Source organism: Hordeum vulgare, chromosome 3H (genome assembly GCF_904849725.1).
Source record: "Hordeum vulgare subsp. vulgare chromosome 3H, MorexV3_pseudomolecules_assembly, whole genome shotgun sequence".
Taxonomy (NCBI): Eukaryota; Viridiplantae; Streptophyta; class Magnoliopsida; order Poales; family Poaceae; genus Hordeum; species Hordeum vulgare.
The window spans coordinates 324,886,159-324,958,247 of NC_058520.1; the positions used below are offsets into that span (position 1 = coordinate 324,886,159).

Sequence of the window (72,089 nt, forward strand, 5' to 3'; positions counted from 1 at the left end):
AGTCTTCAGCCAAGGCGAGAACTAGCTCTTGCATGGGCCAATCCGTTTAGGGGTCTCGTCGTCATCAACTGGTACCGAGAGAAGCAAATCCTCAAACCCCGCTTTCACAGTGGCCACACAAACTTTGAAGACGCCATGGGGCATCTGTTGGTTGTGGAGCATGCGGTCCCTCGGGTTCATGATCATTGCGTTTCCCACCTCCACCTTCTGGCTGTTGATATCATACAGTAGGGCGCACGGGGTTTCATAGGCCTGCAAAGACATTACTACGACGTCACACATCCAAAAGCCAACTAAAATGGGAGACTATAGATATGCTGGTGAAGAGTGCATAACGCGTAATTACTGTGATGGTGACGAGCTCAGCCCAAGACGAGGCCCCGCTGAGCACCCCAAAGACGAAGGACGTGCTGCTATGAACCGAAGCGAGGCCACGTACAGGAGCATTTGTAGTTGTGTGAGGAGGTACTGGTGGTGTGATGTTCACCGAATTGCTCCCGACAAAGCTGAGAAGCGGAAAGTCCTCTGGCCCTTTTTCTAGATTCTTCTTTGACCAATCCCAAACTGTGAGAACTAAGGTGCCCAAGGAAGCTGCCACACCTGCATCGACCCTTTCTTCGAGTACCTTGACAGACTCTTCTTTGGTCTCATCTTGCCTCTTATTAACCGCAGGCGCGACCTTCTTGTTGATGGTGAGTTGAGTAAGCATCCGTCTGTGCCTTTTTCCGCCGACTTCTCGTGGTAGCACTTCTTCCACGAGGCGCCATCTCCAACTCCGTGCACACTCCATACGATGGAGGTTTGTCCACTGAGATTTTTCAGTATGTTCAGGGCCCGGTTGAATGGGTTGTCCCACTTGGGCCCCGCTAGCGACTAAGACGACTTCTTGCTTTCGACTGCCTTTTGGTGCTGCTCTTTCTGCAAAAGGAACGTGGATGGTTTACAAATGTGACAAAACTTGTTGTCGAAATGATTGGAAGCTAATATAAGGCGCTAATACAACAACTACCAGTAGTACCATGAACTCACTCGTGTTCAGGTCCGTGTAAAAGATCTTATTGACGGCGTCCCACTTGTACCAGGCCACGATCCAGTCATGCTCCTCCGGGTCGGTGAACTCCTCCACGGGGTCTGGGATTCTGTGACTTTCATGTTCGGCGTCCTCCTTGGCCCATACGTGCCTCTTCCCCTCGTAACCATGGCTTTTGAGGCGGTGGGGAGGCGTGTTCTTGTCCTGGAGCGACTTCATTTTCTCCGGCTTTTTCTTGACTTCTTTTGTAGCGCAAGTCTCCTTGAATTTTTAAAGTCCTCTTTCGTTAGTGTCGGATTGTCGGCATGAAACTTGGACCATGGTTCGTTCTTCGCAATCGCTTATTTCACCCTTACGTTTGAGGAGGACAAGGCATTGGTGAACGTCACCATTGCCTTGATGTTTATCTTTATCATGGGTTCTTCAGCCCAAGGATCTTTGCTTTCAGTCAGCTCGGGGAACAGGTTCTTATTGTGCAACTTCGTTACGAACATGTGCTCCATATGTGGTATCTTCCTTAACTTTTCGTCGTTGATGTTGGTGGATTCCCCGAGGATGCATCCTACTTGATTGACGTAGAACGCGCACGCTTCCTCCGGCGCCGTTGGCTCTAATTTCATGGGGTGCATCGTCGTGACCACAGTTTTTCTCATGCCGAGCTCGTTTGGTTTTCTCGACTTCTTCAGCGTCAGTCATTCACCGGCTACGTCAGCATCGTTGTCGGTCTTGGGGGTGTTGTCGGTGCCAGTGCCACTGTTGGTGCCGGTGCTAGTGTCGGTGTCGGGGTTGGTCTTATTGCCACCCTGCATCAGCAAAAGGTGTTCTTCCAGGTAATTGAAAAAAAGATTTGCTTACTCAAAATGGTCTTCTATGAGGCGACCAGAACGCCCGACGTCGTCGTGGCTAGACATATTTCCTACGAGTATTTAAGTATAATAGTTTAATTTCTAGGGCAAATAACATTAATAATAAAAGGGGCCTATATTTGGTTAGAATGTTGAGTCATTCCCTTTTCCGGCAATTCCCGTGCACTCGATATGTCCTAGTTTCTAGGACAAGTCATGCCAAAATTCACGGAAATTTTCGGCATGAACTTTGCTAAAAAGTGGACATATGGAGCATCTAAAATTTGCTGGAATGGAAACGAATCAACATTCCAGCAAAACATAGGCCACTCAGACATTCTGGCAACACTTAGCACAAACTTAGCAAGCAAAAGTGGGAATTAACACGAATTTAGCAAGCACGAATTAATTTTATTGCATTTGATAATCAATATATGATGAATTAACACAAACTTAGCAAGAAAAAGTGAGAAACTCACTACCGTTTTATGCATTAACACCAACAAAAGGATGATATTTGTTCCAGTTAGGGTTGATTTTTTTATGTGGTAGCAATGATGAAAGGACGGATTGTTTCTTAACAACATCATAAAATATTTAATCTTTTACATGCTAGGTTCTTATACGTTTTTAACAATATCTTAATATATGATCACACAAATGAAATAGCCTCAAACCCGTTATTCTGGCATGATAATATGAAAATGCAGAACAACACCAACAATTCATGTCCCTGCATATGCCACTGCCAAATTATACTATACATGTTTCAGTTTTATGTCATCAGTCCATACAGTAGGCACCAATGTAACTACAAATCAGTTATTCTAGCATAACCTGAATATGTAGAACAGAACCAACAATTTCCATTTCTGCATACGTCATTGTCAATTTTTTCTAACCATATTTCAATTTGATGGCATCACTCCATACAGCAAGCAACATTGTAACAAAAGGAAATTCTAGGCCAAAATCAGACCAAATGGCAAAATCTTGATGTAAATAAGATCTATATGATTCTCTGAATGAAGTTAAATTAAAGAAACTGTTGTGCACAATGAAGCAACATGTGATACAGTACAAAATTCATAGACTTCAATGAGTTAGGATGTACTCGTTTATTCACAAATTGTACTCACTAATTTCATGCAAACAGGACCTCAATTCACAAATTGTACTCGTTATTCATGGTTGGACATGTATACATGAGTCTACCATCCAACCGTATGCCCAAAACTTTTGCTAGTATTTTGAATGAAAATTGGACAAAGTAAATGTATTTCATGCATAACAAATGAATTCAGGCAAATTGGACCTAATTCATGTGGCACATTACATTAAAACCATACGAGTTCAACTAAATTTTAAGAAACCTTCAACAAACTACATGAGTTACTAGATGGTACCCTATCGAGGGGTCTATCGGAAGCAACAAATGCATTGGCGTTGCATGTATCCGTAACCATGTGAGGCACCCAAAATTGACCTCACACACTTGGTTGGTTTGTCATCATCGAAACTTAGAAAGGATGTGACGCACACTAACCCTCATCCGTCTGCTAATTAACATGACAAGAGGGTTGCAACAGTCGAGCTGTCAGGCTGAGCAGGGAACTAATACTAGACGATCAAAGGATCATCCACAAGCAGACGAGCCTAGAGGGCGTGGAGGCAGAATGGGTACCTTTGGACTCTGTGAGGAGGAGGTTGCGGCGTACGGGCGAGCATGAGGTTGGTGTCAGACCTGCGGTGCTGCTCCGACTAAAGCGGGGAGTGATCGGAGGAGGGGGCGGCGGCGCTTGGAGGGGGGCGACGCCTGGAGGGGACGTCGTGAGGTCGAGGGCCCGCGGGGACGGGCGGCGGCGACACAGGAGTGGGGGAGAGGGAGAAGAGGGGGAGTTAGGTAAATTTTGAGCTGGGTTAACTAAACATAGAAGTAGCGCTGGTTTAGTACCACGGTTAGTGCTAACTTAGGACTAGCGCTGGTACTAATTCAGCGCTACTGCTAACTGCTATAGGACATATAGTAGTAGCACTCGTTTAGTACGAGCGCTACTGCTAACTTAGAAGTAGTGGTGGTACTAATCCAGCGCTATTGCTAACGTTCTTTTCTTTATTATTTTTCTTTATTATTTTCTTTTTATTATTTTTATTTTATTTTTATTATTTTCCTTTCCTTTTTTTTACTTTTCTTTTTCTTTTTTATTGCTTTCCCCTTCTGTTTTTGTTTTTTATCCCGACGGCCTCGTACGCAGTCGACTAGAACACCTCCCTCCCGTACTGTGTGAATATTACCGGAACCATGTGTTGTTTCGTACACACAATGCATACATATATATAAATGATTGTGTCTCAGCTGCATCACATATGTTTCACATTGAGCTTGTTCCCTTTCTTGTTCGTTGTCTTGATTGTTATTTTCCGACACCGTGGAGTACGATATTTCTTAGGTAATGTAGCCTTGATCCTTCTTTTCACGTATGCTTCATCTTCATCGTCATTTTCCCTCACCGGGTTGCCGTATTTGTCGTAGTCTTCCTCGTTGGTGTCTCCATCCATTCCGACGATGTTCCTTTTGCGTGTCTGTGGGGACCCCGACAAGCAAGTTGAGTTCGCCGTGCCAAGTGACCCCAAGGATCAATGTTCACTGAACACAGATACTGAATAATAGAGTCTTACATCCAAGTACCGAAATTATTACATCAAACGACCAGAAGGTCGGGTTCAAGAGCGAGGCCTAAAGCCAATTAAATGGATACATCGAGTAGAGGAAACTCGTAAGGGCTAAGCGGTGCCCATGCCATCAAGCCTACACCGACACACATTCTGACTTGGAAGCGTCCTAGATCGTAGGTTCGTCTCCCATGGCGTACTCGTCGCCAAACTCCGGTCCTTCCATGTCTGGTCAATAGTATAACAAGTGGCAAGCCAATGAGTACTTTGAATGTACTCGCAAATAGCCCATGATATGAACATTTATAGTGAAAAATAACAGTAACATGCATCTTTAGTGGAATGCAATTTGGTGGAATGATCAGGTAGATGCGACAAGTTAAAGAACTACTCTTGAAGAACAGGTTACAGATATCGACATATCTGACCCAGGGTTGAACACACCGGGTTCACCCTATATGCCAAGTCATCGGACTTCTCATAATCTCAATGTATTAATGAGGGCTAAACCATCCGGGTTTACCCTATATGCTAAGTCACCGAACTTGGTCATATATTATCATGATTATAACAACACCTTTTTAACACCACACACACACACTTGGTTTATGCGGAAATGCTGGACGTAATTTAAGCAGCACCACCCAACTGTCCTTGACCGTGGACACGGCTATTCGAATAGTTTACACTCTGTAGAGGTAGTACGTTGGACCCACGAGAAACACGAAACTTCCGTGTCATCCATGACTCGCGGTATATCACATATACCCGAGGTAAGTACCCGATCATCATCTTTCCCCTGACGATACTAGAGAAAGAGGTCCACTCGATTGGTACCCAGCCCACATGTTGTACGTCTTACGAGCACCGACTCTGGACACTGTCAACCATGCGGGGACCAACGGTGTGCCTGGAACTAATAATAATGGCATAGTCGTCCTACCTGGCACGACCCCATCACGAGAGTGACACCGATCACTCCCGCCACTAGTAATGTGGCTCTTTGCTAGTACCGACCAGAGTAATCAACAAAGCCCCGTCCCATAAACGGGTATCGTGGTCGTACTGGTAAGGTTGGGACGGTCAACACATCATAAATCTAATCCCATTTCCGAGACCATACTCACACAAAACACCGGTGCATCACTTCACCAAAAGTGATCACCAACTCATCATCACCCTCAGGAATTAGTGGCACCCGACGGGGTTTTCATAAACTCTTTATTTAACTCATCATTATGCTCATGATAATATGATCTATCTTTACTTGTCAACATGGTAATAACATGACCCTCAAGGGGTAGGGTCAAGCTCAGTGCAATGATCTTACTCTACTAGTCAGCATGACAGTAGCATGATCCTCATAAGTGGTAGGGTTAAGCTCATCATGCTTGTGCTCCGAGGAGTCATATGAATAACATTACTATCATGCAAGTGCTTCGAAGAAGCCTTCGGTACCATCACCACAATGATGAACCGGCACCGTGATCACATGCAACGGGAAAATACTTGCTATACTAGCATGCAACAATGTTTGTCCTCAAGTCAAGGTCAAATGCTGCTTGCCTTGGTCAGCTAGGTATCCGGGGTCTTCGAGGTCTTCCGCTCCGGATCCTCCGTCACTCGGTAACTCTACCGTCGAAAAAGGAATAAATAAATAATAGCTCACACCAAAACAGATCACAAAGGTGCTTTTAAAAATGTTGTAAAGTTTGAATAAATTCAGTTTATTATTTTGGAAAATGTTTCCTATGGTTTTTATTAGCTAAGCATATTTATTTAAAAGCAAACAGAAGCAAACAAATGCTTTTAATATCATTTTATTATGCCAAAATAGTGTCTGTTTTTGATAAATGTCAAACACTACAGAATCAATTACTACACATTTTTAGAAAATTACTGGTGGAAGAATCATATTTTTCTACTGGCTAAATATTTTTATAAAAATCATTTAAGTTGCAGGTTAAAAATAAAAAGAAAATGGCCAGGGGGGAAGATCCAGCCGGCCCAGCAAGCAGGCCTGGCCACCAGGCGCGCGCGGGCCAGGTTCGAACCTGACCTACGGGCCCGTGGGATCCACCTGTCGGGTCCTTCTCCTACCTCCAGCCAGAGAGGTGGAGACGGACGCCGGCGAGGCTACCGTTATCCTCAGGCCAATCTAGGAGCGGGGATGGGTCCCTCGTTCCTCCGCCTACCTGCTCGTGGTCGGGACATCACCGGAGGTGGTCTGGGTCGCCGGCGACGAGGTGATCGTGGCGGAAGGGTTTCGGGTTGGCGTCGAGCTAGTGGCTAGGGGCACAGATTCGCTCGGGAAAGTTGGGGGAAGTGGTCCTGGCATCAAGGGGAGTGTAATGGGAGGTCGGGCAGCGCAGGAGACGGCGTGTAGCTGGAGATCGACCGGAGCTCCGAGGCAGAGGGGCCTCGGTCGATCTCGAGCACCGGGGCTCTGCGAGCTCGGTTGGGTGGCTAGGGGGAGTCTACTAGTTGTGCTGAAGCTGTCTGGAGGGTGCTGGGGTGCCAGGGGGACCTATTTATAGGCCAGCGGCGGTGAGCCGACTCGGGCACGTCGATGACTCACCGTGGCGCGCGTGCGAGCACAGTGAGGTGCTGGTCGCGAAACCATGGGTTCGGGACGTGGTTTAGGACCTCCCGGTGCATCGGCCGCAGAGGGAAAGCGAGTGGGGTCGAGCCGCAGCGACCGTGCATGCTCGGCCGCGTCGGGCGCGCACGGGCACGCGTTGCCTGAGCTCTTGCACGAGGGGAGAGGGTCCCTGGGGGTAGCTTTGCACTGAATGGTTTTCGGGGGAGCGTTTGGACATTACTCGGGAGGTTGGGACTGGCTGGGGCATCGTACCCTTGCTGGAGGCTCTCTGCAGCGCGCCCAGAGCGCAGTTTTGGCATGCCACGGCATGCTGGCACGCTTTGGGGCACTTGGGACGTGTCCTCCATGTCCTGAGTGTTGCTGGGAGTGTGCCTAGCCGTTGTGGGTTAGTGGGAGCTCGAGCTGGTCAAGGGAGGCAAGGAACACTAGTGTTGCCAGTACTGGCCTGCGGCTCAAATTGAAGTTCTTGTCACTAGTGCTTGGAGTTGGGGAGGGGCTCTAACACACCAAGATTGGGGCCTTGCCATTGGGTAAAACAGTGGCTAGGAGGGTTTTTACCTTCCTGTCAGTAGGTGTTCGACAGTGACTTGGGGTGCTTCCACTCCACCACTGGAACTGAAACTTAACAGGTTTGGTCTTGGGGTAAAAACATGGGGTTTCACCAAATTTGAGCTCCATTGAACCAGTTTGGCTTTGTAAACTTGAAAATTCCTCAAAATGACCAGTACTGTCCTTTACAAAGGAAGTGTGGCCAATCAGAGTCTCACAAATCCCATCTTTGGTGTGGAGTCCTCATTTGGGGTGTCAAACACCTCTACAAAGTTTCAGCTCCATTGGAGAAACTTTGCAATGTAGAGTTGTTCCAACTCTTCTCTGGACAGGGAGGGTTTTGGGCTCATTAGGTGCACTTCCCCACCTTGTATCAAGGTGAGATTTTATGTGAGCACCTAATATGGCTTGGGAGGGCTCCTGTAATTTTATGGGAATATACTGAGATCATTTCCTTTGGAAACATCTCAAAAAGCTAAAACAGACAGAAATGGTTTTCAGAGTTTTACTCAAATAATATTAATATAAAATAGGGTTGAAAATCTTATATATGGAAAATATATGTCCTTTTGAGCTTCCATGAATTTACTCAGAATTTTCTAAGACAGGAAAACAATTTTCCTTGTGGGAATATCATTCCTGGTCTTAGAAAGAGACATAAATATAAAATAGGAAAATAATATTTTAAATCACCAATTAATGTTTTTAATGAATGAAAATAATATCTGGATCATATCACCAACTTCGGTTGGAAGTGCCACTTGGCTTCATGAGCTAGTAGTGTATCCCAACATGATGAAGGTGATCTTGATATAAAGGAAAAAGGGTTTTTGAAGAGAGCAAAATAATAAGTTTTTCATGAGTTTGAGTCATCAAACAAGCAAGCATTCACTCAAACAAGGGCTTACATTGCACTCACAACATTATTTGAAAAAGTTTTAACAAGCTCTGATTTTTGGAACATAAAATACTTGTGGTGAAAAACAGGGTGTGACACTGTCCTCATGACAACACGGCTGGCATTGGTCGGGTCGGTTATGAAGAAGCATTGCGTCACGTGCTTAGCGTGTATCCATGCCTCAGTTTTGGCGATGACATTAATGTTCACGGTAGCGCTCTTCGCGTCGAGTATAGACATGGTAGTGAAATAATTGTTTTCTCTTACTATGTCCTTAGCCCACTTGACACGGAACATCGTCGCATCATGCATTCCGGCATAGTTAGTGTCCTAGATCTCTTCAACCCTTCCATAGAATCTTTCAGTTGTGCCGTTGGAATCGGTCGTGCATTCAATCATCACCCCTGAGTTCTGGTAATCACTCTCCATGTCTTGGGCCTCCATGTAGAACGTGTACCCATTGATATCGTATGCCTTATAGGACGCGAGTTTGGGCGCGGGGCCATGTGCTAAGGCGTGTATGAGAAACCCGTTCAAACTGCCCTCTTCCGGGGGATTAGCATGAACTTGCTCTTTGAACCAATGCAAGAAACTGGTGTTATGCTCTACAGTAACTTCGTCGTCCGTCTTGTGCATCCCCTAATCATGGTACTTCTTTGCGATGATTTCTTTGTGAGTGTCACATAATCATCTACCACATCTAGGTGTTGTAGCACCACTAAGTTAGCCTTGTCAAAGTCGTACCGTAGATCCGAGTAGTCCACGTCCAATTCACTTCGACCGTTGTTGTGACCTTCTCTTTCTAGCCTCCCATTGTGCTTCTTGACGGGCAAACCAACAACACGGTCTCCGCCTCGTATATAATTCCCGCAAAAGGAGATGCACTATTGGGTTAGATACCCTTGGAGGACGCTCGCCTCGGGACGAGACATGTTACGAATGAATCCTTTAGCGACCCCATTCATCTTCTCGAACGATATCATGCTGTGAAGGAATGTTGGCCCGAGGTCGATCATGTCGTCCATGATGTGGACACACAGATGCACTCTGACGTCAAAGAACGTGGGCGGGAAATACATCTCAAGCTGACATAGTATGACAACGATCATTCACGTAGCCTTCAGAGCTTCTTCACACTGATGGACTTTCGAGAGATAACATCGAAGAAGTTGCGGAGACCAGTAAGCATCTCAAGGACGTGCTTGTCCATTATCGCTCTAATGGCAACCGAGAGTATCTGCATCATCATCACATGACAGTCATGAGACTTCATCCTGCTGAACCATTTATTCTTGGTGTAGAAATCTGCTTATCTTCCCAGAGTAACGGGAACCGACTTTGATTCTCGTAAGGCACTTTCTGAATTGATTGATCTCCTTCACACTTAAGGTGAAGCAAGAAGAGGGGTAACAATTCTCCTCCTTCTTGTTGACTTTTCTTCCCCTTGGCCCCGCCGCCGTCTCCCTCGAATTTTTACGGGGCATGTGGAGATCCCTCCTGATCTCCAAATGTTCCAAGTCTTTCCTTGCCTTCAGCCCATCCTTGGTCTTCTCCGACATGTTCATCAGTGTGCCAAGCAAGCTCTCGAGGACATTCTTCGTGATATGCATTTGATCAAGGCAATGAGGAGTGTCGTGATTGGGCTTGTACTCCGAGTCCCAGAAAACAGACCTCGTTTTCCATACCTTCAGCAGCGGCTTCGGCGCCTTTTCCATATTTCTCGGCGCGAGGCACTGTTCCCAGCTATTCAATAGCTCGTTGATTTCAGCGCCGCTCCTCTTACGTGGAGGTACTGGATGCTCGGCCAAACCATTGAATAGATCTCCACGTTTTCTCCACGGGTCTTCCTTTTCGAGCCATCTATGATGCCCCATGTACATGATTTTCCCAAACCCGCCATCTTTCATTGAAGTAAGTTGCTGAGACGTTATATCATCCATTCACCTCGTGCATCCGCAGTATCCGTGGCACACCCGGCCTGAGGTGCACCCGTAACCAAGATAGTCGTGCACCGTCGTCACCAGTGCGGCTCTCATATAGAAATAATCTCTTGTGCTCGCATCCCATGTCTTGACCGGTGATTTCCATAATGTGTCTAGCTCCTCTTTCAGAAGCCCTGCATACAAGTTAATATTATTTCCCAGTTGTTTTGGCCCTTGAATAAGCGTGCTCATGTGTATGTTCTTTGCTTCATTGTGTTCCATGGGGGACATTGTAAATTCATACAAAGACGGGCCATGTGGTGTGGTCGGTGCTCTGGTTTCCAAATGGATTCATGCCATCGGTACTCGCACCAAGCACGATGTTCCTTGTATCTTCTCCGAAAAATCGATATTCGATGTTGAATGCTCTCCACTAGCTAGCATCTGTGAGGTTTCTCAGGTTCGTATCATCTCCATCATCAGGATTCTTCCTCTTCACGTGCCACCGCATGAGCTTTGCTTCCTTATATCTATGAAACACCGCTGCTAACGGGGAGTGACTGGAAAGTACCATACAACTTTCTGAGGAGCTTTCTTTCCTACTGAAAGTGCATCTAGTGCCCCTTAGCGATTTTGGTGGATTGAGGACTTATATGTTAAGAGACTAATATGTTTGTGAGTGTACACATAACCTATAAGTCACTGAGGAGTTTGAGTTATTCGAAGAATATGGACCCCTAAAATGTATGTCTTTGAGTGAAGACTTTGGTCAATCCTTGAAGACTTTGATAGCGAAGAAATTTTTATTCCTCATGAAGACTTTCTATATGAGGAATTAGATGTGTCGTGAAGAAAATACTTTGAAGACTTTGAAGCTTGAAGATTTACTCTTTTTGTTTCATTTTCTTTTTTCTGAGTCATAGGAACACCGTATTGTTAAAGGGGGTCAAGGTAATACTAAGGAAAGATTTCCTCATGATGCTCAACTCAAAGCCTACAAAACCAAATCCTCAGAGTGAAGCTTTTGAATATCTCTCATGGATTAGTCAAAGTCTTTAGTGACACATATGAAGTTCTTCTAGCCGCTGAAGAAATTGCACTAACTGAGGAGTTCGGATATCACCAGTGTGAACTACCTATTAGTGAGGAGCATGAGAGACATGGTGACTTTCACAGTTGAAAGATCCGACTGTTACCACGCTACGCGTCATCAGCCCCCAATCTTATCCACACAACGGTCATGTCATTTAAGGAAGTAATGTAAAATCATGTCAGGATGCTCCCATGCTATAAATAGCCGCCACCCCCCCACAACCACTAGTGGGTTGGCTGCTCCAAGAGAACTAACACTTGTCATTTCGAGCAACCCATTCCTCGAGCACTTTGAGCGAAAATAATCAAGTGAGGAAAAACCCAAACACCCAAGACAAAACCAAAACCAATAGTGATTGAGCATCATTGAAGAGATTGTTCATGTGCGGAACCAATGCTTGTTACCTTTGTGGATTGTGCATCCTCTAGATGGTTAGGCATGAATGGTCTAGAGCATCGAACAATCAATTGTGGATCGCCGGGTGACCGAGTTTGTGAGGGTTTGGAAGTCTGCACTGAAGACTTACCACAAGTGTTGGGCGAGGACCGTGTGTCCTTAGCTCAAGGAGAATACAATAGGGATTGTGTGTCCCGGCATTGTGTCTCCTTTGGTTTGAATACCAAGATGCTCCAAACTAGATGTACAACTGTCATAGCAGTTGGAACTGGGTCATCAAACCACTGTCTTCATCGAGCTACAAGTTCTATTTCTTCAACTCTTTGATCTGCACTGTCTGAAGATTTTGTCTGAAGCTTTTCTCTGAAATCCTCACCCCAAATTCTTCGCTTGAGTTATTCATCACCTGCTTATCCTATTCACGTGACATGTGCAAACCGAACACTACAACACACTCTAAGGACAAAGTTATAGCCGCGTTTGCACCACTGTTTGAGTACTTATTCCGCTTCTCAGTTCATGGCTCAGGACTTTCCTCACTAGAATTTTCCTTAGTGATGAATTCAGAAAAATCGCCTATTCACCCCCCTCTAGTCGATATAACACACTTTCAGTTGGTATCAGAGCAAGGTACTCCCTTGTTCTGAGTGATTTTGGTTTAACCACGTGGAGTTTTAGTTATGTCAACCGCAGGTATGATCAAGTTTACTACGGGTTGTCCTACCTTTGAAGGAAAGGATTTCCCCTTCTATAAGAACAAGATGCGCACGCACCTTGACGCAATTGAAAACGATCTTCGGTACGTTGTGGAAAATGGTGTTCCCTCTGTCACTGCAACTATCACTGCCACTAATGTGAAGAGATTCAAGCAAATTGACTCTCAAGCGAAGAATATCATCTTTGGCCATCTGAGCAAAGGTCAGTATGGCAGAGTGAGTGCTTTGGGTTCTGCGAAGCTTATCTCGGAAAGGCTATCGAAATTAAACGAAGGAATGTCCACACAACGCGACTCTCTTGTTGATGTTCTTCACAATCTCTTCAATCGCTTCAACACACTTGATAATGAAAACTGTCAAGACACCTTTTTTCACCTCACTGATATCTCCAATGAGCATCAGGCTCTTGGGGCCAGAGACATCACTAACCATGAAGTTGTGAAGAAACTGCTATGATCTCTTCATCCTTCATTCAATACACTAGGTACTGATGATTCAAGAACAAAGAGACTACAAGCTACTTGATCCTACCCCATATACTTGAGAGACTAAATACTCATGAGTTCCAACAAGAAGAGAATAGAGATCTCTAGGGACCAAGCTATACTAGACCTCGTGCACTGAAGGCAAAGACGGTTTCCTCATCTAAAAAAGAAGACTCTGATTGTAGTCTTGGTGATTCTGAAGAACTTGGTCAGAAACTTGTTATGCTCGTCAGAAAATTCTAAAAGTTCTCAAGGCATGGCCAGTTTGGAAAGTCTTCAATAAGAGATATGAGGAAATCAGAATCCTCATCTGAAGACTACAAGAAGAGAACCTGCCATAAATTCAAAAAAACTGGTCACTACATTGCTAATTGTCCTTGTTATGTGAAGGAATCAAAGAATAAGAAGTTCAAGGATTATAGTTCTTATGACTCGAAGAAAAAGAAGAAGTCTTCAAAGTACTCATCCTCAAAGTCCTCATCGCACTAGAAGACCAAATTCAGATGGGCTCGGGCACTGATTGGCAAGGAAATGAATTCTGAAGAAGAATCTGAGGAATGTGATGAAGCGGAAGATTCTGAAGAGGATTCAGAGTCTAGGGTGGCAAGCTTAGCCCTTTCTACCACATTCCTCAACAAGTCCATCTTCGACGTCGCAGAAAATGACAATGTCAACAACACTGATGACTATTATGATGACTATTGCTTCATGGCAAGAGGTTCAAAGGTACCAAGTCTCAGTTCCTCTTCTGATTTGAGTGATTGTACAACTGATTATTATCAAAAACCCGGTTATTATAAACTTGCTAATGTTGCCACGAAGCAACGAACTGGTATTGAAAAGCTTCAGAAACTTCTACACAAAAGCGATGACCTGTTGAGTGATGAAATGAACCGGACTTTAATCATCATTGAAGATGTTGAAAGTCATCAGTCCAGGTTTGATAGTCTTCAAGAATGTTATGACACACCCTTGGACGATCATGAGAAGCTTTCCTATGAATTTCTTCAAAGAAAGCTAGATCTTGAAAACTAAGAATGTCTCATGATGATCTTCAAGTCGAAAACGTTCTTTGATTGCCCAACAGATGAGTATGCATCGAACGTGGAACTCCAAGTTCTTCACCCGAAACATCAAATGCTTCTATTGCTACAAATTCTTCAACTATTGTTGGGGTAACAAATTCCTTACATGAGGAATCCACGGGTATCACTAATGAAAATGCAGGGTTGAAGGAATTTTATGTGACAGGCATATACAAAAGCTTCAAAGGGCATCAAACCCTTCGTGATGTGCTCAAAAAGAAGATTATGAACAGGAACCCGAGGAAAGAGGGCATTGCCTTTCAGAGGAAACTGAATGTTGACGGATCATACTAGAAAATTGAGCAGTATCCCAAAACCTCATGGGTTGCTACAAAAGGAGCTCATGTTGATCCATCCACTCTAACAGGCTTTACATGTGAAATGTCATATTCCTCTGATGAGTCACTTGACTCAAACTATAAACTGTTCAAAAATCAGGCTGGTGAAGTATTTGCTCAATATGTTGGAACCAACTTTAGGAATGGACCACCCCTGAGGAAAATCTAGGTTCCCAAAAGCGTCTTGGAAAGTCTTTAGGTGAATTTCCTCATGACACCACAAGTGAAGAACAGGAACCCCAGATCAAATTCCTGAGGTGGATCAAAGTCTTCACAAGGATCAAAGTCCTCATATGGTCAAAACTATGCTCGTACTCTGAGTAATGCTTCTGATATGCAAGGAAAATTTAAGGGACATGAATATGTGCATTATTTTTCAAATCACTATGTTCATAAGTCCTCAAAGAATTTCTCTACCTATTCATTTGAGTACTCTAACCCCCCTCCTATGAAATGAAGTGTATTAGCCTCAATTCCTCAATTCTGAGGATGATAAATCCTTTACCACCCATTGAGATGTGGGTGGTCAAGAAATCGAACTAATCACTTCTGCAGGTCAGGTCTCCAGATGAAAGTCATCATGTGAAGAATTTGCTGGAGACCTGAGGACATTGCTTGAAGGGACTATAGCTAATCATGATGAAATGATTATCATTTCACAAGTCCTCATATTTTCCTAACTCTATATTATGTGATGAAATTTAAGTCTGGTGAAATTGATATCATATTCTTCACTTTGAAATATATGAGATGGTAATCAGTACTAATTCATCTACAAGATGACAAACCCAAAACCACATAGTGGGTACTTGACAGTGGGTGTACAAATCACATGACTGATGACAAAAGCCTACTGATGAACATCCCATTGACTCCATCACTACTGAAGCATATCACCTACGTTGACAAAGGTAAAAGGAAAGTATTGGGACTTAGTAAAGTGGATATCTCCAAGGATCGACACATGGACAAAGTCATGCTTGTCCAATCCCTTGGGTTTAACCTCGTGTCAGTCTCAATGCTTAGTGATCTTGATATGATTTTCATATTTGGAAAATATAGATGCGTAGTCATCATGGAATCTGACAAATCCAAAGTCTTCAAAGGCTTTAGGAGAGGATACTTGTATATTGTCGATTTCCCTACACGTCCTTAACTAGCCAAGTGTCTTCTTGAAAAAGCCTTAGAAGGATGGTTATGGCATCCACGACTAGGTCATGAAGGCATGAGGAATTTGCACACACTGGCGAAGAAGAAGCATGTCATTGGCATCGAAGTTGTCAAATTCCTTAAGGACCATCCCTGCGGGGCTCGTGAGTGTGGGAAGATGACCAGTTCCAAGAACCCATCAAAGATTATCATGACTACTAATTGTCCTTTTGAATTGCTTCACATGGATTTCTTTGCACCTAGTCATTATGGTACGCAAACCAATGCAACATCTCTATATGGCTTTGTCATCATTGATTACTATTCTCATTATACTTGGGGTACATATAATTGTTTACAAAAATGAAGTGCATGAAGTATTCAAATGATTTTCCTCAAGGGCCTTGACGAACTTCGGCGTCAAGATCAAACACATCACAAGTTATAATGGGACAAAATTCAAGAATACACGCCTTGATGACTATCTTGATGAACTTGGTATTACTCACGAATTATCTGCCCCTATACTCCTCAACAGAATGGGGTCGTTGAGCGCAAGAATAGGACTGTGGTTGAAATGGCATGGACTATGCTTGAAGAATATCAGCCTCCTCGTCGCTTCTAGCATGAGGCAATCAACACTACCTGCCACATCATCAACAGGGTATATCACAAATTCATCAACGAAACTTCATACAAACTCCCCACTGAGAAAAAGCCCAAAGTTATTTCAAATTCTTCGGCGCAAGATGTTGGATTAGAGATCCTCACCACAATTCTAAATTTGCACTGAAAGCATATGAGGGATTTATGCTCAGTTACAAAGAGGATTCGCAGACCTACATGGTTTTAAACAACTATCAAAAAAAATTGTTGAAAATGTAGATGTGTCGTTCAATGAAACTACTGGCTCGCAAAGAGAGCAACTACCTTCTGTGACAGATAAAATGACTCCTCAGGAAGCCATTAAGCTCCAAGCTACTGAAGATATCATTCCTACTGAGGAACAACCTCTTGTTGAAGAAGTCATCCCCAACAATGATGAAACTCAAGCGTGTAGACCTAAGGAAATTACTCCGGAACAAATTCCTCAACCCGATTAAAATCCTCAACCTACTCATCCAAGGATTGCAAATGAAGTGGAAATTGACAAAATCCTTGATAACATCAATGCGCCAGGTCCCCTCACTCCCTCAAAAGCTTCACATTTGATTAACTTTTGTGGGCATTTATCCTTTTTGTCTATCAAAGAACCCTCAAATGTTGATGAAGCCTTCAAGCCATGCAAGATGAACTTCTTCAATTCAAGCTCAACGATGTTTGGGAACTCATCAAACGGCCAGATCCTCGCAAGCACAATATCATCGGTACCAAGTGAATTTACCGAAACAAGCAAGAAGAGGATGGTCAAGTACTAAGAAACAAGGCACGACTTGTAGCCGAAGGCTACACACAGGTTGAAGGAATTGACTTTGATGAAACCTTTGCACCTGCTGCTAGACTTGAAGCTATTCACATATTGCTTGCTTATGCTAACCATCACAATATAACTCTGAAAGCAAAATTGCTCCCTAGGGTGGTTTTGATAATTGATCACAACATATGCATCATTGGACTAATAAGTTTATCCAAGTATATTTCGCAAAAATTCAAAAGATGCTTTGGCTAAAGGCTTGTGTGGAGATGCCCCTTCATGCAAGAAAGGAATAGGATTGACTCAATCTTGAAGCTAGAAGACTCTTCATATTACATTAATGAGAAATTAATATTGAGTCCATAGGAAAGCCAATACTATTAAAAGGGGTGAGGTATTAAACTGGACTGGTTGCTCAAGTTCTCAAAGTTGGCCACCAAAATTTAGGAACCAAAATAATTGGTCACTTTTCCCACATAACCATTCTATCCAAAACCACATACTCAAATACGGTGCCACCAACTCTCATGTTTTGGACCCACCGAGTTTGACTTCAGACAAAAATCCTAGCCACTTCCACCAAATCAGTGCAACCGAAAATCATATCGGTGCTACCAAGTTTGGTTGACCAACTTTTGGTTGCCTCGATACAAAAAATCGGAATTTCCGAGTTTGAGTATCGGTGTCACCGAGTTTCCTCATCTAACCGTTAGTCACTTTTTTGGTGCCAACGAGTTTCACATATCAGTCTCACCAAGATTCAAAAGTTGCTTCCTTTGGTGCACGTCGGTACCATCGAGTTTGTAACTTCGACGCCACCGAGTTTGCCACTTTTGGTGTAACGGTTGGATTTCGTGTACTGCCTATATATACCCCTTCACCCACCTCTCATTCATGGGAGAAGCACTCAGAACACACACTTTATAACCAAATCCATTTTCTGAGAGAGAACCACCTACTCATGTGTTGAGACCAAGATATTTCACTCCAGTCATTTGAAACTTGATCTCTAGCCTCCCCAAAGAGCTTTCGACCAAATCAATCTCTCCTACCCGTGCCTATTTTGTGAGAGAGTGATTTTGTGTTGAGGAGACTATCTTTATAAGCACAAGAGCTAGGAGTTCATAGTTCTACCACATCTATTACCTTTTGCAGGGTGGTGCCTACAAGATTGGTTAGGTGTCGCTTGGGAGCCGCCTGCTTCGTGTTGTGGAGTTGAACAAAGATGTTTGTAAGGGCAAGGAGATCGTCTACTTCGTGAAGAACTACCGTGAGTAAGGCTAATCATCCGTGGATGGAAGCCATGGTGGAATAGACAAGGATGCTTCTTTGTGGACCCTTCGTGGGTGGAACCCTTCATGGACTCTCGCAGTCGTTACCCTCAGTGGGTTGAAGTCTCCACTAACATGCACGTACGATAGCGCCACCTATCGTAACCATGTGAAAAATCGTCGGGTCAACCTTATGTGTTTGATCTCCCTACCTTACTCCTTTAATTTACAGTTATATGTTTTACATTCCGCTGCTACACTCTTAGAACTGCATGTGTAGGGTGTACTTGACTTGCCTTAACTGCCAAATCTGCACCTCAACTAAAATTGGGAAGAGGTGGAATTTTTATCTCGTCAGGTAGTCTAATCCCCCTCTAGACATACTTTCCATCCTACAAACTCTATGTCAAATGGACGTGAAAATTGCATTCCTCAATGGTAATCTTGAGGAAGAGGTATATGTTGCTCAAGACTCAAAACCCGGGAATTATAAGCCCCAGGTTTATAGCTTGAGGAAGAAGTATATAAGCCCCAGGTTTTGAAGACCCGAAGAATCCAGACAAAGTCTCCAGACTCAAAAAGGCACTCTATGGCCTCAAGGAACCTCCTCGGGTGTGGTATGACACATTGAAGGAATTCCTTGTGAAGAAAGGCTTCAAACCCGGTTCACTCGATCCCACTCTTTTCAGAAATTCTATGATAATGAACTATTTGTATGTTAAATATATGTGGACGTTATCATCTTTGATTGTACTAACAAACGTTATAGTGATGAATTTTCGTACATGATGGGTGAAGAATATCAAATGTCTACGATGGGGGAGCTGAAATTCTTCCTAGGGCTTCAAATTCATCCACAACGCAATGGCATATTTATTTCTCAAGACAAATACCTCAAGGATGTCTTCAAGAAATTCGGCATGAATGAATGAAAAGGCGTCAAAATTCCCATGCCAACCAACAGCCACCTCTGCACTGACCAAAATGGTGAAGATTTCAATTAGCAGGTATATCGCTATATGATTGGTTCTTTATTGTACCTATGTGCATCTAGGACATATATAATGCTTAGTGTTTGCATGTGTGCTCGTTTCCAAGAAAAACTGAAGGAATCACACCATAAGGTTTTGAAACACGTTCTTGGATATCTAGCTCACACACCAACACTTGGATTATGGTATCCCAAGGGCTCAAATATTCACCTTGTTGGATATTCTAATTCTGATTATGTTGGTGACCGTGTGGATCGCAAGTCAACTTCTGGCACTTGCTATTTCCTCGCATGATCCTTAGTATGTTGATCCTCTAAGAAGAAGAACTGCGTATCACTTTCCACTTCTGAAGCTGAGTACATTGCTGCTGGCTCTTGCTGTGCTCAACTGCTATGGATGAAGCAAACCCTCAAGGACTATGGCATCAACATGAAGAATGTGCCCTCTACTACGACAATGAGAGTGCTATCAAGATTGCATAAAACCCAGTACAACATTCGAAGACCAAGCACATCTAGATTAGTCATCATTTTCTTCATGATCATCTACTCAAGGGCAACATAATCATCGACCACGTGAAGGCTGAAGGCCAGCTAGCGGATATCTTCACTAAGCACTTGGATGAAAAGAGATTTTGCAAGTTGTGGTGTGAGCTAAATATCTTAGAATCTTCAAACGTTCTGTGATATAGGCACACATCCTAACACTTATGCAAAATTGATGACTTAGATGTGCAACACACGAAGAAACATTTTTCTTCAGTCAATGAAGAATAACACTTTAAGTGTGAAGAAACTAATGACGAATTTGATTCTCAGGGCCCTGCGACAATTGTACGCGGTGCCTGAAATCATCATTCTTATATGGTGGGTCACACCACCACCCAAGTTATAATTCTTCAAATCTGAGACTCTTTGCAAATTCTTCATTTCTTGAATGTCTTCAGTTTGTCAAAATCTTCAAGATTGCAAATTCCTCAAAATTTCATTTCTTCAAATTTTACTATGACAATCTTCATTGACTATATTCTATGTTAGGAGCTTTCAATGTCCTTAACAACATTCACTTATTGCTAAGTCTTCGAGTTGGTATTTATTCTAAGTGAATGTGATCGGACCCGTCTCCCCTCTATGCTAAGCTCAACCCAAACTACTATCAATTCTTCATATGTGTTCTATTTGAAACTTGTTCAGAGTCTTCACTGAGTCCTTGTCAGCTGAAGACTTTTCTAACAAAATTCTCATCATTTCAAAAATGCATATTTTTCGGGCGTTACCTCTCTAACCGCACCTACTACCCATGATAGATAAGCATGATCTCTACTAAATCCACCGCTTCGTACGTGGGTGATGTGTGTCACGCGAAGAGGAAGAGTCAGGGCTATTTCTGTCTGAACTTTTCACTTTGAACCGTTTTCATCTGAGCTATAAATATCCCCCTTACCCCTTGAGTACAAACTCTACTCTCGCTCTCATCTTCTCCACTCGAGCTCCAACCTAGCTCTGCTACTATAAATTTTCGTCGCCGGTGAGGAACATCTTCAGAGCCTCAACCTCGCCGTTTTCGTACTCCCGTCGACCGCGGATGATCTTCCTCCGGTGTTGTCGTAGCTATCTTCAGTCGCCAAGTTAGGGCGCTTGAGATCTGAACACACGAGCTTCAGTTCTACACCTCTTAGTTTGTCGTGTTCTTCACACACGGAAATTCAAATCTAATTTTACTGCCCCTGTTGATGTTCATATTTACGTTGGAACGGTGAAAACTGTTATTCCTGAGAAAATTCTTCAGATGAACACATCCATGCCTAGAACACTTGATGAATATCCCTAAGTCACTACATTCTACACGAGATTCCTCAATTGTGTAAAAAATTAATGTGCACAACGCTGGAACCCAAGACCAGAATGCTTAGCGAAATACTTCAACACGGTATTGGTCAAATTACTCAACTTGAATCATTTTTAAAATTCCTCAACTGTGAGAACGCATATGACCTTACCAAATTCTTTGCACCTATACTCCGTTCACACGTACAAAATTTCAGCTGATGAATCAGTAGGTTCTCATCAACTTAACTCATTTGCAGCGTTCCTTGAAGAAAATCTATCATTGTCATTAGATTCATGAGGAGTTCAAATTCCTCAGTGAATTCCTCAACCGAATAAAAGGTTTGAGAAACAAAACAAAGGTGGCAAGAAGTTAGAGGCCAATATTGCTTTCGAGATACCTGAAGAAGTATACGCTGACTATTGCACGCCTGATGAGGCAATTCATGGCAAAGAAACCAAAGAGAAGCTCAAGATTAGGCTTCAAAGAATTGAACACACATCGGCAAAGGAGTGGAAAGCATACCAATACGCCACTCCTAAGAGTGCGAGGAAGTTTGCCCTCAAGGCTCCTTGCACCACACCACCACTGGGAGATCAATAAAGTCTTCATCCCTCAAGGATGACCACTATTGAAGATTATCCTCAGGACAAAGCCAAGTATTTGGCAAAATTGAGGAATGTCTCAAAACAAGCAGCACAGACCGCACATGAAGAATCTGCAGATGAAGCTGATGTTGCATCCTCCTCTACTTTTGAGGCTTCTATCATTGAACCTGCTCCAAAAGAGGCTCATATGAAGAAAAATGAGGAGTCAAATTCCTCAAAACAGCAAAATTCTCATCCAGCACCAAGTGTTGGAGGAAAATCTTCACGTGCTGCAAAGTCCTCAATCACAGCAAAGTCTTCACCACCAAGACAATCCCAGTATAGTTAGCAACTAACAGGGACCCCAATTTTCTCAAAACCATCTCCCTCTGGGTCTTCCCACAATTCTTCAGGTGGGATTCAGAAGAAAAAGAAGACTATTGGGAGAGGAACAAGGCCAATCCCAAAGAAAGTTGTCCTCAATGTTCTTTCTGCATCAGAAGATGAGGAATATGATGATGAAACACTTGAAGCCATCATCAGAAACAAACAAGAGAGAGTTGCACAAGCAAAAGGTTCAACCATCCCCCTCTCACTTGATCCAAAAGTGGTACTGAGTTTCATTCACCTCTGGTTTGAAGATCCAAACACACCCATTGATGACTTGAAGCTTCCACCTGGACCCAATCACATGGTGTCCTATTTCATCAATGAAGAAAAGTGGTATGCTCAGCAAGCCAAACAAGCAAACAGAGAAAAGGCAGACGCGCACCAGACTGCACCCTCGGGTTGTGCTCGAGCGCCACCCTGGCCTCACTTGTTAGGCCAAGAACTTCCTCGGTGGGGCCCCCAGTCCTGACCCAAGGGGGGCGCCGAGCGTGCCTTCCTATGCGATGGGAGGCAAGACCCCGTCCCCGGGCACGGAGCCCGAAGTCCCAAGGCTTTCTGTGGGGAAGAGTTGCTTCTTTTTCTTGCATGGGACCTCACGAGGAGGCTCGTCTTCTTCATCGTCCGAGCGTTCCGCTGACGCGGTGCAGTAGGCGCGTTCGAGTGTACAGACGTCATCCTTCTCGTCGCAGGCGACGGTGATGACGTCGCTGCTCCCTGGCATCTTGAGGACGTTGTAGCCATGATAGGTCATTGCCATGAACTTGGAAAGAGCCGGTAACCAAGGATCGCGTTCTACGGCAGGTGGATGTGCGCGATGTCGAAGACGATGATCTAAGTGTGGTAGTTCTTGTGCTCGCCGAAGGTAACTGGCAGGCGCACTTGCCCGATAGGCAGGGTGGACCCTTCTGTGACTCCTAAGAAGGGCTTGGTTGGCATGAGTTGTTTGTACGACAGCTGGAGCGTCTCGAAGTTCTGGACCAAGAGGATGTTGATCCCCGCCAGACTGTCAATGAGGGTCTTCGTGACGAGGACGTTGCTGATGATCGGGGTGCACATTAGGGGGACCTTGCCAACCATGAACGAGAACCTGAGCTGATCACTTGAGTCGAAGGTGATGGTGGTCTCGGACCAGTTGAGCGGGCGCATCGTTTCAGGCTTTGGGAGAGCGGAATTCACCTCCCAGGCAAACTGCTTGAAGGCGCGGTTTGAGGCCGGGGTCTGGGCACCACCCAGGATGGAGGCCACCGCCCTGACCTCCTGGAAGCCCCCAGTCCCATCATCATGCATGTCATCATCCCTCCTTCTGGGTGGCGGAGGCAGCCCAGCCTCACGAGGGCGAGCCTCACGAGGCAGACCGTGTCGTTGCCCCTCCTGAGGGTCGTCGCGCCAACGGTCGTCCCGAGCCTGGTTGCGCCAGCGGTTATCCTAAGGCTGGTCGTTCCAACGGTCTTCATCAGGCTGTTCATGCCACCCCTGACGTGCCTCCACATGCGGGGCCTCTGTCTTCCCATCGAGGGCGCCTGCCAAAGTGCTCGGCACGGACTAGTCGGACCTCTTGGCACTCGGAGGTATCATGGCCACTGGTGCCATGGAAGATGCACGTTGGCCCCCCTCCTAACAGACTCTCTCCCCCTCGGCCGTACTGCACCTCAGGCTCAGTTGCGAGATCCGCAGGAGCCTTGCGCTTCGCCTCCTTGGACTTGGTTTTGTTCTCTTATGGTTCCATCGCGTGAGGCCCGAGGAGAGACAGGCAACCTTCTTCAGCCCTGGCGCACTTGTTTGCTAGGTTGAACATCTCTAGTGTAGTGCTCATTTCATCGCTCATGGCGAGCTCCTCCTTCATCTTGAGGTTGGTGACTCCGTGGGAGAAGGCCGAGATGATGGCCTCGTCCGACGCCTTGGGGATCTTGAGGCGCATGGCCATGAAGTGCTATACAAACCTGTGCAGGGTCTCCCTTCCTGCTGCTTGATGCGCTATAGGTCGTTCATGGTGGGAGCGCGGTCACGGGTGCCCTAGAAGTTGGCGATGAAGCATTCGCGTAGATCATCCCAGGAGGTGATGGACACCCTTGGGAGGTTGAGGAGCCAAGAGTGCACGCCGCCCTTGTGCGCCATAGGGAACCAGCACGCCATGACCATGTCGCCCCTCCTGCCGCCCTGATACTTAGCGTGTAGAGTTGCAGGAACTCGGCCGGGTCCAGGGTGCCATCTTAGCGCGGGAGCAGGTCGGGTTTGAACTTGCAGGTCCACGCAGTTGTAGAGATCAGGGGCGATGGCGAGGCACCCTACTGTCCCGAAGGGGTAACGCGTGCGGGGGCGACCTAGTCTTGTTGCTCCAATGGGTCTGCTTCGAGTGGGACACGCTCGCCGCGCGGGATTAGCAGCATTGGGAGTGCGTGCGCGTCGGCGCATGGCCGAGGAACCACCTGACAACTTGCTTCATCTCCTAGCCTCGCCCTAGGTTCGTGAGGCCGGTCACGAGCACGTGCTTACTACCTGAGCTCGGGGTGTGCGCCACGCTGCGGCGGTGCAGGTGGCGCGTCTTGCTTCTCGTTGTTCGCTAGGGACGGTTGGGGTCAAAACAAGCAGGAGAGCGCCGCGAGATCACCGACAGCGGCGACGAGCTCCTCAATGCGCTGGAGCCAGTCGTTGTGGCGGTCAGGGGCAGGCCAGTAGCGGAGCAGCTCGGCAGCCAGGGCAAGTGCGTGCCGGCCATGAGGCATCTCCGATCAGGCGCGCGAGGCCGACCAGGAAGCCTGTTCGACCGACGGAGTGGCGTTGAGGCCGTCGGGCTGCTCGGTAGCCGGCTGGGAGTAACATTGTTGTTCTTGAGCGTCGGGGCCCGTGGCGGCGTTCACCATGGGTGATGGTGACCGGCGCGCATCGGCAGGGCTCGTAGGCGTCGTTTGAGAGATGCGGGTGGTGCGACACTTGGTGCGAGCCCGGCGAGCGTCAGCCAGCGGAGCGGCAAAGCTTGGAGGAAACCTTGACACGCTCCCTACCCAGCGTGCCAAATGTCAGATTTCAGGATCCGCAAAACCCTAAAGATTCGAACTCAGGGGTGTGCACGAAGATCTCTCGTGGGCTCGCATGACCTAACTCTCTACTCGGTGAGGATGGCAGAGAACTCACTCGATGGTGAGGAAGACACAGAACACGGGAGTTTACCTAGGTTCGGGCCGCTGAGAAGCGTAATACCATACACCTGCTTTTGTGGATTGCCTCTCGTGGAGGTTTGTGGATGAACTAGTACAGTGTTCCAGGGCCTCCGGAGGCTGGGTGGCCTTTGTGTGGTGTCGGTGTGCCAATGAATGGATTTCGTGTCCGTCTACGAAGTAACCTACCCACTATATATATTGGCGGCCCCAGTCCCTTTCCCTTATCATTTCGGCGGGAAGGGATCCCACAATGGCCAATTTTGAAGGGGAAAAGGGGAACATGCTCCCCTGCCCAAAGGTGGTCTTCGCCTGCAAAGTGGCTGTCAACGCTGCAGGGACGGGTCGAGGGATGACGTTGTCCTGCTGGTGGGCGGCGATGGCTTTGTTGCACTAGTAGGGAAACCTTTGGGAGATGCCTTGGGAACCCCGGTACGTCCTTGCCCCCTTTGCACTAAAGGGGAAATTGCTCCATCCTGCTGGCTGCAGCTCACCTGTCCTTCCCCCGCATTATCCTTGACTCCCGAGGCTGGACCTTGCCTCAGGATATCTGCCGCTCCGGAGGGGTCTTGATGAGGCCCCCTGTGGGTCTGCATGTTGTTCCTCCTCGCGAGGGCCTTGCCTTGAGTGGTACCGCGCCCAATTGTGCTTGCTTGATGAAGTAGGCCAGCCCTGGGCCACAAGCAGGCACGTCTGGGTACCCCCATTCCCAGAACACCGACAATCAGCAAGTGTGCCTTCAAACTGCCACGATCAAGAGGTTCCAAAGTTACTCCTTCTTTGCATCTTGTACGCGGACATCTAATCAGAGTTCGATTATTTGCATACATGTCCATCATCGCGGATTGCAAGTACTGCTCCACCTTCCTTCCACTCACCTTCATGACTCCACGGTAGAACAAGCAAAAGGATTATAAACAAAATGCATGCATGCATCAAATTCATATAACAATTTGGCATGACCCTTCCTAAAAATAGGGCATGTCGAGTTTGCTCGAAATTCACCGAAACGGAAATAAATCGACATTTGAGCAAAACATAAGAAACTCACGGGGCATGTTACTCACACAAATCCCTTCTTATCGCAAACACACATATTCCCATTATTGACATGCAAAAACTTTACTCACCTATTTCCCGAGAGAGATTGTGCACGGTTAGATCATTAGGGCCTTCGCGGCGTATATGGATCGAAAGTGGATGGCTAAATCGCTAGCTAGATCTAGTTGTTGGGAGGAGAGATGACTCTAGCTAACTAATGGAGAGGGGGAGAGATGATGTAGCTAGATCTATATGTATGGAAGGAGGGTGATCCAAATAAATGTGAAAGATAAAGCTAGAAGAGGCCCTTTATGGAGGAGAATTAGAGTGGAGGGGGACATTAATGGGGAGAGAACAGAGCTAGAAGGAAGAGATAAGAAGGGCAATACTGGTGGAGCAGTAACATAGAGAGGGAAGAGGGGAAAGGAGGGGAGAGGGAAAAGCGGGGAGAGATGGGGTGTGTGCGGGTGAAAAGCATCCACGTGCCACGTGTAGTAGTAGCGCTTCTCTGGAGTAGCACTTTTTCCAAAGGTGCGTTGCTACTACAGCTACCGTCGATGGGCTCGTTGGGCTGCCCTTAGCAGTAGCACTTTTTGTATTTCCAGCGCTACTGCTAAGTAGCAGAAGCCCGTGCTAGATTCCAGTGGTACTAATAGTGTCCTACTGATAACGTTTTTCCTACTAGTGCAAGAAGTTGAAGGCAAGGATGGGGCACAGGAGAATGGGTGGTAAATTGTGCAAAGGAAGAAGATGGTGCGGTGAACATTGTACTTTGTCAGTTCTCTCCTGCAAGGGGCTAGATCATGGTACTCCGGGATACAGACACTACTCTTCTGGCTCCTTAAGGCCTCTTGGAAGCTGCACCACTACTTCCAAGTGCATAACATCACCGTCGTCACCCGCTTCCCGCTGCAGTGCATTCTCAGAAACCCGGAGGCAGCAGGCAGGATTGTCAAGTGGTCTATGGAGCTAGCGAGTTACGATGCTTTGAGAGTACACCAACCATTCAGAGGAGAGCCCTCGCAGAATTCATTGTTGAATGGACACCAATGCTAGATGAAAAATCCTGGAAACTGATCTTCAGGGGAAGGAGGAGCCTGAAGAGTGGGTATTTTACTTTGATGGGGCTTTCTTGGTGCAAGGCGCTGATGCCGGTGTGCTGCTTGTCGCACCCACCAAAGAGCACCTCAAGTACGTGATCCAAATGCACTTTTTGTGGGAGACATCGACGAACAACACAATGGAGTATGAAGGTTTGATCGTCGGACTACGAGTATCGGTTGACCTTGGTATCAAGAGGATGATAGTACGAGGGGATTCTCAATTGGTTCTACGTCAAGTGAACAAAGATTACTAGTGTCCTCCGATGGAAGCGTACATCAATGAAGTGAGGTAATTGGAGGAATGTTTTGACAGTCTACAAATGGAGCACATCCGCCATGCAGAGAATGACATTGCTAACGACCTCTCAAAACGGGCAGCTCAGAACTCGCTTGTGGAACGGGTCGCTTTTGTACTCCGACTTACTCAACCATCCGCCAGACTATTAGATCAGCGAGCCAAGGTAATAAAAGTCAACTTCGGCTACTCTTTCCCGACAGAGACACTAGTGGCCGCCAAGAAGATTATGCTCCCATGGCAAAAGAAACACCTTTAGTCCTTCTCTTTGAGCCCCTGGCTCCGGCATGGGCGTGGCAGATCGTCCAATTCTTCCAAACCGGAGACCTCCCTGAAGATCAAGAACATGCCAAAAAAGTAGCCCGACGGTCAAGTATGTACCAGTTCGTGGACAACATTCTGTATAGAAGACGACCAAACTGGGTGAAATTGAGGTGCATCTACCGGGAGGAAGGACAAGAGCTATTGGCAGAGATACATGGATGGACATGTGGAATCCACATTGGGTCATGGGCCCTTACCGGAAAGGCGTTCTGGCAAGGTAACTATTGGCCGTCCGCCATCCAAGACGCCTTGGTGGTGGTGACAACATGTGAAGCATGACAATACCACACCAAGCAAAGACATCAGCGCGCATAAGCTCTTCAAACCATACACCTCTTCTGACCATTCTCAGTATGGGAGCTCGACATAGTCCGCCCTTTTCCCGTGCTACTGGGTGCTTCGAGTTCTTGTTCGTCACAATCGACAAGTTCCCGAAGTGGACTAAGGTGGAACCAATGAGCAAGGTAATGGTGCTAGCAGTAGTCAAGTTTCTCAGAGGAATAGTCTGTTGTCTTGGCTTACTCAACAGGGTCGTCACCAGCAATGGCAGACAATTAACCAGCAACAACTTCGTGCAATATTGTCAAGACGTGAGCACCAAGCTCTGTTTTGCATCGATCGCTCATCGAATGACACATCCCTGAATCCCTATTAGAAAATAGCAAGTTTGTGATCATGTCTTCTTCATTGCATCCAAGTAAATGAAATGAAATGAAAAGCAAAGCAAAGAAAACAAAAGCAAACCCTAGCAACTCTATATGCAAAAGCAATTCAAATTTGGTGGCAAATTAAAGAATCCAAGATGGCGCGCCCATGCACCTATGTGCGTGCCTGGCTCGCCCGGATGAGCTGGAGAGGGAGGATAAGCCTCCCTGGGCTCGTTCCCATCCTCTCCCCCTCCTCAATCGCCCCCTGCGTCTCTCTCTCTCGGCCGACATTGCTGCGAGCTCGAGCTCGAGCTAGCCACCGCTCCAAACATCCTCGCTCGCCTCTAAGTGCGCCGTTCGCTCCGCTTCGTCGAGCTGGTCGTCCCTGCCAAAGGAGAAGAGCTCCTCGTGACCTGCATCGCCCTCATCATCGTCGTCTTCCACCTTCGGCCGCAGGCAAGCCACCGTCGATTCGTTGGATCCAATGCCTCCCCTAGCAGCCTGAGCCTCCCATCGTCACCGCAGTGAGCTCCGGAGTGTTTCCCCCCATCTTTCCCTCTCTTTCCCGAGCTCTAGGCCCAGTTTCACCGGAGCCCAATGAGGAGCGCCGTTGTAGCTCCTCGCCGGTGACCCTACGGTGACCGGTTGGTCCACCCGGGGATTGCAACAGCTCCAGCTCGTCGCGTAGATGCTCTAGGAGCCCAACCCCGTGTGATTTGCCCCCGTTTTCGATGACCTCGACGATGGCCGAGCTTCGTCCGCCGCCAAGCTCGTTGCCGGGGTTGATTCCGGCCACCCCAACCCCTAGGGTTTGCTCCATCGTGCGCGCCATCGAGTGGTCGTTCTCCCAATGCCTTCCACCGCTCGATTGGTCATCGGAGACGTGTTTCCAACGCTCTCCGCCGTCCCTGGTGCTGCCGGAGGCTCACCGCCGGCGAGATCGACCTCGTGCTAGTGGGTTCAACCCCCCTGGGCCTATGATAGGTGGGGCCAGCCCCAGACTAATTAGGTTTAGTTAAAATAAAAATAGAAGTTTTATTAAAAGTTAAATAGCCACTGACATGTGGGTCCAGCTCTGTTAAATAACTAATTAAGTTTAAACTTAATCTAAAACTGGCCAGAGTCACTGACTAGTGGGTCCCACTGGTCAGGTTTGACTTTCAACGGCCAGCTGACCTGCTGATGTCATGCTGATGCAATAAGTCTAATTCTGGTTTTAAAATAATTCCAGAATAATTGCAAAACTTTGGAAATTCATAGAAATTTGTATATTACTCCAAATCAGACAAATAATATATGCAAATAGATTAGAAAAATTCAATGAACATAATGGTGCTACTTTCGTGCATGAAAAACAAAGTTATAAAACAACATCAGATCAAATCAATTAACTAATTACGTTAAATATGCCATTTCAAATAATATTTGAATTTGGATTTCAAACCAGATGCAAACTAAGGTTTCACCAACCACACTGAATCATATCAGCCTTCATTTCATGCCATGTTCATGCATCATGATTGTTGCATATGATTGTTATTAATTTTATGTTGCTATTCGGTAGGACCCACCCCTCCGGATACGATTGAATATCCGACGGATGGCTATCACCCCTGTGCTGAGCAACAAGGCAGGAAACAATTTTGATCATCCCGATAAATCCCACGTTTCGCTCCTGCACTTATTTATTGCATTAGGTCAAAATGCTTTAAATGATTTTACCAGGTTAGTTGAACCCATTCCTTTGCATGACCTGTCTTTATCACATTAAGTAGCTAAAGCTTGCATCCTAGCATACCTGGTAGATGATTGAGCCATGATGTGTCTTATTCTACTATGCATGCTATGCTTAGAATTGTGTCTGGTATGTCATCTGGGTGATGAATAGGATCGTGAGAATGTGTTCAGTTAATGAAGGTTGTGTGTTGAACCTGATTTGGTAAAGGTACCGGTGAAAGGCTATGTAGGAGTACATGGCGGTTTGTTTCATTACAACCGTCCTTAGGAACTGACTTCCGTGTATGTAACCCAAGACGAGATACTACCACATGCTCGGCCCTGAAATATGACCCCGCTCGACTTATTAATCGCCTAGTACTCGGTCCAGGAGTTGCAAGTAGTTTCTGGTGTTTATAGTTATGTTGGAGGCCGTGCATAGTGCTGACCTTAGAGGTGGGCTATGATGCGGTAGGCAGTGGCATGGTGTACCAAGTGGCACCTAGATGGTAGGCTTGGGAACCCTGCGGACATCGTTTGGGGCCGTGGCGGAAACCTTCGCCAGACTTCCGTGCGGGTTACCCTCAGATAGGCGATAAACCTGGACTAGGTATTAGCATGGTTAACGGTCGTGGCCAACTCCCTCGCTGGGCTTCCGCTTGAAGGTTGCCGAGGTGCATGACGTGCACATAGCGATAAGTGGCGAGAGTGCGTTTGAACAAGTACACCCCTGCAGGGTTATGATCTATTCGAATAGCCGCGTCCATGGATATGGACTACTTGGAAACATATGTTGTTCATAGACAACTATAATGGCTACTCGTAAAAGTATCAAGATAAGTGTGAGTGTCGTGGATGACATTTCCGTAGGAGGACGGGAATGATTCCATGATGGTGTATTGTTGCGGAGTTAGTGGACTCGTGTGCGAGAAAACATAGTTGTCAAAACTATTTAAAAAATGTAGTCTTGTCTAGCCAAGAGTCAAAGCTGGCTTTCTGCTTGAAACCCCACAACCCCTTGTTGATACATTTGCATGAGTAGATAGGTTTGTTCTAAAGTCTTGCTGAGTACTTTTGAACTCACGTTTGCTAAATAAATTGTTGCAGAGAATGTTAATGATCCTAATGGTGGGTTCTATCTAGACGTTGACGACGACGAGTAGCTGGTGTCCCAGCTACGATCTGGCCCTAGGTTAGGTCTGTAGATAGTCAGGCCATGTGCCTTTTACCTTTCCATCTGTTTGTACTCAGACAGTTTTAATCTTCCGCTGGCTTGTAAGACTTGTTTGAATGACTTGTGATGATGGGTCGTGAGACCCCTATCTGTGTAATATTATGTGTGAGGCTCTTCCGAGCCTTCAAAATAAAGTTTGTATGTTTATGTTTATGTTGTGATGCCATCGATGTATCTATGCATATCGGGTATGCCATGCGTACATCTGTTGTACTTGATATATATGAGGTTAGAACACCTATTCGTATGCCTTAGTAGCACTCCTTATGGGGAAATGGCCCTTTGTGTTTCCACCGAGCGATGGTAGTTCGCTACTGCTCCGGACACACTGGTTGACCGGCATGTGTCCTTCTTAGCTGTTGTGTCTGTCCCTTTGGGAAATGTCACTCGGTGTAATGGAGTCCTCGTAGCTTGCTACGACTTGTCTACACTCGCTGATGAGCGACACCTGCTTTGCTGGGTCATGTATGCATGTCCCTGTATGGTACTGCCACTTGTGTTTATGACTAGACATGTTGACCCGGGTTCTTTGACATCGGAATGCTAGCGACACAATTTCATACGCTAGTCAAAAGGCGCAAACGGTCCTGGCTAAGGTAAGGCTGCAGCCGTGGGGATAACCGTGCGTGAGACCGCAAAGGGATGTGATGTGTTACAGGCTGGATTCCTATGGCTTAGGATCGGTGCTCCGACAGCGTTGGTATAAGAGCCTGACTGACTGTAGGATTACCAAGCCAAACTGGTCGAAGTTGTGTCTAGAACTTCTCTAGTTATATATAAGGGAATTGTTTGTGGAAGGGAACATAAGATTCTTGCTTCTCTTCTCAAGTCATTCTATTCTGGTCATCCTTGTCTTTCCCGCGGGGATTAAGACTAGGTTACTTATCTTTCTCTTATGATCATGTATTACTGATCGGTAAATTATAGGATAACGAGTCGTGAGTTTGGTAACCTCGCTCGCTATGCAACTGAAGAGGTGTCAACTGATGCCAAGAAGCAAGCAAGATTCCGTAAGGGTCTGAGCCCTGAACTTCGTGGTGACCTGCGCCTCCACGCATGTACAAGCTTTCAAGCTCTTGTCAACAAGGCTATCTATGTCGAGACTGGTCATACCGACTATAAAGCCACGAAGAAGCACTCCCGTGACTCTGGCTCCTCATATGGTTCCGCGTTTCCAAAACGCAGGCTGTGGGTTCCAAATAGTTCTCTGCGGCCAAGATATACCACGAGGCCATCGTATGTGGCGCCTTAGGCGGATCAGACCAACCCTCCAGCAAAAACCTATGGTGGTCCAGCTAGCAATGCTGCACCACGTGCCAATCAGGTGATCTGTTACAAGTGCGGAGAACCAGGGCACTACTCACGAGACTGTCCCCAGAATATAGGTGCCAAGCAACCTGGAAAGTCCGTTGGGCAAGGCAAGTCGGGCAAAGCTTACTATGTGAAGCCAACTCCTGCACGTGGCCGAGTGAACTATGTTTCAGAAGAAGAAGCTGTAGAGGATCCCGATGTTATATTGGGTACGCTCCTTGTCAACCATCACCCAACGTCTGTTCTTTTTGACACTGAGTCATCTCATTCTTTCATATTAGAAAGTTATGCACAGTTGCATAACATGTCCTTTTGGGATATGCCAATCCCATTGGTCGTCCAAACCCCTAGTAGTAAGTGGGAAACCTCCAGGATAACCTATGATAATGAAATCCTAGTAGACAGGCTAGTTTTCCTAGCATCTTCGATAGCCCTGAAATCTTCGGATATCAATATCATCTTGGGTATGGACTAGATGTCAGCTCATTATGCCAAGATTGATACTCATTCTAGAACTGTTCAGCTTACCCATCCCACGGGTGAGATAGGTAATGTCTCTACTCGAGTTGCCAAATGCCAACTCTATTCCCTCAATGCAAATCCTCTTCCAGAACTTGAAGACATTCCGGTAGTCCGTGACTTCCCCGATGTTTTTCCAGAAGAACTGCCAGGAATTCCACCTGACAGGGATGTAGAGTTTGTGATAGACCTTGTTCCCGGAACTGTTCCAATAACCAGAAGACCTTATAAAATGGCACCCCTCGAGCTAGCCGAACTTAAGAAGCAACTAGATGAGGCCTTGAATAAAGGTTTCATTCGTCCTAGCTCTTCTCCTTGGGCTTGTCCCATCCTCTTCGTCAAGAAGAAAGATGGAACGGATCGGATGGTTGTAGATTATCGACTAGTTAACCTAGTCACCATAAAGAACAAGTATCCGCTCCCCAAGATCAACGATCTGTATGATCAGCTCATTGGACCCTCAGTCTTCTCCAAAATGGATTTGAGGTTGGGTTACCATCAAATCAAGATCAAGAACGGGGAGATTCCAAAAACGACTTTTGTCACTCGTTATGGCCAATACGAGTACACCGTCACGTCCTTCGGTTTAACCAATTCCCCAGCCACCTTCTGTCGCTTGATGAATTCAATCTTCATGGAGTACTTGGATAAATTCGTCGTGGTATACCTCAATGATATTCTCATCTACTCGAAGAACATGTCGAGCATCTAAGGCTGGTATTTATGAAACTTCGAGAGCATCGCCTTTATGCCAAGTTTTCAAAATGTGAATTTTGTTTACCAGAAGTGACCTTTCTAGGCCACGTAATCTCTGGTAAGGGTATTGCTGTCAATCCCAAGAGAGTTCAAGCCGTCCTAGATTGGACTCAACCTAAATCGGTTAAGGAAGTTAGTAGTTTTCTTGGACTAGCGAGCTATTATCGCCGCTTTGTCGAGAATTTCTCCAAGGTTGCAGAGCCTCTAACTGAACTCCTCAAGAAAGATAAGAAGTTCGAGTGGACACCACAGTGCGAGCATAGTTTTTAGGAAGTGAAAAGACGCCTGACTTCCGCACCTGTGTTGCTACCACCAAATTTTTCTAAGGACTTTGTTATCTATTGCGACGCCTCGCGACAAGGATTAGGTTGCATTCTCATGCAGGATCGTCATGTGAGTGCATATGCATCTCGACAGTTGCGTCCACATGAGGATAACTATCCCACACATGATCTTGAGCTTGCAGCTGTAGCCCATGCACCTAAAACCTGGCGACATTACCTTCTTGGTAATTGTTGCGAAATATTCACTGATCACCAAAGTATTAAATATATCTTCACCCAGCCGGACTAGAATCTCAGGCAAAGATGGTGGGTTGAGTTGATCACAGATTACGACTTAGGGATAACTTACACCCCGGGGAAGGCCAATGTCATGGCTGATGCAGTAAGTCGTAAGTCTTATTGTAACAATTTGATATTACAACGAGGTCAACCACATCTCTATGAGGAATTTCGGAAATTAAACCTCCACATTGTTCCTCAAGGATTCCTTTCTAACCTGGTGGCGGAACCTAATCTTAGGGATCAAATCATAGGTGGCCAGAAGCGTGATAAGGGTATATCACGGATTAAGGAGAATATTATTAGCGGAAACGCTAAGGAATTCTCCATGAATGATCAAGATGGTGTGTTCTTCGAGAATCGTCTAGTGGTTCCTAAGAATCCACATCTAAGGCAGTTGATCCTTAAGGAGGCTCATGATTCTCCTCTCACTATTCATCCTAGTGGTACTAAGATGTATCAGGACCTACCCCAGAGGTTTTGGTGGACTAGGATGAAGAGAGAAATTGCTGATTTCGTTGCGAACTCCGACATTTGTCGTCGAGTTAAGGCGGAACATCAGAGGCCTGCTCGCACCCTTCAACCTTTAGCTATTCCTGAATGGAAATGGGATAAAGTCAGTATGGATTTCATCACTGGATTTCCCAAGACCAAGAAAGGAAATAATGCTATCTTTGTGGTCATTGACCGTCTTTCCAAAGTAGCTCATTTTCTTCCATTTCGTGAGAGTATAATAGCTAGCCAGCTAGCAAAGTTATATATCTCTCGAATAGTGTCTCTTCAAGGTGTTCCTCTGGAGATTAACTCAGACCGTCGAAGTATTTTTACTTCTCGCTTCTGGGAGAGTTTTTAGAATGCCATGGGGACTCACCTATCTTTTAGCACTGCTTTCCATCCTCAATCAAGTGGTCAAGTAGGAAGAGTAAATAAAATCCTAGAAGATATGCTCTGAGTTTGTATTATATCATTTGGTACGAATTGGGAGAAGTGCGTTCCATTCGCCGAATATTCTTATAACAATAGTTATCAATCAAGCTTGGGCAAAGCCCCTTTTGAAGTTCTCTATGGACGAAGATGTTGAACACCTCTTAATTGGTCAGAAACCGGAGAGAGGCAACTCTTTGTTCCGGATATGATCCAGGAAGCAGAAGAGCAAGTTGGCATTATCCGTGAAAAGTTGAAAACAGCCCAGTCTCGTCAAAAGAGCCAATATGATCATCATCATAAGGCTATGACCTTTGAAGTTGACGAGAAGGCTTACCTTTGGGTTACACCTTTGAAGGGTACCCATCGTTTTGGTATCAAGGGCAAGTTGGCTCCTCGTTATATCGGTCCTTTTCGCATTCTTGCCAAACGAGCAGAAGTTGCCTACCAATTTGAACTTCCTCCGCATCTTTCCAAGGATCATGATGTATTCCACGTCTCGCAACTCAGGCGTTGCTTTTCAGTTCTTATCCGCGAAGTGGACCACGAAACACTTGATCTCCAAGATAACCTTTCATACCGAGAATACCCTGTTTGTATTCTTGATCAAGCTGAGCGTACCACTCGACGTAGAAACCTCAAGTTTCTTAAAGTTTAATGGTCAAATCATTCTGAAAAGGAGGCAACATGGGAAAGAGAGGATCGTCTTCGACTTGAGTATCCCGCGCTATTCCCAACGAGTTCCAAATCTGGGGACGAGATTCTTTTGAGTGGGGTTGAGTTGTCACATCCCTGAATCCCTATTAGAGTATAGCAAGTTTGTGCTCATGTCTTCTTCATTGCATCCAAGTAAATGAAATGAAATCAAAAGCAAAGCCAAGAAAACAAAAGCAAACCCTAGCAACTCTATATTCAAAAGCAATTCAAATTTGGTGGCAAATTAAAGAATTCAAAATGGCTAGTAGAAAAGTTCATCATTTCTGATAAATGTTGAAAACAAAATATCAGGGGTGAAATATATTTTCAAAATGCTTTTGGCATTTTATTTTAAATTTCAAAGTTACCGAAATCAAGTATATAATTGATTTCAAATATTCTAAAGTTTCCAAAAATGGTGAAACTTTTATATATGTTTGGAAATATTCCAAATAACACCTCAGCATGTTTCAAACTACCTTAGGAATAGTTTGGAGCCAAAAATAAAACAAAACAAATTCAGAAAGGATTTAACAGAAACAGAAATGAAAAAAGTGGGAAAAGAGTTACCTGACGCTCACCTTGGCCCAGGCCCAGCTCCTCCCTTTCTGTCGTCTTCCTCCTTCGCCAGTCAGAGCAGGAGCTGGCCGCCGCTTCTCCCGGCGCGCCCACACACCTATGTGCGTGCCTGGCTTGCCCGGATGAGCTGGGGAGGGATGATAAGCCTCCCTGGGATCGTTCCCATCCTCTCCCCCTCCTCACTCGCCCCCTGCGTCTCTCTCTCTCTCTCGGCCGCCGTTGCTGCAAGCTCGAGCTCGAGCTAGCCATCACTCCGGCCGTCCTCCCTCGCCTCTGAGTGCGCCGTTTGCTCCGCCTCGTCGAGCTGGTCGTCCCTACCAAAGGAGAAGGGCTCCCGAGCCCTGCATCACCCACGTCACCGTCGTCTTCCACCTTCGGCCGCCGGCATGCCACCGTCGATTCGTCGGACCAGTGCCTCCCGAGCAGCCTGAGCCTCCCCTCGTCACTGCAGTGAGCGCCGGAGTGTTTCCCCCCATCTTTCCCTCTCTTTCCCGAGCTCTAGGTCCAGTTTCACCGGAGCCCGACGAGGACCGCCACTGTAGCTCGTCGTCGGTGACCCTACGGTGACCGGTTGGTCCACCCGAGGCCTACAACAGCACCAGCTCGTCGCGTAGATGCTTTAGGAACCCAACCCCGTGCGATTTGCCCCCGTTTCCGATGACCTTGATGATAGCGGAGCTTTGGCCGCCGCCAAGCTCGTCGCCGGCGTCGATTTCGGCCACCCCAGCCCCTGGGGTTTGCTTCATCGTGCATGCCATCGAGTGGCCGTTCTCCCAGTGCCTTCCGTCGCTCGATTGGTCATCGTAGACGCATTTCCGACGCTCTTCGTTGTCCCTGGTGTTGCAGGAGGCTCACCGCCGGCGAGATCGAGCTCGTCGCCGGTGTGTTCAACCCCCTTGGGCCTATAATAGGTGGGGCCAGCCCCAGACTAATTAGGTTTAGTAAAAATAAAAATAAAAGTTTTATTAAAAGTTAAATAGCCACTGACATGTGCGTCCAGCTCTGTTAAATAACTAATTAAGTTTAAACTTAATCTAAAACTGGCCAGAGTCACTGACTAGTGGGTCCCACTGGTCAGGTTTGAATTTCAACGGCGAGTTGACCTGCTGATGCAATAAGTTTAATTCTGGTTTCAAAATAATTATAGAATAATTGCAAAACTTTGGAAATTCATAGAAATTTGAATATAACTACAAATCAGACAAACAATATATGCAAATTGATCAGAAAAATTCAATGAACACAATGGTGCTACTTTCATTCATGAAAAACAAAGTTATCAAACAACATCAGGTCAAATCAATTAAATGATTAAGTTAAATATGCCATTTCAAATAATATTTGAATTTGGATTTCAAACGAGATGCAAACTAAGGTTTCACTAACCACACTGAATCATATCACCGTTCATTTCATGCCATGTTCATGCATCATGATTGTTGCATATGATTGTTATTAATTGTATGTTGCTATTCGGTAGGCCCCGCTCCTCCGGATACGACTGAATATCCGAGGGACGGATATCACCCCTCTGCTGAGCAACAAGGCAAGCAACAATTTTGATCATCCCGATAAATCCCATGTTCTCGCTCTTGCACTTATTTATTGCATTAGGTCAAAATGCTTTAAATACTTTTACCACGTTAGTTGAACCCATTCCTTTGCATGACCTGTCTTTGTCACAGTAATTAGCTAAACCTTGCAACCTAGCATACCTGGTAGATGCTTGAGCCATGATGTGTCTTACCCTGCTATGCATGCTATGCTTAGAGTTGTGTCTGGTCTGTCATCTAGGTGATGAGCAGGATCGTGAGAATGTGTCCAGTTAATAAAGGTTGTGTGTTGAACCTCATTTGGTAAAGATACCAGTGAAAGGCTATGTAGGAGTACATGGCGGGTTGTTTCATTGGAACCGTCCTTAGGAACTGAGTTCCGTGTAGGTAATGCAAGACGAGATACTACCACATGTTGGGCCCTGAAATATGACCCCGCTCGACTTATTAATCAACTAGTACTCGGTCCAGGAGTTGCCAGTAGTTTCTGGTGTTTATAGTTATGCTGGAGGATGTGCATAGTGATGACCTTAGAGGTGGGCTATGATGCGGTAGGCAGTGGCACGGTGTACCAAGTGGCACCCGGATGGTGGACTTGGGAACCCTGCGCACATTGTTTGAGGCCGTGGGGGAAACCTCGGCCGGACATCCGTGCTGGTTACCCTTAGATAGGCGATAAACCTGGACTAGGTATTAGCATGGTTAACAGTCGTGGCCGACTCCCTCGCTGGGCTTCCGCTTGAAGGTGGCCGAGGTGCATGACGTGCACATAGCGATAAGTGGCGCGAGCGTGTGAAAATAAGTACACCCCTGCAGGGTTATGATCTACTCGATTAGCAGCGTCCGCGAATATGCACTACTTGGAAACATATGTTGTTCATAGACAACTATAATGGCTACTCATAAAAGTATCAAGATAAGTGTGAGTGTCATGGATGGCATTTACGTAGGAGGACGGGAATGATTCCATGAAGATGTGTTGTTGTGGAATTAGTGGACTCGTGTGCGAGAAAACATAGTTGTCAAAACTATTTAAAAAATGTAGTCTTGTCTAGCCAAGAGTCAAAGCTGGCTTTTTGCTTGAAACCCCACAACCCCTTGTTGATACATTTGCATGAGTAGATAGGTTTGTTCTAAAGTCTTGCTGAGTACTTTTGTACTCACGTTTGCTTAATAAATTGTTGTAGAGAATGTTAATGACCCTAATGGTGGGTTCTATCTAGACGTTGACGACGACAAGTAGCTGGTGTCCCAGCTACGATCTGGCCCTAGGTTGGTTCTGTAGATAGTCAGGCCATGTGCCTTTTACCTTTCCATCTGTCTGTACTCAGACAGTTTTAATCTTCCGCCGGCTTGTAAGACTTGTTTGAATGACTTGTGATGATGGGTCGTGAGACCCCTATCTGTGTAATATTATGTGTGAGGCTCTTCCGAGCCTTCTAAATAAAGTTTGTATGTTTATGGTTATGTTGTGGTGCCATCGATGTATCTATGCATATCGGGTATGCCATGCGTACGTGTGTTGTACTTGATATGTATGGGGTTTGAACACCTAGTCGTATGCCTTAGTAGCACACCTTACCGGGAAATGCCCCTTTGTTTTTCCACCAAGCCATGGTAGTTCGCTACTGCTCCGGAGACATTGGTTGACCGGCATGTGTCCTTCTTAGCTGTTGTGTCTGTCCCTTTGGAGAAATGTCACTCGGTGTAATGGAGTCCTTGTAGCTTGCTACGACTCGTCTACACTCACTGATGACCGACACCTACTTTGTTGGGTCATGTATGCATGTCCCTGTACGGTACTGCCACTTGGGTTTATGACTAGACATGTCGACCCGGGTTCTTTGACATCGGAATGCTAGCGACACAATTGCATACGCGAGTCAAAAGGCTTAAACGGTCCCGGCTAAGGTAGGGATGTAGCCGTGGGGATAACCGTGCGTGAGACCGCAAAGGGATGTGATGTGTTACAGGCTGGATTCCTATGGCTTAGGATCAGGGTCTCGACACCCAAGGAGCAACAGCCAAGCAGAGGGGGCGAACGCTGAAGTGTTGCAATGCCTCAAGACGAGGACTTTCGACAAGCTGCATAAGCATGGAATGCACTGGGTTTATAAGCTACCGACAGTTCTTTGGTCAATCCGAACAACACCAAATCGAGCTACCGGCAAGACACCCTTCTCCCACATCTACGGGGAAGAAGCTATGATCCCCACAGAACTCACATACGGGTCACCTCGAGTGCAGGACTTTGATGAGGACCAACAAGAGAGGCTAGAGCAAGACGATGGCATGCTCCTCTAGGAATAGCGTCTCCAGGCCACACTGCGTGCCGCTAGATACTAGCAGGCCCTATGCCTCCTATCTTAATCGCAAAGTGTCTGCCAGGAGCATGGAGGAAGGCGACCTTGTTCTTTGATGGATTCACTCTACAAAGGGATCCAACAAGTTGACACCAAAATGGGATGGCCCTTACCGGGTGGGACGAGTCAAAAGGCGTGGCATTGTCCGTGCGGAGACCGAATATGGCACCCCGATGCTGAACTCGTGGAATAGCATGTATCTTTGCAACCTCATGTCAAATCATGTAATCCTTTCTGCAAAGCCAAGTGATGACCCTGTGCATAGTAAATAAAGCTAGGTATTCCCCAACTTCTTGTCAAAATGCATATTTGTGTTATGTATTTTTGCAGGGACTGTTGTGCTCGCTCACTACCTATCCAAGGTGTATACAGGGCCTGCAAGGTTTCTTATCTCCTCTATTTTATTTTCTTTCTTTTTCGCAAAAGGAAGATAAGCCCCCTCCCCCCAATTACAAGCATACCTGGGGAGGGTATCAACAAGGACACCTACGGACGCGACAAGAACCACCTTGCGACAAGTAAATGATGAAACAAAAAGCTAGGTTAAATTTTTTCTCAAAAGTTTCCCGCAACCCGGTTGACACTCGTGTAAAAAGACCTGTACCCGGAGGGCCTTCATTGGAATTATTGTGCGCTTAAGTGTTTTGAGATTGCTCGACACACGAAGCACACACGGCAAGGGCAACGAATAGATCTTGCCGACAGCAGCACCACCAATGGGACATTAAGGACTCGATCCCGCCCCTGGTGAATACGCGCCATGGCGAGCGATGCATAGGAACCCTATTAGAATTGTTGTGCACTTCGATGTCTTGGAAGAACACCTCAAGTAGTTGCGGCAAGGACAGTGGGACGATCCTCCTGGCAACAGTTTGGTAAGCGTACCCAAAAAGCATAAGAAATGAGTATACGTGAGTGTGAGTTCACGACAGGAAAAGAGAGAAGAAAAAGAAGGAGCAAGTTTTCGTGGAAACAAGATGACAATTCATAACGCCTAATAGGGTAAACACCCAGTGTTTTCTTTGCATGATTTCTCACAGGATTACATAGGGTGCTACCTAGACATGGAAGGACATCTACCACTATGAAGTGGCGACCAGTCCGAAAATGAGGCCTCGCAGATGGAGCACCAATTTCGACCAGCCAAGCTAAGACGCAACGATGCCTTCCGAATCCCGCCACGGTACCATGAAGTCTACTCGGAGTCGTCGCCTTCGATCTTCGTGTCGGGGAGGCTATCATCGTCCTCATCATCAGTGGAGGTGTCGAGCCTGCTGGAGCTGGAGCTCTCTGCACAATAATCCAGCCGACTTCTAGAACAACCGAAGAACCTCATACAGAGCATTGTCTCCCCGTCATAACTGAAGTGCATAAGATGCTCCGGACCCAAACCACGGGAGCACGCGAACGACTTCCATCCTCATGTCAGAAATATGGCACACTGTCCATTACAGTATCCATCCACATGGAGCCACTAGCCCGCGGGCCTACTGCCTTCCATCACTACAAGAAATATGTCAACTAAAGACCTCATGGCAGTGACGCTCGTAGAAATGGTCGTAAATCTATGACCTTTTGAGAGCAATTGGTCGTAAGATGTCCGGAGGGGTGCTAACCCTAAAAACTAACGACCATTTTCATCAGAAAGGTTGTAACTTCCTTACTGGAAATGGTCGTAAAAAGGATAGGTTGGTCCTCTGCCTAATTTGTAGCTAACTATGACCAATATAGATGGTCATAGCTACGACTAGGTGCCACATCATCAGTTTTGCCTACATGTCATGTCCATGTGTCAATTTTTTCCTAGTTTGTGAAGCAACCTACTATTCTGTCGTTAAAACATACTCGAGAAATTCTCATAAATACTTTGGATCACATATTCCTCAAATATCTGAAAACCTTTCCTTCCATAGTTCGGAAATAATTCAGCAGTATTCATTTTCTTATTCTGTTCAAAATAGCACTTTGTAAAGGAAGTGTTATTTCTAATTTTTTGATTGCCCTCAAAATTTTTGGGCAGTCTTTCCTATCCAAATCGTTGCCTCATGAAAACGTTCATAACTATTTTCCTAGTAAATATTTTTGAGCAAATTTCCAAAGTTTGTGTTCAGCTAACAGCTTTGTGAAGGAAGTACTAGCTAAGAATATCCTAATGAGTTGAATTTTTTTCCACATCTTCTATATGCCCAAACCATAGCTCTCCACAAAATTTGAGCCCCATCTAACAATCCATGTGAGCTCATCATCCTATCTTTGTTTCTGGTAATATTTTCAGTTTGTGAAGCATCTACATTTTATATTTCTTTATAGTTGATGCAAATTTACCACGGCATGAAAATGACCATATAACCTCACACCACCAAACTTTTAGCTCATTTAATTTAGCCACTTTCCCTCAATATTTTTGCCAATATTCTGTTCACTAGGGAGCATTGTGAAGGAAGTACAATTTTTGTTTATCCAAATTATATGAAATTTTTACACTGCCTTAATGTGCCCAATTATCATACTCCTCCAAATTGCAGCTCAATCCAATCATCTACGAGAGCCCGGTTTCAATTACCATTTTCTCTCCAGATTTGCACATTGTGAAGGAAGTGTCACTTTGGCATGTCCAAATGGTATAAATGTTTCACAGTGCCTTCCTATGCCTAAATTAACATCATCCACCAAATTTCATCTCAATCCATTCATCCATCTGATCCGAGCTTCAACATCCATATTTCTGCATAGTGTGGTACTTTGCAAAGAAAGTGTCACATAGGTTCATCCATTTGAGCTAAAAAATTGGCAAGAGAATCTCCTTAATAGATGATCATCCTCATCCAAAATTTAGGCCCATTGTCTATGTGCATTTCCCGCACCGCTAATCAAACACTTGGCTACTAATTCATGTTTGAGCTTAGTTCGGTCTCCTCGTGAGATTCTTCTATTGTATTCTTCTTCCTATGACCTACCGAGGGAGTGTCCAACCCACCAGACATGCCTATTCCACCCAGAATGTGTGACACCGCAACGGTGAGGCAGTGAGCACGTGGTTGGCATGCAAGTTTACGCGATCTAGAGTTGGGGCCCTCGACCACCATACAAACCTTGACATCAAGCTACCACACCATGTATTTTTGATTACATAGATACTTATGTACCTATAAATGATTTTTTGGGAAAAATAAATAGCAAACTATAAAGCAGATGCAGTTCAAATTTAACCCGTTTCCAACTATATCGGCATGAATTTATCCTTTTCACGAGAGGTGGATAAAAGCTTTTAACACCCAACCATTTTGTCAATTGTACATTAAATATGGCCTAGTATTTTAGAAAAAATGATTTGGTCCAATTTTGAAGAAAACATATGGTATTTCCTTCACAAAAAAACTCATTTTGACCACTTGAAAAATGGAAAATGAATTTTTCATACAAGGAAAATGAAAACTTCCTTAATCAACATTGTTTGCCATTTCAACTAGTATTTTAGAAAATTGTCGGAGTCCAATTTTTCATAAGTTTTTGGTACATTCTTCATAAAAAAACCATTTTGCCACTCCAAAAATGATTAAAAAGCTAGAAAGATCGTAAACGCATACAAATTGGTCCTCATCCATAAAATGTGGTCTAACTCTAGTGAAAATTTGTGTATTGCCCTTTTGCAAAATATTTTCGATAGATGCTTCACAAAATTCCTCTATTTTTAGTAGTTGAAAACTATTTTAAATTTTTGATTTTCTGAACCAATGAGAAATCTTCCCACGGATCGAGGACATGGCGTCCATCCATCCATCCATATCTCCAACCCACATCCCTCTATCCATCTATCTATAGAAAAAACGAGATACCCCACTGCTGCCTCTTGAGCTTGCGTTGGTTTTTCCCTTGAAGAGGAAAGGGTGATGCAACACAGGAGCAGTAAGTATTTCCCTCACTTTGAGATCCAAGGTATCAATCCAGTAGGAGAATCATGCCAAGTCCAGAGTACATGCGCAAACACAAACGACCTTGCACCCAACGCTATAAAGGGGCTGTCAGTCCCTTCAAGATTGATTGCAAAGTGAGATCTGAAGGCGGAAAGTGCAACGAAGTAAAAGTGTAAGGCTGAAAATATGATGTGAAGTAGACCCGGGGGCCATAGTGTTCACTAGAGGCTTCTCTCAAGATAGCAAATATCACGGTGGTGAACAAATTACTATTGAGCAACTGATAGAACCGCGCAGAGTTATGACGATATCTAAGGCGATGATCATACATATAGACATCACATCCAAGACAAGTAGACCGATAATGTCTGATCTACTACTATTACTCCACACATCGACCGCTATCCAGCATGCATCTAGTGTATTGAGTTCATGACGAACAGAGTAATGCCTTAAGCAAGATGAAATGATGTAGAGGGATAAACTCAAACCAATGATGTAAACCCCATATTTTTTCCCTTGATGGCAACAACACGATGCGTGCCTCGCTTCCCCTTATATCACTGGGTGAGGTCACCGCATGGTATGAACCCAAAACCAAGCACTTCTCCCATTGCAGGAATCATAGATCAAGTTGGCCAAACAAAACCCACAACTCTAAGAGAATTACAAGGATATGAAATCATGCATATAAGAGATCGGAAGAAACTCAAATAAGATTCATATATAATATGATCATAAATCCACAATCCATCCGATCTCGACAGACACATCGTAAAAGAAGATTACATCGGATAGATATCCATGAAGGTCATGGATAACTTTGTATTGAAGATCCAAGACAGAGTAGAATCCATCTAGCTACTAGCTACGGACCCGAAGGTCTATGGTGAACTACTTACGCATCATCAGAGAGGTCATTGTGTTGATGAAGAAGCCCTCCGTATCTGAATCCCCCTCCGGCAGGGCACCAGAACGTGCCCTACATGGGATCTTGCGGAGACAGAAGCTTTCGGCGGCGGAAAATTATTTTCGTGGATCTCTCTCTAAGTTTTGGATTTTTTCAGGAATTTATAGGCGGAAGAGGTAGGGCATACAAGCCACACAGGGCCCACAAGACTGCTAGGCGCCCACCTGTCCGCGCCTAGGGGGCTTGTGGAGTCCCCTGGTGGCCGCTGCCTTGTTTCCCAAGTCCCCCGCGTATCTTCTGTTCTGGAAAAAATCTTTTCAGAAGTTTTATTCCGCTTGGTCACCGTTTAAAATCCTCCTTTGAAAAGGGTCAAAAACACGGAAAAAACAGGAACTGGCACTTGGCACTGAGTTAATAAGTTAGTCCCGAAAAAGATATAAAAGGCATACAAAACATCCAAAGTTTGACAAGATAATAGCATGGAACCATCAAAAATTATAGATACGTTGGAGACGTATCAAGCATCCCCAAGCTTAACTCCAGCTCGTCCTCGAGTAGGGAAGTGATAAAGACTGCATTTTTGATGTGACATGAATGTTCAGATCCGTAAGATTCAAAACAATAGTTTTCTATTGACATGAAAACAATAATACTTCAAGCAAACTAGCAAGGTAATCATGAACTTTCGAAATAACAAGGCCAAAGAAAGTTATCCCTACAAAATGATATAGTCTGGCTACGCTCCATCATCCCCACACAATTAATGTAAATCATGCACAACCCCGGTATTGGCCAAATAATTGTTTTCGCACTCTTACTTTCTCAAACCTTTTTCAACTCTCACGCAATACATGAGCATGAGTCATGGATATAACACTATGGTGGAATAGAGTGTGGTGGAGGTTGTGAGACAAAAAGGAGGAGATGGTCACATTGACTTGGCGTATCAAAGGGCTATCGAGATGCCCATTAATAAATATCAATGTGAATGAGTAGGGATTGCCATATAAAGGATGCACTAGAGCTATAAGTATGTGAAAGCTCAAAAGGAGAACTAGTGGGTGTGCATCCAACTTGCTTCCTCACGAAGACCTAGGGCAATTATGAGGAAGCCCATCACTGGAATATACAAGCCAAGTTATATAATAAAGATTCCCACTAGCATATGGTGGTGACAAAACGAGAGGCTCTCAATCATGCAAAACGTGGTGCTATTATGAAGCACAAGTGTGGAAAGAGATAGTAGCATTGTCCCTTCTCCCTTTTTCTCTCTTTTTTTTGTTTGGGCTCTTTGGCCTCTTTTTTCCCTTTTTTTGTTGTGCGCAACTTTGGCCTCTTTTTTTTATTACTCACATGGCACAATGCTCTAATAATGATGATCATCTCACTTTTATTTATTCACAGCTCAAAGCTTAGAACGATGATGACTCTATAGGAAAAGCCTCCGGCAGTGTACCGGGATGTGCAATAATCTAGCTTGGCGTATGACGTTTCAACATCTTGCTAGCTATCTTACGATCATGCAATGGAAATATGAGAATGTCGGCACAAGTCATGAGATGGAACGGTGGGAGTTGCATGGCAATATATCTCGGAATGGCTATGAAAATGCCATAGTAGGTAGGTATGGTGGCTATTTTGAGGAACGCATATGGTGGGTTTGTGCACCAGCTAAAATTGTCCGGTACTAGAGAGACTAGAAATTGTGGAAGGTGAAAGTGCATCTATACCATGGACTCACATTAGTCATGAATAACTCACATACTTGTTGCAAAAGTTTTTATTAGTAATCAAAACAAAGTGCTAAACGCATACTCCTAGGGGAAGGGTTGGTAGGTGTTAACCATCGCGTGATCCCGACCGCAACACAAAGGATGACAATCAATAGGTCAATTATGCTCCGACTTCCTAACATAGCGGTTCACCATACATGCATGTTACGGGAATCACTAACTTCAACACAAGTATTTCTAGATTCACAACACCCTACTAACATAACTATTAATATTACCAAATCCACGTCTCAAAACTTATTGAGAGGAATCAAACTTCTCTTTCTACTCAATGCTCACGAAGATGGAAGTTTTATTGTATCCTCTTTGGGTACCTATCACCTTTGGGACTACTTTCATAGCACAAGCCAACTACCAAGTTACACACCGTCGTGCTCTAAAAGATCTAAGTGAAGCACGTAGAGAAACATTGTCTAGCTCAAAAGATATAAGTGAAGCACAATGAGCATTCTAGCAAATTCACGATGAGTGCATGTCTCTCTCAAAAGGTGTGCAGCAAGGATGATTGTGACGCAACAAAAATAAAAGACTCCTACGATACAAGACCCTCCAAGCAAAACACATATCATGTCGTGAATAAAAATATAGCTCCAAGTAATGTTACGGATGGATTGAAGACAAAAGAGGGGATGCCTTCCCAGGGCATCCCCAAGCTTAGGCTTTTTTGTGTCCTTGAATTTGTCTTGGGATGCCTTGAGCATCCCAAAGCTTGATCTCTTTCCTCTATTTATCCTTTTTTCCATGAGAACATCACCCAAAACTTGAAAACTTCACAACACAAAACTTAAACAGAAACTCGTGATATCATTAGCACAAGAAAACAAACTACCACCTATTTTAGGTACTGTAGCAATATTGATTTCTATTTATATTGGTGTTAGATTACTGTATTATCACTTTTCCATGGTTATTACCCCCGATACTATCCATAGTTTATCAAAACAAGCAACCAACTCAACAAAAAACAGAATTTGTCAAAAACAGACCAGTCTGTAGCAATCTGTATACTTAGTATACTTCTTGTACCTCAAAAATTCTGAACAATTACAACAGCCTGGGAAAAAGGCATATCAACCAACAGAAAAAAGAATCAACTAAAAATCTCTTTCTGAATAAAAATTAAAAATAATTTCGTGAGCAAAAAGTTTGTGTCTTTTTCCAGCACGATCAAACAACCATCACCAAAACTAGTCATAAAGGTTTTGCTTGGCTCAAACACAAAAAGAAACACAAAAAACACAATCATAACAGAATTATTATGGTGTGGACGCAACAAAACACAAAGAAAAAGATAAATTCATTGGGTTGCCTCCCAACAAGCGCTATTGTTTAACGCCCTTAGCTAGGCATAAGGCGATAAAATCACGTATCGTCGTCTTTGGTGCTCAAACCATAAGTAGCGTGATCACTCATCATCTTAAGGCTTTCATATCTCTTAATAGATGGTTCACCACTATTTTTAGGGACAAAAACAGACTTGGTGGCCTTATTGTGGGCAAAATTTGGAGTGTTTTGCACAGCGGGAAAAGCGGAACCCAAGTTGGTTATAACATCCTCTAGTTTGCCAATCCTAGCGGAACCATGACCTATTTTTTCGTTAACTGTGGGTTCCCTCTCCTTTAGATTTTTCAAAGTCATTCCCACCTTGGATCCATACTGAGTGATTTGATTGTGGATCTTTTTATCCAAATTCTCAATGAGTTAAATTGTAGCAACTTTGTTTTCAATGATATCCAGCCTACGCATCACATGTTCCAAAGTTAAGGTGGTTCCATTAACCATGAGTGGGGGTGAGCCTACCAAATTTATCAAAGCACCATAAGAATAAACGGTATGGCTACCCAAGAAGTCTCCACCTACGATGGTGTCAAGAACATACCTATTCCAAGTAGAAATACCCACATAAAAGCTACGAAGCAGGACAATAGTAGATTGCTTACTCGTAGATCTACTCTGAGCATTGCAAATCCTATACCAAGCGTCCTTTAAGTTTTCTTCCTCATTTTGTTTGAAATTGAGAACTTCGTTCTCAGTTGTATCGTTCGAAGCGGTGGGTCTAGCAATGAGGACAGGAAGACTATCCCACTCAAGCAGGCAGAAAGCAAGCGAGAGAAAAGGGCAAACAAAAAAGGCAAAACAAAAAAAGAAAATATTTTTTAATTTTTTGTTTTTCAGAAGTGTGGGAGAGGAAAATGAGAGGCAAAAAAAAAGTAAATGCAAGAGATGAGTTTGTGACACTTACTTGGATGAGTTCTTGACTTGATCCTCCCCGGCAACGGCGCCAGAAATCCTTCTGCTGCCTCTTGAGCTTGCATTGGTTTTTCCCTTGAAGAGGAAAGGGTGATGCAGCACAGGAGCAGTAAGTATTTCCCTTAGTTTGAGAACCAAGGTATCAATCCAGTAGGAGTATCAAGCCAAGTCCAGAGTACCTGCGCAAACACAAACGAGCTTGCACTCAACGCTATAAAGCGGTTGTCAATCCCTTCAAGATTGATTGCAAAGTGAGATCTGAAGGCGGAAAGTGCAACGAAGTAAAAGTGTAAGGCTGAAAATATGATGTTAAGTAGACCCAGGGGCCATAGTGTTCACTAGAGGCGTCTCTCAAGATAGCAAATATCATGGTGGGTGAACAAATTACTGTCGAGCAATTGATAGAACCGCGCAAAGTCATGACGATATCTAAGGCAATGATCATACATATAGGCATCACGTCCGAGACAAGTAGACTGATACTGTCTGCATCTACTACTATTACTCTACACAGCGACCGATATCCATCATGCATCTAGTGTATTGAGTTCATGAAGAACAGAGTAACGCCTTAAAAAAGATGACATGATGTAGAGGGAGAAACTCAAACCAATGATGTAAACCCCATCTTTTTACCCTTCATGGCAACAACATGATGCGTGCCTCGCTACCCCTTCTGTCACTAGGTGAGGTAACCGCACGGTATGAACCCAAAACCAAGCACTTCTCCCATTGCAAGATTCATAGATCAAGTTGGCCAAACAAAACCCACAACTCGAAGAGAATTACAAGGATATGAAATCATGCATATAAGAGATTAGAAGAAACTCAAATAAGATTCATAGATAATCTTATCATAAATCCACAATTCATCGGATCTCGACAAACACACCACAAAAGAAGATTAGATCAGATAGATCTCCATGAAGATCAGTGAGAACTTTGTATTGAAGATCCAAGAGAGAGAAGAAGCCGTCAAGCTAGTACCTACGGACCCGAAGGTCTATGGTCAACTACTCACGCATCATTGGAGAGGTCATGGTGTTGAGGAAGAAGCCCTCCGTATCCGAATCCCCCCTCCGACAGGGCACTAGAACGTACCCCAGATGGGATCTTGCGGAGACAGAAGCTTGAGGCGGCAAAAAAGTATTTTCGTGGATCTCTCTCACAGTTCTGGATTTTTTCAGGAATTTATAGGCGGAAGAGGTAGGGCAGACGAGCCAGAGGGCGCCCACAAGCCTACTAGGCGCGGGCCCCCCTAGCCGCGCCTAGGGGGCTTGTGGGGTCCCGTGGTGGCCTCTACCTTGGTTCCCAAGTCCCCCGCGTATCTTTTGTTCCAAAAAAATCTTTTCGGAAGTTTTATTCCGTTTGGACACCGTTTAAAATCCTCCTCTTAAAAGGGTAAAAAACACACAAAAACAGGAACTGACACTTGGCACTGAGTTAATAAGTTAGTCCCAAAAAAATATAAAAGACATACAAAACATCCAAAGTTTGATAAGATAATTACATGGAACCATCAAAAACTATAGATACGTTGGAGACGTATCACCCACCCGCAGCCCAAACCCTAGCTCACCTTCCCATCGCATCCTTCATCCCAATCCAGTCCTCTCCGCTCCGCTAGAGCCACCGGCTCCCCCACCTCCGATCCAGTCCCACCACCAGAATCTTTTCCCAGATCCGGCGCCGCCACAGGCTCTCCTCTCCTCCTTCTCCCATATCTGGAGCAGCCGAGCCTCTCCAAGCCACCCGCGCTCGCTGACGCGGCCTTCTCCCCGACGGCCAACGCCGACGCGGCGGCGGTCCACGCCACGCGCAACCTCCGCACCTTCCGCGTCCACTACGCCGTGATCCGATGGGCCCTGCTGCTGGCCACCCTGCCCCCCTCCACCGCGCCTCCATGCTCTTCCTCATGGCCGCATCAAAGGACCTGCTCCTCTATAGGGGCCTCCTCCGGGCCTTCCCCAACTCAACGCTCCTCCACCGCCTCCTCCACCGCCGCCTCGTCGCTGTCGTCTTTGTCGTCCTCGTCGTCGCCGACCTCGCTGCAGCTGATGCCATACCCAACATCATCATAGCTCATCGTCGGCGTCCCATCCTTGTGCTCCATGCTGCATTCCGCGTCTGCAACAACCTCGATCTCGCTACCTCCACCGACAACGCTGGAGGGGCGGAGGACAAGGAGCGGACGAGGATGATGGTGGAGAAGAAGGTGGACGGTGACGTGGAGATGGGGCCGACGCGCCTCTCCGCCACGGCGGCCGCTGCCAAGTGCTAGAACTCCCACTTGGGCAGCAAGATCTTCGCCGCCCATACACTACAACACATTGCTAGACAGACAGACAGAGTGCTGGTATTTTGTGATCAAATTCCATTATTTTCTGGGGTTATTTGAAGTAGAATGCAGCAGAATGGATCGAAAATTCGTTGTCTCTCATCTTAATTATTATGGTTAGCATTTAGGATTTCCCGTTCCTTGTGTATACACAGATTTACTGTTGCTGCTACTACTGCAACATTGTTACCCCATAGATCAAGCTAGTACTTGACTGACAAGATAATCAGTTTGGCCTCAACTTATCCTTCCTGAATTATCTCACTCAATTTTGGTCCACTACACTATTTTGTGATTTTATTTTGCATGTCGAGTTAAGTTCAGTCATTGCACGTTCCCCGTCTCTGGTTACTGAGGCAGATATTGCAGTGACAGGAAAAATAAATATTAAAAAATGTCTTTTGAGATCAGCATCCACTTCTCATGCTTGAATTAGTTGCATCACGAGCTCAACTAAGAATTGGTAGACAGTGGTTGCTTCAAAGCAGAACATTTTCTTGATATTTCCAAGTCTGAAACTGTGGCATTGTTTTGATGCTGGAGGAGGCAGTATCTGCGAATAATACAAAGCCGTGGACATCGTGAGCACGATGTCGGGATCTTCTTCCTCCTTCCCTACTATCTCATATGCTTTTAGATCTAGATCAGGACCTGCTTGAAATCTAGCAGCATTTGCACAGACAGTCGGTGCAACTCTGAAAATTTGTTTTTTCAACATAAGCCAAAAGACACCTTTCTGTTTGTTTAATGTTGTCTGCAGTTAGCATCTACCACTAGTATACATATTGTTGCCTGCGTCATGCTGGGATGATGGACCAGTAGAAGTAGTTCTATATCAAGGCTTTAACTGAATGTGCGGCAATGTCGAGCGGGTGCACGGACACGGTACAACCCCTACCCGTGTGTGTGTGTGTGGTGGTCGAGCATGGCAGCGCTGAGTCTCTGTCGACCGGAGAAGCGCATGTCGCGGCTCACGCGGCTGCTCTGTTGGGGTCATCAGCCGTCGTGCTTGCGTTGCGCATGCGCTCACGTACTACATCCAAGGTTCATCTCTAACAGACGTCCACATACATAGTTTTGATCCCCTTTTTTCCGTCGCTCATATAGTGAACCAACAGAGTTGTGGATGCAATGAGAGTTGGGTGTCGTGTCCGTCAGCTGAGGGGCAAGTCGGAGATGCAAGTCGTTGAACATGTGGTGCTACTGTGAGGATCTCATGCCTCACTCTATCTGTGTATCTCTCTGTCCCGTTCCCCTTTTGCTATTCATTCATGCCTGTTAGGATCACTTAGTTTTTTCTTGGTTTTTTAGTTGTGGATTGCTATTAAGAATGATTATCCTGTTTAATTAGGATTTAAATGTGTTTAGCCCAGACCCAAGATGGACTGGTTTCAAGTTATTTTTGGGTTAGAAAATTTCAAACCATGCATACGTTAACATTTAGATAAAACTTTGTTCATAGTTTCGGACTTCTTCATAGTCATGTTGATACTTTGACATGGATACACTTTCATATAGTGCATCCTGGTTGCCTTGCTTGGTTTGTTGGTCGTATCCTGTCCTATATGTGTTGCTGTCAGATAGAGACTTGTATCCACCTGTATTTATTTATCCAAGAGCACAAGCAAAGCATTTTCAGTCCTATGTGCTTCTAGATAAGGCATTTCTCTTTCTCTTTCTTGTTTGTTGGCACTTGACTGTCAATTACAACCTTCTCTGTGAACCAAACCCATCTATCAGCATGATGATGTCTTGCAATAAGTAAATTGTTGTCGTCATGTTTGTAGTACATGTCCCAAGCGCTGGATAAGCATGTCAGGAGCGGGGCCACCTTCAAGGTACCAACCAAATTACCGTACTATTTATCTTGTGCTATGCATTCATCTCTGTGATTGTAAATTATCATGTTCAGGTTTGTTTGAAGGGAGTAATGCATGCTGAAGTACCTTGCTGTTGTTGCTAACTATCAGTGTCAGTGTACATGTACTGATGGAGATTAGATACAAATTTTCTATGTCGTCTGCTTGATGCCATGTCGAATTGTGTGCTTAATTATGAAGTAAACTGATCACGCGCCTTATTTTTTGACCCGCCACAGGGCTGACATCATTTATTTAGGAGCAGATTTCTACTTCTCCGGAAACATAAACCTGAGCAGCCAAATTATGACACTTGGTTAAGCCTCAATTTCGTGATAAGTTAGCTTATTCCAAGTACAGGAGATTTGTTTGCTTTTGTCTGGAAAATAGTAAATGTAACTATGTGCTCATGTTAATTGCATAGTTTATCAGAGGGTAAACTGTCTGCTGCATGCAAGTGCGTGGATTAATTTCTTTTCCTGACTAATATATGGACCTACTGGATGATTTCTTTCTTAACATGCATATCATAGTTTCTCGCAATTGTTTCAAGTAGTATTTGATTTATTTTTCTGTTGAGTTTTGGAGAACATACTTATGTGCTCCATTGTATTAGCGTCACAAGCAGAATAACTCATTTTCTGTATTCTAACCAGGAAATAATTCTGGAAACAACACTCATTTTCAGCATGGGCTGGCAAACATCTTGCTCATGCTTTTGATTTAGTTAGAGTTGCACATGTCACTATATTATATACCAAAAAATCCTAGCTAGTTAGAAAATTTTAGAAACTCCATGTACATATAGTGGTGAGTGTTAGTCATACTATTTATGTAAATGGAATTTGTTGCCAATTCTAGCTTACAAGCTATTGAATCCATCATTGTATAATGTTCGATGTTGTGTACACCTTATTTTTATTTTTTGCATAGGTGAAGTACGAAGACAAGTGTGAAGCTATGAAGCGTATCAACAAAGAGAAGCATATGTGTTATAATATTAGGCAGTAGTAGGCATATCTGGGTTGTCGTGTAGTGTAAAGATTGTAATAGACAAATTTAATGTTGGTTTGGACAAATTTATTTGCTCCCTAGCCTGTTTGAAATATTGATTGTGAATGTGATTTGAATACCTATGAAATGGCAACTTGACAAGGGGGACCAAGTTATGATATTTATTTGACAAAGGTTGAAATTTCTGAGGTGTGGGACTAATTTTGAGATTGGCATGACATGTGGGACCACTAAAAAATAAAATGGCCAAAAAAGAAAATTAATAGAAAGTAAAAGGCCACAACCCAAAACAAAAAAGGCTAAAATTTTGGGCTTGGCCCATGTAGCTAACCAAAATTAATAGAAACAAATGTAAAAAGGCCGAATGGTTGGGCTCGGCCCATGTAAAACACCGGATTGGATCGGGCTGAATCTTGTCAATGACCAATCTAATTGGTCATAACTTTGCCACGTCAGATTGCCACGTTGGATCCGACATGGCATGGGCAAACAAACAACGACCAAAATGATTGGTCGTAGAAGCAACGACCTTTTGTTTGGTCATAAAATTCTATGACGATTCCAACAGAAAGGTCGTTATAGTTCATTAGAGACCCTCAGCTTTTGAGCTTTTGTTTTTGGTCATAAAAAGGTCGAAGATGGAAACCAACGACCATTCGGTAAAAAATATTGAAGGTCATAAGTTAGCATATTTCTTGTAGTGCATGGCCTTGGCAAAAGGGTCGGGAAGCCGTAGCCAACTGTGAGGACGCCGGTGCAACGAGACCATCAACTCGTGCGCCACGTCCCATGTAGGAGGATCCGCTCGGGTCAATGAAGGAGGTACACCGTCATGACCACTACGGCACAGAGAATTCCTTCCCCCACGATCCATGGCCGCACCTCTACTCAGGAGCCGGTGCTGGCCCCTAGTACTACCAGCTCATCGTGATACGTCTCGATTGTATCTACTTTTCCTAACGCTTTTGCTCTTGTTTTGGACTCTAATTTGCATGATTTGAATGAAACTAACCCGGACTGACGCTGCTTTCAGCAAAACTACCATGGTGTTGTTTTTGTGCAAAACTAAAAGTTCTCGGAATGGAACGAAACTTTTTAGATATTTTTTCTCGAATAAATGGAAAATACTAGAACCATGACCCACCCCACGGGAGGCCCGAGGCGCTCACTGGGCACCAGCGCGCCAGTCCCTGGCACGGCCCGATGTCTAGTGGGGCCCACGGGGCTTCGCTGACCCTAATTCCACCGCTATAAATCCTATTTTCGGAGAAAAATAAGAGAGGAAGTTTCATCGCGTTTCACGATAGGGAGACGCCGCCACCTCCTGCTCTTCATTGGGAGGCCTAATTTGGAGTCCGTTTGGGGCCCCGGAGAGGGGAATCTTTGGTCTTCGTCATCACCAACCATCCTTTATCGCCAATTCCATGATGTTATTCACCGGGAGTGAGTAATCCCTTCATAGGCTTGTTGTTCAGTGAAGAGCTGGATGAGATTCATGTAATCGATTTAGTTTGGTTAGGGCTTGATCCCTAGTATCCACTATGTTCGAATATTGGTGTTACTATGACTTTGCTATGCTTAATGCCTGTCACTAGGGCCCGAGTGCCATTACTTCAGATCTGAACTGTTTATGTTTTCACCATTACATCTATGTTCCACATTCGATCTTGCTAGTTATATGCACCTACTATGTGTTAGGATCTGCATACCCCAAAAAGGCAATAATTGTGATTCTTTCAAGTGATTACCGTACTACGAGGAGTTCATGTATTCACTATGTGTTAATGATTTGTTCAAGTTAACCATTAAAAGGAGGCCTCATTATCCCTTAGTTTGCTTATGAAACCCGCTGCCTTGGGTGGGTAGGACAAATAATGCCATACAAGTTCTTTTCCATAAGCACGTATGACGATTTGCGAAATACATGCCTACATTATATCGGTGAATGGGAGCTAGTTCTGTGTCGCCCTATGTTGTGACTGTTAGATGATGAATATTATCCAGCAAAATCACCCATCCAGTGCCTACGAGTTTTCCACATATTGTGCTTGCTAAGTTACTACTATTGGTACTGCTGTTACAACTTCTACAAAACTGCTATCAATGTTACCGTTACTACTGCTACGGTTACCGTCGCTATCAAAACTATCATATTACTGTGCTACTCATCAGTGTGCTGCAAATAATAAATCTCCAAGTGTGGTTGAATTGACAACTCAGTTGTTAATACGTGCAAACATTCTTTGGCTCCCCTTGTGTTGAATCTATAAATCTGGGTTGAATACTCTACCCTCGAAAACTATTGTGATCCCATATACCTGTGAATTATCAAGAACGTTTTCTTGCGCCATTGCCGGGGAGCATAGCTATGTTTGTAGAGTCACTTGGGATATCTACTTATTGATCACTAGAAGAATCAAAAAGATCCAAGAATCAAGATTGTCCCCTCTAAGACGAGGGGAGGTAAGGAACTACCATCTAGCTCTGCACGTCATTCACCCTTTGTTTTGAATAGACTTGCAACACCACCACCACATGCTATTAATCCTTATATGTCACAAGTTATTGATGATGCTACCTCTTTTTGAATGATGCTTATGATGATGCTAGTTCCTTGCTTGATGGTATTGTGCCACTAAGCAAATTTCTTGTTGAACAACTTGCTAGAGCTAAAGAAATTGAGCATGCTGAAACTCATGATACTATTGAAACTAATGAAGTCTTTGCTACTGAAAATATTGAAATAGATTTTAGACATGACTATCCTAGAACTCAAATGCCTGAAATACCTGAAGGTTACGTTATGCATGAAGAAATTTCTAGGGACATTCTTGCTTGTGAGGATAGAGAAGATCTTAATAAACTACTATGCAAGCTGAAAGAAAAATCCTTGAATGTAGAATCAAATATGAACCTAAATTTTCTACTTCACCTATCTTTGTTACAGATACAAATTATGAATTATTTGTCAACCCAGAGATACTTACATTGGTTGAATCTGATCCATTTCCTAGCTATAAAAATGAAACTGTTGTGGCACATTTCACTAAGCTAAATGATATAGCCACCCTATTTACTAATGATGAGAAAATTCACTACTACTATATTCTAAATTATTTTCGTTTTCAGAAAGGGTGATGCTAAGCTTTGGTACAATACCCTTGATCCTGGTTGTGTGCGCAGTCCTAAGGATATGATTTATTACTTCTCCAAAAAATATTTTCCTGCTCATAAGAAACAAGATGCCTTAATGAAATATTTAACTTTGTGCAACTTGAAGAAGAGAGCCTCCCACAAGCTTGGGGAGGCTTCTCCAATTACTTAATGCTTCACATAATCATCCTCTTAAGAAAAATGTAATACTTGATATATTTTATAGTGGACTAGCCGATGCTTCTAGGGACCACATAGATAGTTGTGATGGTTGTGTTTTCAGGGAACGAACTATCGAACAAGTTGAGGAGTTATTGACTAATATATTGAAGAATTATGATGAATGGACACTTCCTGAACCACCGCCTAAACCTACTCTAAAGAAGAGGATTATCTTATTCCTTAGTCCTAAAACTATGCAAGAAACACAGAAATGTATGAAGGAAAAGGGCATTAAAACTGAAGATGTCCAATATTTACCACCATCATAGAAATCCATGCTCACAAAACACCACCATAGGTGGTGGAGGTAAATTATCTTTTATAGTTTGATGAAGGCGACATTCCTTACAATAAACATCCTAGTCAACGCTTATATGAGTTTGATAATTATATTATAAAGCAAGATGATTTCAACTCCTATGTCATGAAACAATTGAAACAAAACTCTCATATGATTGCTCACTTAAGTGACTCGTTACTTAGAATCACCAATGATGTAAGAAGTGTAGGAAAACATGATTCTATGGTTCAAACCCAACTAGAAATGATGTAAGAAGTTGCTAAATCCCAAAGTGAGCTACTTCATGAAATGACAAATAATATGAAAGATCAAGCTATTAGAGTAATGACTAGAGGAGGAACAATGACTCAAGATCTAGTGTATCCAGAAGGTCATCCTAAAAGAACTGAACAAGCTGCACAAAAAAATAATGTTGATGCACCTAGTCCTTCGAGGAAGAAAAAGAAAAAGAAATATGATAGGACGTTGCACACTTCTAGTGAACCTGAAGTAGAAAAACCTTCTACTAATGCTAATGATATCTCTATATCTCATGCTGAAACTCAATATGGTAGTGAGCATTCACCTAGTGATAATGAAAATGATAATGATGATTCTAATGTAGATGCTCAACCCGACAATGATAAAGAACCAAATAATGATGTTGAGATAGAACATGTTATTGATCTTGATAACCCACAAACTAAGAATAAACATTATGATAAAAGAGATTTTGTTGCTAGAAAGCATGGCGAATAAAGAGAACCATGGGTTCAAAAACCCAAGCCTTATCCACCCAAACCAACTAACAAAAAAGATGATGAAGAATTTGAACACTTTGTTGAAATGGTTAGGCCAGTCTTTTGCGTACTCGATTAACCGATCTTTTAAATATGGCCCCTTATGGTAAGTACATGAAAGACATCATGTCGGGTCCCCTATCCTAAGCCATAAGAATCCAGCCTGTAACACATTGCATCTCTTTGCGGTCTCACGCACAGTTAACCCCATGGCTGCCACCTTACCCTAGCACGGACCGTTTGTGCCTTTTGACTCACGTATGCATTTGTGTCGCCAGCATTCCAATGTCAAAGAACCCGGGTCGACATAACTAGTCATAAACTCAAGTGGCTCAAGTGTACAGAGACACGCATACATAACCCAGCAAAGCAGGTGTCACTCATCAGCGAGTGTAGACGAGTCATAGCAAGCTACAAAGACTCCATTACACCGCGTGACATTTCCCCGTAGGGACAGACACAACAGCTAAGAAGGATACATGTCGGTCAACCAATGTGTCCGGAGCAGTAGTGAACTACCAAGGCTCGTTGGAATCACAAAGGGGCATTTCTCTGTTTAGAGAGCTACTACGGGCATACGACTAGGTGTCGAATCCCATACATATCACAGTGCATCATAGGTACGCATGACATACTTGATATGCATAGATACAACAATGGCATCACAACGTAACCATACAACATCACAACATTTATTTAGAAGACTCAGAAGAGTCTTGCATAATATGTTCATACAGGTAGGGGTCACATGACCCGACACTCAAGTCATACACACAGAGTCATACAAACCAAGCGGAAGCATTAAACATGTCTGAGTACAGACAGTTGAAAGGAAAAGGCATCAAGCCTGACTATCTACAGATCCCTTCTGAAAGGGTCCAGGTCGTAGCTGGGACACTAGCTACTCATCATCGTCAATGTCTAGATAGAACTCACCTGTTGGCTCGTGGGTATCCTCTGCAACATTTATTAAGCAAACATGAGTACAAAAGTACTCAGCAAGACTTTAGAACGGATCTATCTACTCATGCACATGTATCAATAAAGGGGTTGTGGTGTTTCATGCAGCAAGCCACCTATGACTCTTGGCTAGACTAAACTACAATTTTAAATAGTTTTAACAACTTTGATGAGTCGTACACGAGTCCACTACCACCACAACAATACACTATCATGGATTCCTTTCCGTCTCCCTACGGAAATGCCATACATGATACTCACGCTTATCTTGATACTTTTATGAGTAGCCATTAAAGTTGTCTATGAAGAACATATTTATCCAAGTAGTCCATATCTGCGGACGCGACTATTCGAATAGATCATAACCCTGCAGGGGTGTACTTCTTCACATATGCTCTCGCCACTTATTGCCATGTGCACGTCATGCACCTCGGCAACCTTCAAGCGGAAGCCCAGTGACGGAGTCGGCCACGACCGTTAACCATGCTAATACCTAGTCCAGGTTTATCGCCTATTTGAGAGTGAACCCGCACGGAAGTCCGGTCGAGGTTTCCACCACGTCCCCAAACAATGTGTGGAGGGTTCCCAAGCCCACCATCCGGGTGCCACTTGGTACACCGTGCCACTGCCTACCGCATCATAGCCCACCTCTAAGGTCAGCACTATGCACGGCCTCCAGCATGACTATAAACACCAGAAACTACTTGCAACTCCTGGACCGAGTACTAGGCGATTAATAAGTCGAGCGAGGTCATATTTCAGGGCCCAGCATGTGATAGTAACTAGTCTTGGATTACATACACAGAACTCAGTTCCTAAGGACGGTTCCAATGAAACAACCCGCCATGTACTCCACATAGCCTTTCATCGGTACCTTTACCAAATCACGTTCCACACTTATTCTTTATCACTAGAACACATTCATACATACATGTTCATCACCCAGATGAAACAGACCTGACAGAACTCTAGGCATAGCAAGCATAGCAGGATAAGGCACATCATGGCTCAAGCAACTACCAGGTATGTGTAAGTGCATCTAGTGCCCCTTAGTGATTTTGGTGGTTTGAAGACTTATAGGTTAAGTATCTAATGTGTTTGTGAGTCTACACAGGATCTATAAGTCATTGAGGAGTTTGAGATATTTGAAGAATATTGAACCCTAAAAATGTATATCCTCAGTTGAAGAAATTGGTCTGAAGCTGAAGAAATGAATCGCGAGGAATCTGCGATGAAATTGATATTCCTCATGAAGACACTGATATTGAGAAGACCAGTGGTTCCTGAAGAAAATCATTCTGAAGAAATTGAAGCGTGAAGATTTACGTTTCCTGTTTTACTTTCTTCGCATTTGATGAATAGGAACACCGTACTGTTAAAGGGGGTCAAAGTAACACTATGGAATGGATTTCCTCATGATGCTCAGCCCAAGCCTAATCCTACCAAAAGCCTCAAGTGAGGAATCTGAGTGACATGAGGACTCTCACAGTTGAGGGTCCCGACCGTTTCAATAACCATGCCAAGTCATTGGTCTTATCCACTCCAACGGTCATATTATTTAAGGGCATTAGTGTCAAATCATGTCGGGATGTTCCCAGGCTATAAATAGCCACCCCCCACAACCACTAGCTGGTTGGCTGCTCCGTTAGAAACTGACACTTGTCATAAGAGCAACCCAAATTCCTCAGAGCCTTCGAGAGTAATTCATCAGTGAGGAAATACACCACCCACCGAAACCACAAACCAAACCTAGTGATTGACCATCACTGAAGAAGTTGTTCCTGTGTGGGACTGAAGCCTTTTACCTTTGAGGACTGTGCATCCTCCAGACGGTTAGGCGTCATGATCTAGAGCAATCCAGTAGTAAATTGTGGATCGCCGGGTGACCGAGTTTGTGAGGGTTTGGAAGTCTGCCCTGAAGACTTACCACGAGTGTTGGGCGAGGACTGTGTGTCCTTAGCTCAAGGAGAATACGGTAGGGACTGTGTGTCCCGGGACTGGGTGTCCTTTGGTTTCAATACCAAGTCGCTCCAAACCAGATGTACAACTGTCACAGCAGTTGGAACTGGGTCATCAACGACTGTCTTCTCTGAGAATCGGGTTCTAATTCCTCAACTCTTTACTTTCTCTGTATTATGTGTTGATGACTTTCATTGTGACTGTTTGAAGAATTTGTTGAAGACTTTCTCTGAATTTCCTCAATCCCAAATTCTTCACAATAGTTAATCATCATCTGTATTCTGCGTGCCTGCTTACTATGCAATCTGTTTTCACATTCTTCACTCTGAAATACTGCCGGTGTGAACGTTTGCACGTATGATCCTTTACTATTTCCGCTGTAAGTTAGTCATGAGTGAGGAATTTCCTCAGTGATGAAATTCTAAAAATCTCCTATTCAACCCCCTCTAGTCGATATAACACACTTTCAATTGGTATCAGAGCAAGGTACTCCCTCGTTCTGTGTGATTTTGGTTTAACCACCTGGAGTTTTAGTTATGTCGACTGCAGGCATGTTCAAGGTGACTGCACCATGTCCCACCTACGAAGGGAAGAACTTTCCTTTCTGGAAGAACAAAATGCAACTGCATCTACAAGCTATTGACAATGATCTCTGGTATATTGTGGAAAATGGCGTCCCCATCATTTCTGCCAGTGTCACTGCGGCTGATGTGAAGAAATTCAAGCAACTTGATTCTCAAGCGAAGAACATCATCTGTGGCTATCTGAGCCCTGGCCAGTTTGGAAGAGTAAGTGCTTTGGGCTCTACAACACTGATCTGGGAGAAACTGTGCAAGGTAAATGAACGAGTATCAACCCAGCGTGACTCTCGTGTTGATATTCTTCGCAATCTCTTCAATCGCTTCAAGAAACATGACAATGAATGCTGCCAAGACACCTTTGATCGCCTCACTGATATATCAAATGAACTGCAAGCACTGGGAGCTCGAGACATCACTGATCACGAAGTTGTGAAGAAACTGCTGAGATCCTTGGATTCTTCATTTGACACTCTAGTTCTGATGATTCAAGAAAGACCAGACTACAAGATGCTAGATCTAGCTGATATCCTTGAAAGGCTAAATACTCATGAATTCCAGCAAGAAGAAAAGAGAGATCTATATGGACAAAGCTATTCCAGACCACGTGCACTGAAGGCTAGAGCAATTTCCTCATCTAAAGAAGAAGACACAGATGACAGCAGTTGTGACCCTGAAGAATTTGGACAGGAGCTTGCAATGCTTGTGAGGAAATTCCAGAAATTCACACGCCGAAGCCAGTTCGGTAAATCATCAAGAAGAGACATGAGGAAATCAGAATCTGCATCTGAGGACTACAAGAAACGGACCTGTCACAAGTGCAAGAAATCAGGTCATTACATTACTGATTGTCCCCGCTGGGGAAAGGAATCAAAGAAGAAGAAATACAAGGATGACAGTTCTGATGACTCGAAGAAGAAGAAGAAATCTTCAAAATCCTCATCTTCAAAGTCCTCTTCACACAAGAAGACTAGCTTCAGAAAGGCTCGGGCACTTATTGGCAAGGAAATGGATTCCGAGGCAGAATCAGAGGAATGTGATGAAGAAGAAGGCTCTGGAGAAGACTCAGAATCCGGACATGCTAGTCTTGCACTAGCAACCAATTTCGTCAGCAAGTCAATCTTCAATCTTGAAGAAAATGATTGCACCATCCATACTGATGACTACGCTAATGACATCGCTCCAACCTATTGCTTCATGGCAAAAGGTTCAAAGGTATCAAATAATGCCTCCTCCTCTGATTCAAGTGACAGTGAACATAATGATTATAAAAAACCCAGTTACAGTAAACTTGCCATCATTGCCACGAAACAACAAACTGCTCTGGAAAAGCTTCAAAAACTGCTAGACAAAAGTGATGATCTGTTGAATGATGAAATGAATCTTAATCAAATCCTCGCTGATGACATGAAAAATCTCCAGTCTAGATTTGATATTCTTCAGGATCGTTATGATACACTCCTCACTGATCATGAGAAGCTTTCCTACGAATTTCTTCAAAGGAAGCTTGATCTTGAGAAGCTGAGGATGTCTCATGATGATCTTCGCATGGAAAATGACTCATTACTAGCTCAACAGATCAACGCTAGTCAAGTTGAATTTATTCCTCCATGTCTTAAATGCATTGAACGTGAAACTGCTAATTCCTCACCAGAATCATCAAATGCTACAAATTTTTCAACTGAACCTGTTGTGTCTATTTCCTCACTTGAGGAAAACACAAATGTTACTGATGAAAATGCAGGGTTGAAGGAATTGTACGTGACAGGCATGTACAAAAGCCTCAAAGGACACCAAACCCTTTGTGATGTGCTCAAAAAGCAGATCTTGAACAGGAACCCAAGGAAATAAGGAATTGCCTTTGAGAGGAAATTAAATGCTGATGGAACTTATTGGAAACCTGAGCAGTATCCCAAAACCTCATGGGTTGCTGCTACTGGGCCTCCTTTTGATCCATCTAATCTTACTGGCTTCTCATGTGAATTATCCTATTCCTCGGATGAGTCATTTGATTCCAACTATAAACTGTTCAAAAACCAATCTGGTGAAGTATTTGCTCGATATGTTGGAACTAACTGCAGGAATGGCCCTCCTCTGAGGAAAATCTGGGTTCCCAAAAGTTGTCTTGAAAATCTTCAGGTGAATGTCCTCATGACACCACCTCTGAAGAATCTGAACCCCAGATCAAATTCCTCAGGAGGACCAAAGTCTTCAAGAGGATCAAAATCCTCAACTGGTCAAAACTATGCTCGTACCCGTGCTTATGCGTCTAACATGCAGGGAAACTACAAGGAATATGAATATGAGCGTTACTCCTCAAATCATTATGTTCATAAATCCTCAAACCAGTTCTCTGCATACTCATATGAGTACTTTAACCCCCCTACTGTTAAGAGAACTGCATTAGCTTCAATGCCACCTTTCTCATATGGTGCTCGCAGGATGATGAACGCTTTGCCACCCCTTCAGATGTGGGTGGTGAAGAAATCAAACTAATCACTTCTGCAGGTCAGGTCTCCAGATGAAAATCATCATCTGAAGAATTTGCTGGAGACCTGAGGAAATGCTTGATAGGACGCAAGCTAATGATTGATGAAATAGAAATATTTCACACGCCCTTACATTTCTGTTATGATGAAATTACTGAACTAATGAAATTAGTATCATATTCTTCAAACCTGAAGCATATGAGATGGTAAGCTGTACTAATTCATCTGCAGGATGACAAACCCAAAAATACTGAGTGGGTTCTCGATAGTGGCTGCACACATCACATGACTGGTGATAAAAGCCTACTGATGAATATGCCACTAACTCCATCACCTCTGAAGCAAATCACATATGCTGACAAAGGTAAAAGCAAGGTATTGGGACTTGGCAAAGTAGCTATTTCCAAGGATAGGCATATGGAAAAAGTGATGCTTGTTGAATCCCTTGGTTTTAACCTCATGTCAGTCTCGATGCTTTGTGATCTTGATATGATTGTTATCTTTGGTAGATATAGATGTGTAGTCATCATGGAATCTGACAGATCCAAAGTCTTCGAAGGTGTAAGAAGAGGGGATTTGTACATTGTTGATTTCTCTACAGGTCCTCAACCAGCCACTTGCTTACTAGCAAAAACCTCAGAAGGATGGCTGTGGCACCGAAGACTAGGTCATGCAGGCATGAGGAATTTGCACACGCTTTCAAAGAAGAAGCATGTCATCGGCATCGAATCAGTCAAATTCCTCACGGACCATCTCTGCGGTGCTTGTGAATCTGGGAAAATGACCAGATCCAAGCATCCCTCTAAAACCATCATGACTACTACACGTCCATTCCAATTGCTTCATATGGATTTATTTGGACCCACTCACTATGCCACACTAACCAATGCAGCATCTTTATATGGCTTAGTCATAGTTGATGATTATTCCAGATATACTTGGGTGCATATCATAGTGTATAAAACTGAAGTGCAGGAAATCTTCAAACGATTTTCTTCAAGGGCCTCGACGAACTTTGGCATCAAGATCAAACACATCAGGAGTGATAATGGAACCGAGTTCAAAAACACTGGTCTTGATGATTATCTTGATGAACTTGGTATTACTCACGAATTGTCTGCTCCTTATACTCCTCAGCAGAATGGTGTCGTCGAAAGGAAGAACAGAACTCTGGTTGAAATGGCAAGAACTATGCTTGAAGAATATCAGACTCCTCGTCGCTTCTGGCCTGAAGCAATTAACACTGCATGCCATATCATCAACAGGGTATATCTTCACAAATTCCTCAAGAAAACCTCATATGAACTCCTCACTGACAAGAAACCCAATGTAAGTTATTTCAAAGTCTTCGGTGCAAAATGCTGGATTAGAGATCCTCATCATAGCTCAAAATTTGCACCTAAGGCCCATGAAGGTTTTATGCTCGGTTATGGAAAGGACTCGTACACCTACAGAGTCTTCAACAACTATCACAACAAAGTTGTTGAGAGTGTAGATGTGCGGTTTGATGAAACTAATGGCTCGCAAAGAGAGCAATTGCCTTCTGATCCAGATAAGCTGTCTCCTGAGGACCCGATACAGCTTAAGCCTACTGAAGACATTGTCCCCATTGAGGAAATTGGTGAAGAAACGATCCCCATCGCTGAAAAAACCAAGAAGATGCTCCTAAGGAAATTGCAACAGCACCACTTCCTCAGCCCAGACAAAATCCTCAACCAGCTCATCCGAGGATTGCAAACGAAGTAGAACTTGACAAAATCCTCAACGACATCAACGCGCCAGGTCCTCTCACTCGCTCAAAAGCTTCACACTTGGTTAAATTTTGTGGGCATTTTTCCTTTGTATCCATCACAGAACCCTCAAAAGTAGTTGAGGCTTTTCTGGAACCGGAGTGGATCCAAGCCATGCAAGACGAACTTCTTCAATTCAAGCTGAATGATGTATGGGAGCTCGTCAAACGACCAGATCCTCGCAAGCATAACATCATCAAGCAAGATGAGGACGGTCAAGTGGTGAGGAACAAGGCACGACTTGTAGCTCAAGGCTACACTCAGGTTGAAGGAATAGATTTCGATGAAACTTTTGCACCTGTTGCTAGACTTGAAGCTATTCGAATACTACTTGCTTATGCTAATCATCATAACATCACCTTATATCAAATGGATGTGAAAAGTGCATTCCTCAATGGTAAGCTTGAGGAAGAAGTATATGTTGCTCAGCCCCCAAGTTTTGAGGATCCAAAGAATCCAGACAAAGTCTTCAGACTCAAAAAGGCTTTGTATGGCCTCAAGCAAGCCCCTCGGGCATGGTATGATACATTGAAGGAATTCCTCATGAAGATAGGCTTCAAACCTGGTTCACTCGATCCAACTCTTTTCACAAAATCCTATGATAATGAGCTATTTGTATGTCAAATATATGTTGATGATATCATATTTGGCTATACTGACAAAAGATACAGTGATGAATTTGCCTACATGATGAGTGAAGAATATCATATGTCCATGATGGGGGAGCTGAAATTCTTCTTAGGTCTTCAAATTCGTCAACAAAGCAATGGAATCTTCATATCACAGGAGAAATACCTCAAGGATGTTCTGAGGAAATTCGACATGCACGAATGCAAAGGTGCCAAGACTCCAATGCCTACCAACGGTCACCTCGGCACTGATGAAAATGGTAAAGATTTCGATCAGCAGGTATACCGTTCTATGATTGGCTCTTTATTGTATCTATGTGCATCTAGGCCAGATATAATGCTTAGTGTTTGCATGTGTGCACGTTTTCAAGCAAAACCGAAGGAATCACACCATAAGGCTGTGAAACATATTCTTCGATACTTAGCTCACACACCAACACTAGGATTATGGTATCCCAATGGCTCCAATCTTCATCTGGTAGGGTATTCTGATTCAGACTATGCTAGTGACCGTGTGGATCGCAAGTCAACTTCTGGCACATGTCATTTCCTCGGAAGATCACTAGTTTGCTGGTCCTCAAAGAAGCAGAACTGCGTATCACTCTCCACTGCTGAAGCTGAGTACATTGCTGCTGGTTCTTGCTGTGCTCAATTGCTATGGATGAAGCAAACCCTCAAGGACTACGGCATCAACATGAAGAATGTGCCTCTCTACTGTGACAATGAGAGTGCTATCAAGATTGATATAACCCAGTACAGCACTCGAAGACCGAGCACATCCAGATTCGTCATCATTTTCTTCGGGACCATGTCCTCAAGGGCAATATCCTCATCGACCATGTGAAGACTGATGATCAACTGGCTGATATCTTCATAAGCCCTTGGATGAGAAAAGGTTTTGCAAGTTGCGGTGTGAGCTAAATATCTTAGAGTCTTCAAATGTTTTGCAAAAACATGCACACATCCTAACACTTATGCAAAATTGATGACTTAGATGTGCACCACATGATCAAACAATTTTCTTCAACTGATGAAGAAAGTCACTCTGAATGTGAAGAAAGTAACGAAGAAATTGATTCTCAGGGCCCTACGACAATTGTACGCGGCGTCTGTAATCAACATTCTTATATGGTGGGTAACGCCGCCACCCAATGTGAAATTCCTCAAGTTGATTTTCTTCAAACGATCAATTTCCTCACAATGCATTTTTCTTCAAAACAGCTGTTCTTCATTGTGATGATCTATTACAAAATCTTCAAAAACACTTGATGACTTTCATTTGCCTAGGTAGACTGTGATTTCTAGTCCTCAACAGCAATCACTTATTGCTATTTCTTCAAGTTGATGTTTCTGCTAAGTGAATGTGATCGGACCCTACTTTCCCTCTATGCTATATTTATCCAGTCTATTCAATTCTTCATATGCGTTCTACTTGAAACTTTGTTCAAAATCCTCACTGCATCCTTGTCAGCTGATGATTTTGTAACGAAAATCCTCAAATCTTCAAAAATTGTTTTCTTTAAAGGAACAGTAACTGAACCCCCACTTCCCACGATCGGATAACCACGATCTCCACTATCTCCACCGCATCGTACAGGAGCTACACGTGTCCTGCGGAGACGTAGAGGCAGGGGCTATTTGATGTGAAACTTTCGCGCCAAACAGTAACTTTCGGGCTATAAATATGTCCTTATCCCCCTCGGTATCCTCTTCTTCGCCTCATCGCTCTCCTGCCACAGCACACTCCAACGAACCTTAGTGCCACCGCTGGTAGTCTTGTCGCCGGTGAGGAAGAGCTTCACTGCCTCGACCTTTTCGTCGCCAGGATCATGCCGGAGTCGGACCATCTACGTCCGCCGCCGTCGCAGACGTCCTCTGCCGCCAAGTTAAGGTGCATTGGACACTCGACCGAAGAGCCTCTCCAACACCACTTTCTGTGTTCTTCGTTCGCACCTTCCAGGGTAAATATACCCCATTTTTACAGCAGATTAGATCTGAAATTTTACCTCTTCTATGTGAAATCTATTTTTCCTCAAGATACGATGCGCACATGATTCCTCAAACACTACCAATCACTGCAATCATTGATGAACTAGCTAAGCATCTAAGATTTTCACGAGATTCCTCAATTGTGCGAATTTTCGGATCTGTACAACTCTGGAACCCAAGAACAGTATGCTTAGACAAATTCCTCAACCACTGGTTATATTCCTCAAACTGTCAAACTTTTTCATTTTCTTCAAATCTGAGAACGCATATGACCTCTCCAAATTCCTCGCAACTATACTCTGTTCACAGGTACACACATGTCAGCTGATGAATCTCTCAGTTCTCATCACATTAACTCATTTGCAGCGTTTCTGGAAGAAACTCTTCAAGGCTCATCAGAATCCTCAAGAGTTCAAAATCATCAGCAAATTCCTCGACTCAAGAAAATGGAGGAATAGAGAAAACAGAAGGGAGGAAAGAAACTGGAGCAGAACACAGCTGCTGATATTCCTGAGGACATATACTTGGACTATTGTACGCCTGATGAAGAACCTGAGACAATGGCCAAGAGAAAGGTTAGGCTGCAGAAGATTGAACGCAGATGGGCGAAGGAATGGAAGGAGTACAGGTTTGTGACTCCAAAATATGCGAAGAAATTCGCTTTGAAGCCTGCTGGCAGAAGGGCCCCACTTGAGGATCATCAAGTAGCACATCCCTCAAGTATTATGACAATTGATGACTACCCAGATGAGAAAGAAAGGCATATGGCCAAGCTCAAGACGCAAGCTGAAGCTGCAGTGAGGAAATTCAATGAATCCTCAGCTGCTGCCTCCGATGCTGCTAATTCCTCAGTAGCAGAAACCTCAGGCTCAGAGATTCCTCACACGCAGTCTATGCCAACAAAGCAAAGGGCTCCAAAGCCTCAAGAGAAGTCTGTTCAGACTTCTGTCACAAAACCCTCAGCTCCAAAACCCTCAGTTCCAAAACCTCCAACACCAAAACCATCAGCGCCAAAACCCTCCGCACCAATCTCCTCTGCACAAGAATCCTCAGCTCCACCTCCAAAGCCTCAACTAAAACCAGTACAGAAGCATGTCGTGAAGCCTACGACCGCCAGCTCCAGCTCCTCACTCCCAGCTGCAAATAGCTCGGAGACAAAGTCTTCAACACCACTTGTGAAGACTTTGGCAACTACTGAACGTGCACCTCTGCCCAGCCCCAGCAAAATCATCGCAGTCCCGTCTGCATCAGAGGGAAGTGATGACTATGATGATGAAACCCTGCAAGCCATCATCAGGAACAAGCAAGAACGGGTAGCACAAGCATCAGGAAGTGCTATTCCTTTTGCCATGGACCCCAAGGTCCTCCTCGACTACATCAATATATGGTATGAGGACCCAAACACACCCATTGATGATTTGAAACTTCCTCCTGGCATCAGCCACATGGTGGCCACCTTCATAAATGAAGCCAAGTGGAAGGAACAGCAGGCCAGGCAGGCAAAGATTGCAAAGGCCAAAAAGGAGAAATTCCTCAGGCAGAATCTCCTCAAGCTGACTCCTGATGCACTGGTGTCAACCCAGGCAGAGCTGCAAGTCTTGACTAACAAGTGTGACAAAATGTCAGATCGCAAAAGCATCAAGCGCAATTTCATCAAGCTAGCCAGTAGTGCTGTTAATGACTACAACAAGAGAACCGCACAACCAGCACCAACTCCTCAGCCCCTGGTTGAGCAGCCAGAAGATGCATCTCCTGATGAGGAGGAAACTCCTCAAGCTGAGGAAGAACACCAAGAGCGCCGTGCTGGTGAACCGGCCATTGAATAAATCATCACCTAGACTGCAACTGATGAAATTGCAACCACTGAAGAGACTGCTCCTGATCCAGCTGCTTCATCAAAGCAGGCTGATGACTCTGTTCCAGCTGGTTCCTCACTACCAGCTGAAGAATCTGCAGAAAGAACACCTTCACCAAAAGTTTCAAAGGTGAAAAAGATAATCCCGTCTGCATTAGACGCGAAGAAGACAAGAGCTGCTGAGAAGGAAGCAAAGAAGAGAAAAGCTTCCTCAGCAGAAGAAAAGATAGAGGCAAAGCGCCTCAAGGAAAGTGAAGAAACTGCTC

The 72,089-nt window shown here is 44.4% G+C and overlaps 1 pseudogene; it reads left to right on the plus strand.

The window, feature by feature from the left end:
* Window positions 1–24,534: 24,534 nt before the first annotated feature.
* On the plus strand, window positions 24,535–52,189 carry LOC123441734 (annotated as a pseudogene).
* Window positions 52,190–72,089: the final 19,900 nt, after the last annotated feature.